This window comes from Hyaena hyaena, unplaced genomic scaffold (assembly GCF_003009895.1).
Source record: "Hyaena hyaena isolate Hyena2069 unplaced genomic scaffold, ASM300989v1 scaffold_312, whole genome shotgun sequence".
NCBI lineage: Eukaryota > Metazoa > Chordata > Mammalia > Carnivora > Hyaenidae > Hyaena > Hyaena hyaena.
Window position 1 is genome coordinate 1,126,949 of NW_024080943.1, and position 70,794 is coordinate 1,197,742.

General features: G+C 49.6%; 1 protein-coding gene across 6 annotated transcripts; it reads left to right on the plus strand.

Annotated features, from left to right (window-relative positions):
- Nucleotides 1-10,469: 10,469 nt before the first annotated feature.
- Nucleotides 10,470-45,543, plus strand: HNF4A (hepatocyte nuclear factor 4 alpha). Of its 6 annotated transcripts, none has more exons than XR_005531123.1 (11): nt 10,470-10,566; nt 24,696-24,870; nt 26,016-26,110; nt 31,204-31,310; nt 32,025-32,180; nt 35,535-35,622; nt 36,726-36,881; nt 38,326-38,592; nt 41,137-41,289; nt 42,415-43,438; nt 43,675-45,543. XR_005531123.1 is itself a non-coding variant. In XM_039248529.1 (10 exons), exons 1-10 carry the CDS (start codon nt 10,527-10,529, stop codon nt 42,555-42,557), a joined length of 1,380 nt encoding a protein of 459 aa, XP_039104460.1. In that variant the 5' UTR covers nt 10,470-10,526; the 3' UTR covers nt 42,558-45,543. The 6 variants fall into 6 exon arrangements, 4 of the variants coding, with proteins under 4 accessions (XP_039104460.1, XP_039104462.1, XP_039104461.1 ...); XR_005531124.1 differs by having other exon boundaries at nt 42,415-42,992; nt 43,098-45,543; XM_039248529.1 differs by having other exon boundaries at nt 42,415-45,543.
- The last annotated feature ends 25,251 nt before the right edge of the window (nt 45,544-70,794 follow it).

Here is a 70,794-nt window from a genome sequence, read left to right on the forward strand (position 1 = left end):
GGTGTGCTTTCTCTAATTTGCTGCAGTCCCTACCATTTCCTATGTCCCCACACTGAAGTTATAGTGATGAATATAAAAGAAACATTGTCTGCTGCACCGTTTTTCTTATAGCAAAGTGCGAAATACGTTTATATACCATCTGTTCCATATACTATTGAGAGTTTGAGACCCCTGATTCTAAGACCAAGGAAGCTCATTATTTCTGAGAACAGTCTCCTGTATTATAGATGTATCATGTTTAAATGTGACTATTCAAACAGTTAAAATTACACACGTGGCTCTCATTGTATTTCTGTTGAACGGAGTTGTTCTAGTCCTTTGGCTGCCATAGGAGTGACCGAGTTCACCGCTAACTGATCCCACCGCCATGTCCCACGCTGGCTAGACCAGTCCTAGCCAAACCACTTGGGCTCCTGTCCCTGGCTGGCTCTTCTCCCCTGCCTACATTTATCTCTGGTGTCCCCACCCTTGTTGCCTGCCTGTCTGGAGGCCCCAGGCTCCAGAACTCCAGGCCCGTCTTCTAGAATTCTCCTCTTGGGAAGTCTCACCTCCCAGCCCCCATCTGGCAGCCATTGTGTTTTCTTTATCAGATATTCACATAAAACAATAGTCAATTTGAAACTTCATTACACATCTATTCTTCTGTCTCCAGTCTGCTGAATTTACCCCAAATCCAGTAATTTTGGGGGTGGAGCTGGGGTGGGGAGAGGTTTATTTTTCCCCCTTCTCCAGGGCAAGTCATAGTTTTTCCAGAGATAAGGTAGACTAGGTTTGGGGGAGGGACACAAGTCCTTCTATGGTGAAGGTGTTGACTTTGTTTTTGGAAGAGATAATGTCCACAGCTGCCCTGGGGAGATGAGAGAATTCTGAAGGACTCAGGGAAGCAGGAAGAAAAAAAGAGTCTTGGCAGGGATGAAGACCCCCTTCCCCTCGACCTTGTCTGGTAGTGGCTGAGAACTTGTGCTGCAGAGTCAGGACCACTTGGGTTAGGGCCATAGAAGCCACATGCCTTAGACAGGTGACAGTGCCTCTATGACCCTCAGTCTCCTCGTCTGTGAAATGAGGATAAGAACAGACCTATCCTAGCAGTGCTTTTGCACATAGTGCTCCATAAATGCTTGCTATCATCATACCTTTAAAAAAGGGCCTGTAGTGGCAATATGGGATAATTTGAATCATTTTTTTATTTTGCTTTGGTGCATTTTCATAATTCTCCTACCATGAACCTGTTTAAAAAATAATAATAGAGAGAGGGGGGCTAAAATTAAGTGGGAATGTCACCATAACACAGGGCTCCAACAGGGGGTAGTAGATCTGGAAACAGGTAAGAAATCTTAAGAGTCAAAACTTCACACACCCATTTAATATCTTAAACCAAAGTTCCCAGAGGAAAGGTGATTTGGCCAAAAGTCTACAACAAGTTAGTGGCACAGCCAAGTGTGGATGGCGGACCATGGAGGTCACTAGAGTGGACTTTCCCAAGGCCAAGCAGATGAGAAAGATTCTATTGTTAAATGTCTGGAGGGGCGCCTAGGTGGCTCAGTCGGTTAAGCGTCCGACTTAGGCTCAGGTCATGATCTTGCAGTTTGTGGGTTCGAGCCCCATGTCGGGTTCTGTGCTGGCAGCTCAGAGCCTGGAGCCTGTTCGGATTCTGTGTCTCCCTCTCTCTCTGCCCCTCCCCTGCTCCTGCTCTGTCTCTCTCTGTCTCAAAAATGAATAAAAGCTATTAAAAAAATTAAAAAAATAAATGTCTGGAAAACGCTGGATTGAAGAGAGCTGTGCAAATTCCATTACAGAGCACTTCTCAGAGCCCTTAACACATGACAGTGTGTCTCCACGGACACCCCCAGTGGGCCCACCATGGCTCATCACAGAGTCCCTTGAAAAACATTAACATCCACTAAAGCTCTCCTCGCTCCCCAAGCACAGAAACGTTGTAGTTTAGCTACATTCTTAGATCTAAAAAAACCAATAATTTTTTAGATATTTTAAATAGTGTGAATTTTTAAAATTACATTTGAGGGGCGCCTGGGCAGCTCAGTCGGTTAAGCATCTGACTTCAGCTCAGGTCATGATCTCATGGTCCATGAGTTCAAGACCCATGCTGGGCTCTGTGCTGACAGCTCAGAGCCTGGAGCCTGCTTCAGGTTCTGTTTCCCTCTCTCTCTGCCCCTTCCTTGCTCACACTCTGTCTCTCTCTCTCTCAGAAATAAATAAATATCTTTAAAAAATGCTGATGTGTAGAAAGTTAATTTTTTCATAATACCTTTCCTTTTTTCTTTTCTCTTTTTTTTAATGTTTTATTTATTTCTAGGAGAGAGAGAGAGACAGCGTGAGAGCAGGGGAGGGTCAGAGAGAGAGGGAGATACAGACTCTGAAATAGGCTCCAGGCTCTGAGCTGGCAGTCAGCACAGAGCCCGACGCGGGGCTCGAACCCACGAACCGCGAGATCATGACCTAAGTGAAAGTCGGACACTTAACCGACTAAGCCACCCAGGCGCCCCACTTTAATATTTTATTTTTAAGTAATCTCTACACCCAACGAGAGGCTCAAACTCACAACCCTGAGACTGAGAGTTGCATGCTCCACCGACTGAGCCAGCCAGGCACCCCAGGAACTATTTCTTCTTGATCCAAATCCTTTTTCAGTTATGTTAGCCAAGAACATCTTTGATTAGATTGCTGCTTGTCTTTTCACTTCCTTTAGAGCCTCTTTTGTTGTACAGAAGTTTACGGTTACACAGTAGTTACATTCTGGTTAAATTATAAATCAGGTTGTTAAATTTACTAATCTCTTCTTTTATGACTTGTGCTTATTGTATCTTATCCATAAAATCTTGCAGTGCCCTGTGATTGTAAAGATAATATACATACTATTTTCTTCAAGTTTTAAAGTTTTATTTTTCATCTTTAGGTGTTTGTTCATAGAAATAGATTTTTTTAAAGTTTATTTGTTTTTGAGAGAGAGAGCGTGTGTACAAGTGAGGAAGGTGCAGATAGAGAGGGAGAGAGACAATCCCAAGCAGGCTCTGCACTGTTACAAGGGGCTTAAACTCATGAACCATGAGATCAAGACCTGAGCTGAAATCAAGAATCAAACACTTGCTTACGACTGAGCCACCCGGGAATCATAGGAATTGATTTTTGTGTGTGGTATGAAAGAGAGATGCCATTTTATTTTCCTTTCTATGGAGAGCCAATTGGCCCTGCACCATTTCTGAATAGGACATCCTTTCTTGACTGACATGCAATGCCATTTCCTTTTGTCTCTCATTTTCAAATATATGTAGACCGGTTTCTAGGGTCTGTATATTGTTCTGCTTCTCTATCTCTAGGAGCCACGTTAAAAAAAATTTTTTTTTTAAAAACCCAGGTGAGTGAATCCACAATTATACCAAAATTGAAAGTGTCTGACATTGGGTGAGCTCAAGCCCCACTTCAGGTGAACCTCATTTCCCTCTCTCTCTCCCTCTTTCTCAGCCCCTCTTTCTCTATCTCAAAATAACTCTCTCAAACCTACTTGGGATTCTCTCTCTCTCTCTGTCCCTCCCCAGCTCTCTCTCAAAATAAATGCATAAACTTCAAAAAAAAAGCTGAATAGTATTCCATGATATGTATATATCACATTTGATTTTTCTGTTTATCCATCAACTGATGGTTGGGTTACTTCTACTTTTTGGCTGTTGTGAATACGTGGCTGTGAAATGAGTGTCACATATCTCTTCCAGACCATGCTTTCATGCCTCTGGGGATATACCCAGAAGTGAATTTGTTGAATCATACGGCAATTCGAGTTTCAGTTCTTTTAAGGAATTGCCAGACGGCTCTCCATAGTAGCTGCGTTATTTGATATCCCCACCAGCAGTTTCAAAGGGTTCTGATTTTTCCATTCACCCACCAACACTTGTTAGGATCTGTTTGTTGTTTTTTATAATATCCATTCTAACAGGTATGAGGTGGCAGCTCATTGTAGTTTTGCACTGATTAGCATTGCACTAATGATCAGTGATGGGGAGCATCTTTTCATGTGCTTCTTGGTCATTCGTATATTTTCTTTGAAGAAATGTCTATTCACATCCTTTGCCCATTTTAAAATCTGTTTTGTTATTGTTGGGTTGCAGGAACTTATATACCCTGGACATGAACCCTTTAATGGCTCTATGGTTACAAATATACTCTCCCATTCCATGGACTACCTTCTCATTCTGTTGATAGTGCTCTTTGGTGCACAAAAGGTTTTAATCTCAACGTGGTCCAGCTAATCTATTTTTTCTTTTGTTTCCTGTGCTTTTGGTATCATAGCCAAAGAAGTCACTGCTAGATCCAATGTCATGAATATTTTCTCCTATGTTTTCTTCCAAGATTTTTATAATTTTAGCTCTTATGTTGAGGCCTTAACCAATTCTGTGTTAATTTTTATGTAGGGTGTAAGTTAGGGTGTAGTTTTATCTATTTGCATGCCGAGGTCCAGTTTTTCCAACACAAGTTTGGTTTTGATCAAATTTTAGTTAAGACTTCTGCACAGGGGAGATGCTACTTTGATTCGACCTTTGATTGACTGCTGGGATCCTTTCACAGCACTTCCTGATAGGTGGTCGATTAGCTTAGGCTTGATGCTTCCAATGACAAGAGGCTCACTACTTAATAAAGCAGCTCTTCTCCTGGTAGAACTATTGTATCTGGTAGAAAAATCTTAATTTTGGACACAAACCTTCCACCCTGTAGCATTCCTCTGTTGGTCCTGGTTTGTTTTCTGGGGCTCTGAGCGGAGACCAGCCTCTTTTCCAAAGTAAAGTACTTTGACTTAAGTAACACAACTACATGATAGGCAAGTGTATGCCAGATTATAAGGTTTATGACATTTACTCCACAAAGCAATCGATTAACAAGTCCTATTATTGATTCCTCTTTCACAGATGAAGCAAATAAGGCTCGAAGAGCTTATGATTTTCAGAAGGTCAGTTATGTAATAGGAGCACTGATATATCGAAGGCAGTGGCCTTGACCATTCTGCTACATTGCCCCTGTCCTCATCCCCAACAGCCAGCCTGAAACTCCTTTGGTTCTTTATTCTTCAAAGGACATGGCTTTCTCATCCTGTTCCATCCTAAGACACAGGAAGTCTTTACATATTTTGGATATTAATTACTTATCAGATATAGGCTTTGCAAATTTTTTCTCCCATTCCATAAGATGCCTTTTCCTGTTGTTGATGGTTTCCCTTTTTGTACAGAAGCTTTTCTTGATTTCATGTTGTCCCACCTGTTTATATTTGTTTTCTTTGCTTTTTGTGTCATGCGTATGGTCCCTTAAGGGTAGAATGCAGCAGACGTCTTAGCTCCTTTGACCTGAGCACTACATCCTTCCTGATGTCACACAAAATCAGGTTAGAGGTGTGTACAGCTGCTACCAAAAAAAACCTCTAGAATCTGGTCACATCACCTGCCACTAGGCAGCTCACCCCAGCCACGCTGTCCAGGTCATTTATTTTTAACCAGTGTGGAGGATTTCTCATTCCTCTTCATCGAGTTCAAACATTTCGCCAGGGGCGCCTGGTGGCTCAGTCAGTTAAGGATCTGACTCTTGATTTCGGCTCAGGTCATGATCTCACAGTTTGTGAGTTCGAGCCCTGTGTCTGGCTCTGTACAGCACAGAGCCTGCTTCAGCCTCGGTGTCTTCCTTTCTCTCTGCCCCTCCCCTGCCCATGCAGTCTCTCTCTCTTTAAGAAACACTTCTCCAAATGCATGTGGGTCTTGACCCTGCCATTATTTCATAGCTCGCACATGTGCAGAACTCCCTGCATGCCAGAAACAGTTCTGAGTCCTGTCCGTATATTAGCATGATTAATCCCCACTGCCTCCTAATGACTACATATCGTTATCATCCCTATTTTGCCAATTAGAAAATAGTCACAGAGCAGTTAAGTAACTCCCCGAAGGTCACACAGCCAGCGCGTAGCAGAACCAGAACTCAAGCCCAGAAAGTCAGGCTCCAGAATTTGTGCTCTCAGCCTCTCTATACAGATGCTTCCAAACATCTGACAGTCTCAGCCAGCCTTATGGGCCCCCAAAGATTGACATGGACTTAGAGACCTCCTTTTTTTTTTTTTTTTTTAAACAAAGAAAACAGATCAAGGGCTCAGAGGCTTTGAAAGGCAACAGTACTATCTAATTCAGGATAGAAGTACAATGGTTTATGTCATTCTGTTTATTTTCCCATTGCTTTCTACTTAAGATACTGGTGTTTCACTTGGCAGTAATAACATTTCCTTCTAAAACAAATAAATAAAAATAAGTATGTCGATGTAAGAAAAATGTTAGGTGTTAGTAAAGGTGGTTTCCAAATATAACAAAAATCATAAAGGTCATAGGAAAATCAGTGCTCTTTGGAAAGATCCTGTGTAGTCAAGTTAGGTGAGGCTGTGCTGTAATGACAAAAAGGCCCTAAGTCTCAGTGGCTTACACAGCTGAGCCTGTCACTCACTTACGGTACTTGTCCGTCAGAGGCTGGCGGGGTGCACTTCCCACCGTGCTGACCCCATATCCGTACTTGCTTCCAAAACAGCCCCAGTGTGGGCCCTTCAAGCTCCTGCCCAGGTGTGCCGCCCAGGTGTGCCGCCCAGATGTGCCGCGGGTTGTTTCTGCTCTCATTTCATTGGCCAGAACAAGTCACATGGTCACATCTAACTTCAGAGGAGCAAGAAAGTGTAGTCCTGTCATGTGCTGGAAATGAGAGACGTGGAACAGTTGAGAACAGCCGGCAGATAGACCGTGAGTAAAGCAGTCTGAAAGATGGCTCTAGAAAAGGAGACTGAGTCACTGGATTGGCCTGTCTTTGATCACGACGACCAGGCGACCAGCTCCACCAGGGGCCTTCAGCACCTGTTCTCAGAGAAAGGACTCTGGTCCCCCAAGGACAAGATAGTCTGACAGCACCATTCCTTAAGCCATTCTCGGCAGCAACTCAGGATGCTTTTGGCTGGGGGCGCTGTTGCTTCATAGAGTTACACCTGAGCTCTCTGGTCAGGTTTTGTTTGTTCCCTGAAGGTAGATGCAGCAGGTTGGGCTTCGGCTGAGATAGGATTTGGTTTAGTCACTACTTTGAAAAGATACCCGGAGAAGGGTAATCGGAAAGGAGAGGAATTCAAAGATAGGGTCCAAGGAACCATTTTCCAGGCAAAGAAAAAAAAAAAAAAAAAGAATGTGTAAAGACGCTGAGCCAGAAAAACAAACGAAAGGCTGGCGTCCATGGGGACAGTGGGGAGTGGAATGAAATGGAAGCTGGGGATGCGGGGATAGAGACGCAAGATCCATGGGAGTTTTGAATTTTGTGAGTTTAATTATAAATGCCTAGGGAGCCATAAAAGTTTGAGTATGAGGGAGACCTGATGCAGTCTGTGTGTAAAGAATCATCCCTGCCTCCCCCGCCCCCGGCCTTGCTCCCGGTCAAGAGCGGATGGTAGGAGCCGGGAGAAAAGAAGCGAAGTCTTTCGTACTACCTGCAGAGATGATACTGATGTGGACAGGGTTGGCTGTGGTGCAGATGCAAAGACGGTGAAAATCTGAGCTACTGTTAGAGGTGGCAAGCTCTGGGTTTCCTGATGATTTGGGAGGGAAGGAGGCAAAGATAGTGACTCCCAGGGTGTGGGCTTGAATAGCTGAGATGGGGCTGGGTGAGGGGCAGTGACAATGCAGGCGTCATTACTATTGTTCTCTTTCAAAGACTGAGGAAGGGGGAGTGAATTGTCCTTCACTAATCTCCTAACTGAACTCCAATTCTGGTGTGTCTACCCCCCACGACCTCCTTCCCCCACTCTCCCAGACCCATACAGTAATTTTTATAATGGGGGATGATGTCTTTAAATGTGAAAATCCATGGGGCACCTGGGTGGCTCAGTCGGTTAAGCGTCCGACTTCAGCTCAGGTCATGATCTCACAGTTCGTGGGTTTGAGCCCCACATCGGGCTCTGTGCTGACAGCTCAGAGCCTGGAGCCTGCTTCAGATTCTGTGTCTCACTCTCTCTCTGATCCTCCCCTGCTCACACTGTCTCTATCTCTCTCTCAGAAATAAATAAAACATAAAAAAAAAATGTGAAAATCCATATATGCCCCTGAATGCAAATGTACATTAAGAGCGGAGCCAGCACAAAGTCTGGGACCCTCCTCAAAGGCGCCGGCACGTTGGGACCAAGTGTTGGGAACATAAATTTCATAGAGGCTGTAAGGGCAGCGCCATAGCAGCCTTGGGGAACAAGTTTTAAACTCTTGCTGTCTGGTTGGTGCAGTGGCCAAGTGCTGGTGTGTCCCTGGGGGGGTGGTAGCTCGCTCCTCCACTAAACCCACACCGTAGTGACTCGTGATCCCGTCGCCTTCCCACTGGGCTCGGAGAGACAAGTGCGTTGTGGCCTCTGATTGGTGGGATTGTAATGCTACTTCCGCTGTGATTGGTTAAACCTGTGCGGTTATTTGAACGTTTCTCAGCGCCATCCCAGCATTGGCCACTAGGAGGAGCCCGAGATGCGCAAAGCGAGGCTCTTGGGCGAGTGTGAGCGGTTTCCTCCCCGACGCCCTCCGGTTCTGCCTCCGTGCGGGTTGCGGGTTCTGCCCTGTGCCCTCAGGCAACCACCGGACTGGGGTGGGGGTGGGGGGTGGGGGGTGGGGGACGGTGTTAGAACTCCCAGTTCCCGCCCGGGTGGCCACGCTTCTCTGCACAGCCCCTTTGGCCCCTTCCTCTGGCTCCCAGCCCCGCAGAGGACATTGGTTGGTCCAGGGGTGGGGCAGTGAGTTCGCGAAGGTTTGTGAAGGCCCAGATCCAAAATGCAAAATTGTGGAGTCTGTCAAAGGAGACAGTACAGCTCCCCTCCCTCCACTGCGCCCTCTGCCCGCCTCGGAGTCCTTCTCTCAAGTTGAATAGCCTCCACCGAGCCTTTTAAAATCCTTGAAGGACTTTACCAAAGGAACGTCTCTTTGGAGTTTAGGACTGTGCCACGCAGGTCAAGGCCACTAGGGAGACCACCCTGTCTAAAGACCCCCCCCCCCGCCCCCCATCATCCCCAGGTGCTATCACAGCCTGCAGGTTCATTGTCTTACCATTGCACTTCATCAGTATTTGAAATTCTCTTTTCATTTAAAAAAATTTTTTTTGAGAGAGTGCATGCGTGAGTGGGGGAGGGGCGGAGAGGCGGGGTGGGGCTGAGGGTGGTGTACAGACTCTCCCAAGTGGGTTCTCCACTGAGCCAAAGTTGGAAGCTAAACTGACCGAGCCACCCAGACGCCCCTGAAATTCTCTTTTGCAAAATTTATTTACTTGCTTACTGTCTGTCCATCACACCTCCCCATCAAAACGTAAGCTTTGTGAGGGAAGGAATAGGCAGGGCCAGATACGCCCAAGAGTGCCCAGTTACATTTGAATGTGAGACAAACAAGTTATTTTTTAAGGATAAGTATGCTTCCTGCATTATTTGGTACATATTTGTATGAAAACATCTTTCAATGTTTATCTTAAATGTAACCGGGTGCCCTGCAAGTCTGTGGGAGAAGAAGCTTGCCTATTGGCTTCACAGCAATGGTGCACAGGGGAGATGCTGAATAAAGGTGAAATGGATGGATACATTCCTTCATTCCTTCACTCATTTGTCCATCCAACCCCTTATATTAAGTTCCAGCTGGGTCCTGGGAATTTAACAGTAAATGGGACACAGTCCAATGAAGGAGGCAGAGAAGGAAGCAACAACCACCATTTGACTACACTGTGGTGTAAAGAGTTGGGGGCCGAGTGAGCCCAAAGGAGGAGCCAGCAGGGCTGCCCAGAGGCAGATGCGCAGATGGGACTTGGAGGCGCCCAGGGAGAAAAGAAAGGTGTGACAGCAGCTGTGGGCAGGAGGCCTGGCATGTGTGAAGGCCAGAGCCAAGGCAAAGGCTGTGTGATTTGAAAGAGGTGAGTGGCTCTTCAAAGGTGGGGGACAGATGTGCAGTGTGGGTGGGGCGGTCAGAGAGAGCGGAGGAGGAGACTCATTCACTGAGCGTCAGTACCCAGCAGGCAGGTGCAGCGGTGATGCTAGGGTGGTATTACTGTGCCCATTGTATAGATGAGGGAAGTGAGAGAAAGGAAATGCTCGGCCTGCCAAACGAGTGGCAAAGGCTGAGCTTCACACTCCTGTCTGACAGACTCCGAAACCTGCACTGGGTTAGGGATTGGAACCCCAATTGGAGGATGAAGAAACTGAGGCTCAGAAAGGTAACGAGGCAGGACCCAGGAGTCCAGGGTGCTGTACTTCCTGTTTCTGTGTGGGTTGGGTCTCCAGGACCCCCTTGCTGAGCCCTGTGGCTAATTCCTTGCATGGGTCCGGGGCGGGTCCACGGTTTCTATGGAGACCACTCCTACCATCCCAGAAATCTCATTGTGACCAGTATTAAGAGATTAACGCGCCCGGCAGCCCTCCAGGGTCTTGGGTGCCAGGGTGCCGGAGCTCCCTCCAGGATGAAGAGGCTGCTCACCGTGCGGGACCCCATAGCACCCGCAGGAGGATGTCCAACTGGGGCCGGGGCTCCCCCCAGCACCTCCCAGGTATGGTCCCGACTCCACAGCTACCTGGAGAGGACGGGGTGGCAGAAGAGAGACCCACGACCCAGGGGACGAGTCCCAGATTTTGGAGCAGGGTCGAGGCCTTGGACCCCTGGCCCCCAACCCAGGAAGGCCCAGGGTCTTTGATAGGCAGATGCCACTCTGATCAAGGCAGATCCAGATCCACTCAGCAAGGCGAGGGGAGCATTATAGAGTCTTTTAGCTAAAAACCAGCTACCTCTCCTCCTTCATTTTGCAGTTTGGGGAACTGAGGCACAGCGAAGTGACAGCCCGAAGTCAGTGAGGTAGTGAACTGGAGCTGGTGGACAGTCATGGCCCCCGGGGTCACCTGAGCAGAAGACAGTGATTCACATGGCCTTGTCCCCTCTGCCTTGAATTCCAAGTGCTCCTTCCTGACCTCCACGAAGGGGGTCCCCTAGTCTTCCTCCCCCAGCCTGTCCCATTGGCTATGCTTCCCTTCCCTCCCTTCCTCTCTCCTCCTGACCCTCCCGGCCTCCTGCACAGGCCGAGCTGGGCAGAGAGCTCCTGGTAGCCTCCACTGCACCGGAGGACATGGCCACTGGGCCCTAACCATCCCATCCAGAGGACATCCCCTGACTAGGTCACCACCTGGATGACGGTGGACATTTTTGGTTCCCTGCTCCAGCCTCTCTGTGTCTTCGGGGTCCAGACGCAGTGGGGGCCCCTCCAGCCCAGCCCCACCCCACCTCCCGCCAGGCCAGCACCAGAGAGATTTAGGTCAGGCTCCAGCGCTCACCGGGCCAGGTTTTCTGGAAGGCCACGTTGAGACAGGGGGACAAACACGGCTCTGGAACCAGGTAGAGACAGCTCAAAGCACTATTGACCCAGCAATGTGAGCCTCACTGTGCTCACCATGGAGGGGGGGCAGCACCCCTTCCTTCCTCCAAGCTTGCTCTCAGCGGCCGCCGCTGTGCTATGAAATCACCGGAAGTGCAGGAGTGTAAGGGCAGGGCGGTCATACACGGTCTTACACGCTGCCCGGTGTGCGTGAAGCCGACCAGGAAGACGCATAAGGAAGTACGAGGGGTGGTTGCCTGTGGTGAGGACCCGGAGTGGACCGGTGGACAGCAGGAAGATGGGGACCAAGACTTCTCAAAGTGCACCTTTTCTATTGTTTCGATTTAAAAAAATTGTTTTAAGTGTTCATTTATTTTCATGGCAGAGCATGAGCAGGGGAGGGGCAGAGAGAGAGAGAGGGAGACACAGAACCTGAAGCAGACTCCAGGCTGCAAGCTGTCAGCACAGAGCCCAATGCGGGGCTCAAACTCATAAACCATTCATGAGCCAAAGTCGAACCGAGCCAGCCAGGAGCCCCTTGATTTTTGAACCATGTGAATGTAATACGGATTCAAAAATTAATTTAAAAATGATAACATGGGGCGCCTGAGTGGCTAAGTTGGTTAAGCATCCAACTCTTTGATTTTGGCTCAGGTTGTGATCTCATGGTTTGTGAGTTCAAGCCCCTCTGCTGATGCGCAGAGTCTGCTTGGAATTCTCTCTCTCCCTCTTTGCCCCTCCCCTACGTGCCTTCTCTTTCTTTGTCTCTCAAAATAAAGAAATAAACATTAAGGAAAAATATTTTAACAAATCAGGTACAATATCATGTAGCGATAACAATCACGCATACCTCAACAATAGAACGGGAGGGTAGCCAACACTGAGACCCAAGTACTAGGACTTGACATAGTCACAAAGGAAGCCTGCCTTTGAATCTCTGACTTTTCGACCTGGAAAGCCCCTTTATTTCAAGCCAATCTCATTTGCCAATAGCAAAATAATGGTCATTGGTCCCAAGAATCAGGAGGTCTTTACATTCTGGCCACAGTGCTAGGCGCTGTCTGAATATCATCTCACTGAACAGGCATTCTGACTACCAGGAAGCTATCATCATTCCCATTTTACAGATGAGGAAACTGAGCCTCACTGAAGTTGCAACTAGTGAGCTGCAGACCATGGATGCATTTCTAGGCTTAAAAAAAATTTTTTTGATGTTTATTTATTTTTGAGAGACAGAGAGACAGAGAGGCAGAGAACAAGCGAGGCAGGGGTCGGTGCAGAAAGAGAAGGAAACACAGAATTTGAAGTAGGCTTCAGGCTCTGAGCTGTCAACACAGAGCCCGATGCAGGGCTCCAACTCATTTATTGTGAGATCACGACTTGAACCAAAGTCGGATGCTCAACTGACTGAGCCACCCAGGTGCCCCCCCTTTAGGCCTTTCTAACTTCCACGGCGGGTCTCGATCTTGGCTGCACATCAGAATCACGTAGGAACTTTAATTAATTTTTTTAACGTTTATTTATTTTTGAGAGGGACAGAAGATGAGTTGGGGGGGGTGGGAAGCAGAGAGAGAGGCAGACACAGAATTTGAAGCAGGCTCCCGTCTCTGAGCTGTCAGCACAGAGCCCAATGCAGGGCTCAAATCCCTGAACTGTGGGATCATGACCTGAGCCGAAGTCGGACACCTAACTGCCTGAGCCACCCAGGTGCCCCTAGAATCACCTAGGATCTTTAAAAAATACTGATGCCTGGCACCCACCCACCCCAATCCCAAGATTTGATTATGGGTCTGTGATATGGTCTGGGCATCCATATTTTTTTAAACGTTTTAAAGGTCCCAAGTGATTCATTGTCAGGGTTGAATCTCTGCTTTACTCAAGACAACTTTTCAAATGGGAAACCAAGGCCAGGGAGGAAAATGACCTTGCTCAAGGTCAGTGGCTGGAAGCTGAGCTGAGTCAGGGCTCTCATGGAGCCTTTGTGAAAATAAATAAGAGGTGTTCTCCTCTGGAAAGACAAATCTCCATAGGCACTTGGTTTGGTAAGTGAAACAAGGGCTAGATTTCTACACTGACTCACCTCCTTGCACAGAGGAAGCTTTGTGCAGTGAGCAACCTGTACAACCGTATGCAGCAACCCTTGCCTGAGTCTCAGGACTCCCAAAGTGTCCATCTCGGTGACTTTTGGGCAAATCCCTGGGACCCTTCAGTACAAGGGTGCAGGGAGACCCAGGGTGGTTCCTGGGATGTGGGTTTATCCCTTACACCATGACCAGGGCCTGGGCCAGGCAGGGGCTTGCTATCATCCTTCAGGCCCCACAGGGGCTGGGCAGGCTCCATCTAACTCCGAAGGTCACTTCTGCAGATAAAGTCAGGAACATAACCGGGGTGGGGGTGGGGGGGGGAGGGAGAGACATAAACAGAACAACAACAGCCTTAGCCCAGAAGTCACAAGCCCAAGCCACCTGGCAGGAGGCAGCTCTTAGGGAGGCTCCACCTACACAGACCCAAGTCCTCCTGGCTTCCTTCCTGATCATTCTCCAGACCATACGCTCTACCCTTCCTCCTGAGCCTTGTGGTCACCATCCCCCACAATGCCCTGCTCTCTGGCCAGAGTGGCTTCCATGTCCTTCCGTCATTGCTCGCCATGTTCTCTGCTTCTGGATGTCCCCTCTGCCCAGGATGCCACCTCCCCCAGGAATCCATCCCTGACCACTCCAACCCAGAGACATGCCTTATGTCTCAGCCCTTCTCCAGCCCACACAGTCCATGCACAAAGCCCACACGTGCCTCAGGATGGAGCCCGTGTTATCGTCACACTTGCCAACTTGCATTGGAAACCGTGTGTCAGCCCTGGACAGCCGGGGTAGCCTCGGGGTTAAGAGCACAGACTCTGGAGAGCGGGATGGCTCAGGCTGAAATCCCAGCTCTCGATTGTCACACGCTGTGTGAGCTTGGGCGTAGGACTCAAACTCTCTGTGCCTCAGGTCTGTAAAATGGTGATAAAATACTGCCTATGTCATCGGTCGGTTGTGAGGATTAATGCAGTAACACGTGTAAAGCCTGCAAAACAGCTTCATTAGCATCAGCCACGGTTATCTGTGCTCCGTTTCATCCTCATAACAAACCTATGAGTTAGGTATTGTCATTCCTGGTCGTGGGCGAGGGACCAGATTCAAGAGGGAGGTGGAGAGTCGGGGAAGGGCCCTGCATCTCTGTGGTCTGACACCAAGGACGTGGCCCTGACTTGGAGCCTCTGTTTACTGCTCCCGGCTGCTCCTCAGGGGCCCACAGGGCCCAGGCCAGGTGAATTCCCCAGAGGCGGCCCCGAGGCACCTCTCTGCTTCGAGCCAGCCACGGGAAGGGGTGTGAATGGCAAAGCAGGGCCTTTTCAGTGCGTCTTGTTCGCTAGTGTCCAGAACACATCACCGAGCTCAGAGAGAGCCCCTGTCTTCCTGAGGCTAGCCGGGGACCCAGGACACCTGGGGCGACTTCCTGTCCCTGGACGAGCCCCCTCACCATCTGCACAGGGAGGGGGGGATATCCTGAGGTTGGCCCAGCATCTTTCAAGTTCCTGTCATCGGCTCGGGCTCTACCTTTCAAAGTAAGTATTAGGGAGAGAGCATCTAAGAGGCAGGCCCTGGGTGAAGCGGGCCGTGTGCATACCTTCCCTTGGCTCCTAGGAGCCTCAGATCCCATTTGAAAAGCCCCGGTCCATACTCTCCAGGCTCTGACACTGCAGGATTCTAGAATCCCCTGCTCAAAGCTGCCGCTCTGCATCCCTGTTTGTAAAACTCTCCCCCCAAGCTGCCTTTATCTCTCTTTGGTAACAGAGCAAATTTGCTCAGGACCCAAAGCAGGGGGAACAAGCAGACTGTTGACTCTTGAGCAAAACCTAGTCTTTGGAGAGCAGGAGAGGAGGCGCTGGACATGCGTGGGGAGGCCAGCAGCCTCTTGCATAACCCTGGTGGCCTCCTGCCCACCCAGGCCTTTTCAGGGTTAGGGGTGAGGCAAACCACAAACTCATGCCCGGTTAATTTTTTAAGGCAAAATCAACAGGCTCAGCAATGATTAGCAGGCAGGTAATTTCGTCTTAATCGTGCTGAGGAGAGGGAGGAAGGAGGCTTCTGGGGGCCCAAGGATGGGGCTCAGTTATCAGTTAACCACATGAAGGTTGTTTCCTTCCAAATCCACTGGCCTTCAGCCCTGAGCTCCCTCATCCTCCTCTCGGAAGTACTCCCGGGGCAGCCAGGTGGCCATTGGTGATTGAGGGGGCAAGAACTCCTCCAGCCAGGTCCCCGGGAGGCACTTCCAAGCGCCCCTGAGAGCCGTGATGAAACACAGGGGGCCTCACAGAGCTTGTGGTCTTCTTTTTAAGGCAGAGCCCCCCCACCACCGCTGTATGGCTTTGAGCATGTCCCTTCCACCCTCTGGGGCTCAGCGAGGGCCCTGAGGTCTGTGGTTCAACCTATAGCCAGCTGCTACCACCCTGGGGGCCTCCATGTCTCCATCCACCAAATGGGTGGGTTGGCTGAGACACCCTTTCCAGTCTTGAAGTTTTGTGAGGTCATGATTGGATTAAGCCCATGTGGCCTTAGCCGGGGTGAGGGGGGTTCCAGGGTGAGGAGGGTGGTATAGGCCGTGCTTTAGGAATTCAAGGGGGAGAGAAGGTGCCCAGAACAGGGAGGGGGCCTACCTGGTAAATCTGCTGTTGGTACCAGCAAGCGTCAGATCCCAGCTCCGGGAAGAGAGCTGTCCTCTGAGATGGGAGGCAGGGGACCCTGTGGGGTAGGGTGGACTGGGGCTGCGGGGACGGCCTGGCAGACCCCACCTGGCCCAGGCCCCCCCACCCCAACCCCCCGGACTTGAGAACTGCCAAGGGAAAAGCAGCAAGACCGGGCGAGCCCCGGGCCTGCTGGCTGCCTGGACTGGAGTTTGGTCAGTGGTTGGGGACCTATATTGTGAGAAAGTTAGGACTTTGTCCACAAACTGGAATTTGAAATTTCAAAGGGGCGAAACTGGAGGGCCCTACCCCAGAGTGGAGATGGCTCTTGGCTTCTTTCCCCCACGACTTTTGTTCTTTGTCTTGATAAGTCCCAGTTCCCTGGGTGGTGGGGGCGGGGCGAGGAGAGACAGGAGATACAGGGTGGTTAGTACCCAGGGGGAGCTAAGATGCCAGCGGCCTGGGGGGGCCAGCGTCTGGAGGATGCCTCTGGGTTTGCACGTGCCCAGGGACAGGCTCCTTGGCCCCTCAGACCCCTGAGCTCCCGGCAGGAACATGACAGAGTCACAGGCTCCAGAACTCTGTCATCCTTTCTGGGACTCTGGAGGGAAGCAGAGGTATGGGGTGAGGCCCTTAATCTCTGCAGTCAGACTGGGGCTCAAATCACAGCGCCCCCCCGCCCCCGCCCCATGTGGCCTTAGGCAAGTCACTTCCTGTCTCTGAGCCTTAGTTTTGTCATCTGTAAAGCAGAACAGATAAAATGAGAGGAGCGGAAGATTCTTAGCACCCAGCCTAGTACAGAATCTCTCCAGAAACATTAACCATTATTATAGTTTAAAAGAAAAAAGGAGTGGTCTAGAGTGGCACCTCTTAACCACTGTCCACACCAGTGGCTTGAGTGCCCTGCCCACAGCTGGGTCTGCGGCAACCCCTCCCCCTCTAGCTGCCCCAAATGAGCCCCCCTTCCCTTCTAGAGGCCTCCGTCTCTGCATCTGCAACATGAAGGAGCTGGATCTCTCTGTGAGTTCTGAGGTCCTCTGTTATCTGGGGGGAGCCACCGCATGTGGAGGGGGTCAGACAGTCCACGGGGCAGGGCAGAGAGAAAGAACAGCCTTTGTGTCCCTGAGAGCTCTCCTGAACAGGAGTCCTGATTGTGACCGATTCCGTGGCTAGTGAGTCAAGGAGTCAACCACGAGTGATAATAATTGCCTCCCTTGTGCCAGATGCCTATACTTGGTCATTTAATGCCCATAGCATCCCTGCAAAGAAGGTACCAACCCATTTATCTGATGCCAAAATTAAGGCTGGGTGGGGCAGAACCTGATGTCACAGTTTGGGAAGTTGGCAGTGCCTGGATTTTGACCCAGCTCTGATTCTAAGGCCTGTGATTTATCTTCTAAATGGCTGGGGGGAGAGGGAAGGAGGGCTAAGAACCCTTATAATATTTTATTTAATCTTCACAACAAACTACACATTAGGCCTATTTTACAGAAGGAGTAACTGAGGCTCCAAAATAATAAACAACAAACTACACATTAGGCCCATTTTACTGAAGGAGGAAACCGAGGCTCCAAAATAATATCTTGCTTGAGATCACAGAGCCAGTAGATCTTATAGATGGTGTGTTGTTTATATGGGGGACGTGTATCTAGAAGATATTGTTTGGGCTCAGCTAAGAGTGAAACAAATCGGAGTGCCTGGGTGGCTCAGTCAGTTGAGCATCCGACTTCGGCTCAGGTCATGATCTCGCAGTTCGTGGATTCCAGTCCCACGTCGGGCTCTGTGCTGACAGCTCAGAGCCTGGAGCCTGCTTTGGATTCTGTGTCTCCCTCTCTCTCTGCCCCAATCCCGCTCACGCTGTCTCTCTCAAAAATAAATAAACATTTAAAAAATGTAAATGTACATAATTATAAAAGCTCGTGTGTGAGTAATTCTAGTTCCAGAGTGGATAAACTTACTTTATGGAATCGGTTGTGCTGTGTGGGGACATGTGCAGGGTATGAAGTGGGTTTCTGGACTGTGACTCAGAAGCACTGGGTCATGTGTGTTGTGTGTTTGGTAAAGTGTTCACGTCATGGTTTGCGTACTTAGTAGCTTGTCATATGAGGACTGTCCATCCGGTGGTTCTTAGGTCTAAGGGGTCATGCATGTGGCATGACGCGGCTCAGCCCAGTTGATCATAGACCTTGTTTCGTTCAATCTAAGATATCATCCATAGAGATTGAAAATTTGCTATTTTTGTTACCAGTTAACTCTGACATGCCAATAATCATGCCCCATTTTGGTAATGGGGAAGCGTACCTTTTAGAAGTGACGAGCATGTGCAGGCCCACGTATTGCTGACTTGTGAGGGGAGTAGCTGTGTGTGGCCTCTCGCAGGTGCCAGACAGGTGACAGGACCTGGGCTCAGCCCTGGGGGGCCCCTCCCAGAGCTGTCCCTCCTGTTCCTCTGTGTTTATCCCACAGTCAGGTCACCTGCCCAGCTGAGATCTGTACCGGCTCCTGGAGCCAGGAGGAATCTGCGAGCAGTTGAAGTCTCCTTGGGCCCTTAACAAATCCCAAAGTGCAGCTTGGGGGATGGGCGCTCTCTCTTCCTCCCTCTCTGGGTTGTCTTGTCCTGACCAACAGACAAATGGGCCAAGATCTTCCGCATTTTACAGATGGGGAACATGAGGCCCTGAGGGAGATGTGACGTGAACAAAGTCATCTGAACAGTGCCAGAGCAGGCTCCTAAACTGAGGTCTCCCGACACCACATCCAGCCTCTCTTCCCCCACCGCCCCAGTTATCTCAGGTCTGGGAGATGTTGGGGGTGGGGGGGGGCAGAACAAGCCGACACAAGGCAGAGAAAAGGCTTCTAATAACTGGAAGAATATGAGGAGGATGCCTCTGCGTGTCCGCAAACGCGCACCACCTCTCCCACGGATTTGCCCACACATAAACTCCCTCACCTATTCACTCATCGATTCACTCTCTCGCTAATTCACTCACTGGTTCATTGATTCAGTCTGTCACTAACTCCCCTCTGCGCCCCTCCCCAATCGTCTATCGTTGATTCACCCACTCTGGCTCCGGGTTGCAGAGGACAGGCTCCCAGACTCCCAAATCTAGGCCCCTCTTGCCCTTGCCTGTGCTTTCTACCTCCTGCATTGCTACCTCACCTCCCTGGCTGGGTGGGGAGCTCTTGACGGGGCCTGGGTAGAGGGCCATGGGGCTGGAGGGCAGGATGAGTAAAGGGTGCATGCTTGTGGAGGGTAAGCAGGACCAGCTGCAAAATTTGCAGGGCCCCTTGTTCAGAAATAGTTAAGAATTTTGGCAATAGCAGAACATTAAACCAAACACAGGGACCTAACTGCTTGGGTGATTGGCCCACTATGGCCCTTCTGGGGGAGGCGATGGGTGGAGAGAAGAGGGAGATAGGAAAGGGATGGGGCGGGGAAGACGGGATGGGCCCTTGCTAGATGCTGCCTGATGTTTGCCTGATACCATCTCATTTAATACTCAAGCCACCCTTTGAGGCTGATATGCCTTTTACAGAGGAGGAAACTGAGGCCCCAAGAGGAGAATCATTTACCCAAAGTCCCGATTAGTAGGGGGTAGGCGCCTGAGTGTAATCCAGGTCTGTGGGGCTGCAAGCCTTGTCTCCGGCTGTTGAGGGGAGCAGGGGAAGGAGACAGGAGGAGGTGACGCCTGACCTGAGCAAGGGTGCTCTTAGGGGCTGGTGGTGGCCATGGTGGGGTCATGGGGAACAGGGGAGGGGAACCAGAGGTGAACCCATGCTGCTCCCCAGGGAGATGGAAAACTGGAAGGGAGTTCCCAGAAGGGGGACCTACAAGATTGGTGTGTGGGCCCTGGGATTTAGGTTTTTAATTCATGTGCCACAGGCAGCTTTATCTCTTCAAGATCATTGAAGGTAGAAGTCAGTGATTTGGGAGGTTACTGAACTAGGGCATCTTGGAGGTGGGCTGTCAGTGTCTGAGCATATCAGTTAGAACATCAGACTTGGGGTGACGATGACTTGGGGGCATGGCTGAGTCAGGGGTCAAATGAGTGCTAGTGAGTTAGCGCACCCGTTTTGCAGAAATCTGTGAGTGACTATCGGGGAGTTAGGGCCCCAACTGTTGTAATAACACCCCGGTATCCACCAGAAGCCAACAACCAGCCAAATCCCTGCAGCCCCGCCCAGCTATCCTCATGTGGGGGAGCCGATTAACCATTAACCCCCACCCCTCCCGGGCCTCCACCCCTTCGCAGGGGCTAGGCCGCGACTCCCGGCAGATCCTCCCAGAGGACGGTTTGAAACGCAGGAAGGCAGAGAGGGCCCCTGGGAGGAGGCGGTGGGAGGGTGGAGGGCGGGGGCCGGGGCTCTGCCCGGAGTCTTCGGGGTGGGCATCCTGGGCAGGGCAAGCGGCTGAGGTGTGGAAGGGGAGGATGCGCCTCTCCAAAACCCTTGTCGACATGGACATGGCTGACTACAGTGCCGCGCTGGACCCAGCCTACACCACCCTGGAATTCGAGAACGTGCAGGTGTTGACGATGGGCAATGGTAGGTGGGGGCAGGTGTACCCAGGCATGCCACTTGGGGGCGGGTATGCCCAGATACGGGAACGCGTCTGTGGCACCCAGTGTTGGGCCGGGGGAGAATGATAGCAAATGGCAGGTTGAGCCTACAGGCCAGTATAGGTGTCGCCAGGTGAAAAAAATGTGCCCAGGTACAGCGACCAGAGGCATTCCGGGTGAGGGGGGGCCTCCATGGGCAAATCCCTGGTAAAAGTAGGTCCCAGGATTCCTGCCTGGCCCTTCTGGTCCCTGTTACCTCAAAATGATGTCTGCTCAGAGTGTCACTGGGAGCAAGAACATGACCATGAGCTCCCTCTTGGCATCTGGCTCCAGTAATTGGGCCCAATGAGGTCCCTTCACGAACCCTTTAGGCTTAGGTCCAGTGACATAGAGAGGTGTGTTCTGCCCCTGGAGATGTGGATGGAGACACAACTGGGTGTCTTTGGGACTTTCCTGGGGTGAATGCCCCACTTAGAAAAAACTGGAGTTCTTAAGGGAAGTTCTGTCAGTGAGATGCCAGTCGGCAGTGAGTGCCGTGTGTGTGCTCATGACTTCCTCTTGGTGTGTGTGCACAAGTTTCTGCATACGTTTGTGTGTGTGTGTGGGGGGGTGTACTATGCTGGCAATTGAGTGCCTTCGGGAATTCACTGGCATATTTGTGTTCATTTGTCCGTGAGTGCCTGTTCCATGTCGATCTCCATTTGTATTTGATCATCGAGTGTGTCTGTGTTTGTTGGTGTCTGTAGGGGCACAAGAGTGTGTCTCACTTATGTACACAAGCAGCCAGGAGTGTATATACGTGTGTCACGAATGTGGATTTGTCTGTGTGCCCTGTGCTTTCTGGGTGTTTGTCCTGTACGCACGTTCTATCTTGTGGCCCTGTTTGTACCTGCCTGTGTACGGGTGCACAGTATACACCCCTGTTCTGGGTGTTGGCGGGGGGGGTCAGTAGCCTCTGGTAAACATGATTATGCAGACGAGATTTGCAGGGTTTTGGTATTGCCATTGCCATTCCCATCAGCCACATGTCTGTTTCTCTCTGAGCGGACCTTCTTGCCCAAGTGTGTGTCTCCCCAGGTTTATGTATCTGCTCCCATATCAACGAAAGCACATCTGAATCAAGGGTGGGAGGGTCTCCTCTGCAAGGAGGTAGGGAAAGGCAGGAGGTTTGGAAGCCAGGAAGCTTCTAGAGGGGAAGGGCCCTAGGCCAGCCTCAGAGGAGAGGTGACCGGCAGTGGCCGAGCTCAGCCTGCCACCTGCCTTCTGTCCAGAGCTCTGTGGCTCAGCAGAGGTGTGTAATGCTGTGGTCAGTTTGGCTCAACCAGAAAGATGTGACTGCCCTGCCCACGGTCGGCCTCACCAGCTGCTCATCGGCCCCTTGCCATCACTGTGTGACCTGGGCACATCATATCCCCTTTCCTGGCCTCTCTACCTTCTGTACAGTGGGCTTGATCACCTCAGGTCTGCCAGCCAGCCGCCTTGTAAGAGTGTTCACATAAGGGAATTGGGGTGAAAACACCCAGGAAATGGTAAACAAGAAGCTTCTGCACTAGGCAGAGTGTCGTGTGACCCCGTGGGGACATTATGTGCTGTCACACTCCAGGCCACACTGCCCAGCCCCAGACTACTCCCTGGGGCCGGCCCCATTACCCCTTTGGAGCCTGCATCTCCCAGGAATCCTGTGCACTTGAGGCAGAGGCCACCACTGGGTGTCCCACAGACAGGGCGGCCTCCAGCTCAGGACCCAGAGGAATCTGGGCTCAGGTCCTACACTGACCCTTCCTGGCTGTGAACATTCTGCAAGCTGTCTTCCTCTCTGAGCTTCTGTTTCCTGATCTGTCACATGGTTATAAATAACAGCGGCCGCCTTTCAGAGCCAACCAAGGGGTTAAATAAGACAAGGCACCCAGGACTTAGCACTGGTAACTGATCCTGGCCCTCCATGGGTTGTTTCAGGAATGCCCGGCATCGGTAAGAAAGGGCTGTGTTCCTTAGGGCATTTGAAGGGGTCTGAGTGTCGGGATGACATTTTATATACATCCTGGGCACGTGCCTCCAGGGCTCCATGGACAGATCCCCAGCTGCCCCCCACCCCAGATTCAGAAGTGGCAGCAGCAGGGTCTTTGTTTATCAGAGGCCCCAGCAGGCACCCCAGTAACAGCAATTCTGGCCAGCATCGTCCATCACACCCTGGCTGGAAATCTGTCTCCTCTGCTCACCAGCAGTGTGATGACCCTGGGCAAGTCCCTGGTCCTGTCTGAGCCTTGGTGTGCTCGCTTGGAGAATGGGGCCTGTCGGCCGAATCCAGGAGTAAGTGAGGTGATACACCTGGAGGCACTTGGCCCCTTCTGCCCAGGATGTAGGAATCCCTACCCCCAGCCTCCACCAAAATGGCCAGGAGTTGTGGGGGTCATATCTCCCCAGGGGTTGGGGGAGGTGAGGCTGAGGGAGAAAGGGCACCAACATGGCTTAACAATTATCCCCATCTCCGGGAATAATTCACCAGGTGGAGGGGGCCGCACTCCCAGGCACCCTCAGGAGTCTAGGAGCTGTTCAGCCGGGTGACAGCAGAGAGGAGATGCGGCAGTGTCCGCTTATGCCTGGAGGCTGGACAACATCTGCTCTAGGGGTTTGATTTTGCAGAAAAGATTTCATTTCCCAAGTGCTGATACAGTGCTTTTTATGTACCAAGCACGTCACTTACACTGATTCACTGAATCCTCGCGAGAGTCTTAGCCAACGACACACGGCTAAGAAGTGGGCAGACTGAGACCTAAGCTTGGCAGGAGGGCCACAGAGCGTGTGCTCTTGACTGAAGCGCGATGTCTCTCTCCAGTTCTCACCAGGGTGTGCCCTGGGAACTCAGGGTCAGATTCAAGGTTTCTATGCAAACGCGTGTGCGTTTGACTGTGTGGTGTGCACATGCACGCGTTTTTCTGGGGAGATGGTCCGTGGCGTTTATCATCTCCTCCAAGGTCAATCCTTGATGGAAAATTTGCTTACAAAAATATGGTTCAGCTACTGATATTAAAAAAAAAATTGCAAACAGCCAAGCCAATTGAACCACCACCTTTTACAGTTAGGGAAACTGAGGCCCAGGATGACTTGAAGTGAGGAAAAGGAGCTTGTCCAAGGTCACAGTTGAGTTAGTGGCAGCATCGGCAGTAGCACCCAGGACTCCAAGCACCCCCTCCCCATCTTTGCCACCTGTCTCTCATCCCCAACCTCTCAGATTTATAGACATGAAATAGATTTTGCCTTTGGGACAGAAAGTATTCTAGAGGCACCCAGATCCTTGCCACGATGCTCCCAGGAGGACAGATGGGCCGCTGTCTTTGGTGCGTGTCTTCCTGTTCCCTGGGAGAGTTCACAAGGCCTCTGGGTACATTGAGAAACGAGAGACAGGAGCTGAGTAGATGCTGGGTGTGTCTGTCCCTTCCACAGCCCCCTCGGCTCAGTCAGCCAGGGTCTGTAAGGGTCAGATGCATCGGAGGGGTCACCAGGTTTTCATGACTTCCCAGAGAAAGCTGAGCGTAGCAGTCTCCACGATGGGGAGAAGCAGGTCCTCACAAATGACTCTGAAGTCAGTGTCACAACCATCCCTAAGTAATGATGCAAAACAGGTGTTCCACCTGCCAAGGGACTTGCCCAAGGTCACTGGGGGAGGGGGAACCTGGGTCTGAGTGAGGCTGAAGCCCCGGGGAGATGTTCACAACGTTCATATTGGTTTCTGAATCTATTTTTTTTTTATTTTTTAATGTTTTGTTTATTTCTGAGAGAGAGAGAGACAGTGTGAGCAAGGGAGGGGCAGAGAGAGAGGAAGACATGGAGTCCAAAGCAGGCTCCAGGCTCTGAGCTGTCAGCACAGAGCCCAATGCGGGGCTCAAACCCACGAACCTGAGCTGAAGTCGGATGCTTAACCGACTGAGCCACACAGGTACCCCCTGAATCTAAACCACCAGGGGTGCAGGGCATCTGGGACATGAATTTCTGCCCCTCCTGGGCCCTCACTCCTGTCTCCTCTGGTGCAGACACATCCCCGTCAGAAGGTGCCAACCTCAACGCACCCAACAGCCTGGGTGTCAGTGCCCTGTGTGCCATCTGTGGAGACCGAGCCACCGGGAAACACTACGGTGCCTCCAGCTGTGACGGTTGCAAGGGCTTTTTCCGGAGGAGCGTGAGAAAGAACCACATGTACTCCTGCAGGTGAGGAGCCCCTACTTGGAGCCTTGATTTCTCTAGCTGGGAAATGGGCCCGTTTGAGCTAATAGTGTTCCCCAGTTTGTCTTCTCCTGGACTAGGTCCCAGAAACAACCTCCTTCTGAGGACTTTAAGCTTCCTCTGGTTTCTTATGCTTTGAGGATCCAAATGGGAACATTCATTCCAGGAACCTCATTTGCTGACCATAACGCTACCAGCTGCTCTTTATTGAGCACTTACTATATGCCAGACATACTGGGTCTTTGCATGTATTTAACTGACCCTACAAGCCCATTGTTGTTGTTTTATTTTATTTAGCAAGTGAGGACTTCTGAGGCTTGGGATTAAGACTACTGTGAAGCCTTAGAGGATGGGGCTCATCCCACACCCCGGTGCTTTTCCTGGGGCAAATAGGGGATCAACTCCAGGCCTTTCCATACACCCCAAGGGCTTCCCAAGGCCTTCCTTGGGATCCTGCCTTTGAAAGTATCTCCCATTCTAAGAAACAATAACAAAGTAATGGTGTTCAGTTATGGATATTTGCCATGTGCAAATGCTGTGCTAAGCTCTATCCACATATTATCTGATTTCTACCTGTCAACACCCCTCTGATGTAGTTACTATTATTCTTCCCATTTTATAGATGAGGAAGCTGTGGCTCGGAGAGGGCTAGGAATTTGTCCAAGGTCATCCAGCTTGAATCAGTGGCAGAGCCCAGGGTGATACTCAGGGCCCCACCCATAACCACTGTGGGGCACTGCCTCTGTTTACGTCCCCCTCCAGAAAGTCGCTTATGTGGATGCCGTATTGACTCTGAGCCATAACCAGGAGCCTGCTATGGGCTCTGGGCTCTCATAGAATGTGATAGAAATAGCAGTGTCCTTGGTACTCCAGGGGCTAGAGTTTCCAACTCAGTTCTACCATCAGGTCGAGGGATCCTGCGCTACATGTCACCTCTCTGAGCCTCAGTTTCCCCATGTTCTGCCAGACAGGGTTGGATTCTTAGAGTCCATAGGGCCTTTCTCGTGATTAGCACAGCTCCTGTGATGAAGGCAAAGGAGGCTGGGAGTCGACCGGTGGCCAGGGTCCTAGTTCCGTCCTGGGATGGGAGGGCTGTCCCTTCTCCATCCAACCATCCAAGCCCTCTTCAGATTCAGCCGGCAGTGCGTGGTGGACAAAGACAAGAGGAACCAGTGTCGTTACTGCAGGCTCAAGAAGTGCTTCCGGGCTGGCATGAAGAAGGAAGGTGAGCCTTGGCCCTCCCCCTTCCACCCACTGCCCCACCCACACCCGCAGTCCCGGACAGTCATTTACAACTGTGGCCACACTTTATGACTCGGTGACAGGCTCTAGAGTGAATGGCTAATGGCCGAGGGTAGGGGAGGGCCTGGCAATCTGACCACAGGGCGGGGCTGGGCTTGGTCTTGAGAAAGATTGGAAGAGATAAGCTCTCATGCTGGGGCGCTCAGATTCCCAGCCCGCACCACCCCTCCCTGCCTCGCTGCCACCATGGGCAGCCTATTCGGGCGTTTTCTCTTCATATACTATTTCAAACAGGAAGAGAGCAGAGAATGAAATTACACACATCCACGTACCCACCACCCAGACTCAGCAGCTGCGGAGTGGTTGGGGAGGTGGAGGAGGTGGGGGCTTTCTTCCTGAGCTTCCTGTCCCAGGGACACGTGCACCTGTTCCTTTGTCTTCAGTTCTGAGTATCAGGTGACCCAAAGTTTTCATGTTTTAGGGAGTGGGAACGAGGTGTTAGACTTGACCCTGGCGGAGGCAGAGGGGAAGACCAGAGCACGTTTATTAAGGCTTTTCCAGGTCTCCTGCCACCAGCAGATGCTAGTCACCAGGCTGGGCTTTTCCGTGAGTGATGATGTGGCACCCTAGATGGCCAACACCATTGTCATTTCCTCTCTTACTGGAAGAGGGAACTGAGGCCCAGGGTGGCTCAGCAACTTGCCTAAGGCCACACAGCTGGTCAGTGCAAGATCTGAGGTTTGCACCCAGCTCTCCAGACTAGAGTTCGGTGCCGTATGGTGGTACCAGAACGCTGCTTCCGTTGTGAACTCCAGATCTCAGGAACATTTAAAATGCTTGCAGCCTGAGCTCAGGAAGCAAAAACCCTTTAATCGTTTCATCGCCTTCTCCCCTCCACTCCTCTCCACTGCCCTCCCCCAGCTTGGCCATGGACCTTCCCCACTAGCCTGCAGCTGTGGCACACCAGCCTAGCCCTTGGTCTGGTCCTGTGTAACACCCCCCGACACACTGCACCCCAGGGCAGGAACCTGGGACCCGCCTGCCCCAGCCGACTTCCCCCATGCAAAGGAGGGGCACCCCTCTCTGTCTTTGCCCCGGAGCCCCTGTTCTCCCTGACCCCTCCCTAGGAAGTGTCTGCATGCCACCCCTGCAGGGCTTTGCTCCTGACTCCCGTGGGGACTTGGCCTGCTGACCCCTGTGAAGGAGTAGGTGGTCCCCAATCCCTCTCCTGCTGCCAACTCCACAATGGTAGCTCCCAGATCTGGGGGGGGGGGGGGAAGCTCTCAGATGGGGGAGGGCCTTTTTCAAAGGTCAACACCCCCCACCTCTCCCTACCCAGTTTTCAGTGGGGTTGAGTCTCTCTCCTCCACGTTGGGTCCCACACTGTGGAATGAGGAATGTGAGGGGTGGGCTATGGGAGCAGTGGGAGGTAAGGACAAGCCCGAGAACTACAGTCTAGGGGTCTCACGGTCTGTGGCTCTCACAGCCGTTGGTTTTACTCCCCAACAGCCTAAGGTGTCAAGTTCAAGAGCATGAATGTCTCATGGTGAAGTTTCAGGTCTTGTGACAGGTAGGCAGCAGAAGGGTTGACAGCCTTCCTGGGCTGTATGTGGCCTGGTGCCTGCATGTGTTCAGTCTTCATATGTGTCTCTTGCTAAACCTCCGGAGGCATTGACACAGGTGTCACTTCAGGGACATTCCTTCAGGACTCCAGTTTTCCCATCCATAAAATGAGGGAGGTGATAATGGTACCTTCCAGCTCTGTGAGCCCAGCTACACATTCACTGATGTACCAGTCCCCATGGGGATGTGTGTTTGTTCCCTGGTCCTCACCTTGAGCTGCCAAGAGACAGCAGACCTGTATCCTAGCTCCTGGAAGGGGGGGAGTCCCAGGCCATTCTGCCTTGCCTGAGCCTTGAAAATAGCCCTGCCTGCTCAGGGAAGGCAGCTTTATGCCGGGAAGAAGGGAGGACTGGCTGATGGCGGGTGAGTGTGGGCCAGTAGATGTTGACACTTATTTGCATGTCTTGGTTAACTGGAAGATCGTGACGCATGCAGTAGCTTGGTTGCTTCAAGAATAGGCCAGGGCAGCAAAGTGGTCACTTGCCGCCAAGGTCAAGATCTAGGAAGAAAGAATATTACCAGGTCTTATAGTCCCAACACCCCACGTCAGCCTGCTGCGAAGTCCTCAGATTCTCAGTGGAAGCCTCCGTGATCCAGAGACTTGGGACAAGTTTTCATTTCCCTTCTGTGATGGCCTGAGGATTCAGGAATTGAAACCCAGAAGTGGTCCCTGATGACAGGAAGGCATTTGTTGCAAACAGAGGATTTATGGACTGGCTGGGCATATGCAAGGGCTTCAAATCTACCCCCTCCCTACTTTACAGATGGGGAAATTCAAGCCAGACAGGTGACATGATTGGGTGGAGTCAGGGCTAGAACTCAGGCTCCCCTGAGCTGGGCAGACACCAGGATCCCTGGACGGAAACTAGGAAGGCTCAGCCTGGAAGCATCTTCTCTGGTCTAGGTTCCTGAAACTTCCTCTTGACCACAGACCAGGGCTCCAAATCCCAGTGGCCTGTGAGTCTTGGCCAGAGACTATTCCATGGTGGCTAAAAGTGCGTTCCCTGAAGGGACGAAGACTCTGGGGAGAAAGCCGGGGGGTCAGTGGGCCCAACAGCAGGTCTTGAATTCTCTCCTATAACCGGAGACAGTGTCTACCTGGGTCTAGGCTGGCAGACCCAGGAAAAATGCCCAGCTCCTGGACAGAAGCCCACCCAGGAAGCTGGGCCAGGGGTGGGTACGGCAGGTACAGGTTGGTGGTGGGCCGGGGCGGTCTGATGGGCCCTTCCTCAGAACCCCCAGCCCAGCCCCCCATGGGCCCCGTCCAGGGGTTCTCTGGGAAGGCAGGCTCATCCTCCTCTGCCTCTGGCCGGGTCGGTTAATATTCAATAGAAGTTACATTAGGTCCCCGACCCTGCTAATACTGAGCAAACATTTGGAAAACATCATTCCGTGACTGAGCTCGCGCTGGGCACTGATAACGCGGGCTAACCTTGAGGAGCCCAATCCGCAGCTGCTGACAGCAGCCCTTTTATTGGGCCCGCCTCCACTCGGCGCCCTGGTGGGTGCGGGCCCTGCAGCCGCGGGAGGGGTGTCGGCGGGCAGGGCTGCCACGTGTGCAGGGGAGCGGTCCCGGAGCTGGCCCTCTCCTGCGACGTGGGTCGCAGGAGAGATTTCTTACCTCGGGATCTCTGTCCTACCCCACCAACTCCGGGGCTCGGTTTTGACTCTTTGACTTTCATTCTCTGATTTCAAGAATGTGTGAAATCCAGAGGAAGCTGGATGGCTGCGATGTGGGGGTCCCGCGGAGAGAGAGGGCATCGGGCCCACCTGGGAAACAGAGCCTGTTGCTTTCCTTGACCAACATTTACAGAGCACCCACTGTGCGCCAAGCTTCATTCTAGTCACAGGCTACAGCAGCGAACAGGAACGAAGTGCTAGCTTCCTGGAACTTTCCTTCCTTCCCATCAAGGGACCGAGAGTAAAGAATGAACTAAGGATTCTACAATAAGGGCCCCAAAGAAAAGTGAAGCAGGATAAACAAAGGGCAGAGCACAAGGGAGGGATGCCACGTCCGGCAGGGTGGTCAGAGAGGGTGTCTCTGAGGAAGTGACGTTGGCGCGGAGCCAGGCGAGAAGTCAAGAGGCTAAGCCGGGGGTGGGGGTGGGGTGGGGGGGTGAGCAGGGGGGCAGAATCCCTGGCAGAGAGCGGCCGAGTGGGATCTGAGAGGAAGGGCCACAGTGAGGGGTTGTGGCTTCCCCCCGCGTGGGCTGGGGAGTCACTGGTGTTTTGAGCAGTGGGGGTTTGTGCCTGAGTTCAGTGTTAGCAGATGCCCTCCTCTTCTGCGAGGTGCCCAGAAGGTCAAGGTGAGGCCAAAAGCAGAGAGGCCAGGGAGGAGAACCTGAGGTGCACTGGGGAAGACGTAGCAGGGTCCAGACCGGAGCGGGGGTGGGAGGGGGCGCGTGGATTCTGTGGGGATTCTGGACAGCACGTGGGCATGAGGAGAGGTGGCCCGTGAGAGAAAGAGAGAGAAGGATTCCCACGCTGGGAGAGGAAGAATAAACCTGCCTGTTCTGACCTGGGCAAGACCACAGAGGACAGGGTCTGGGAGGGAAAAAGCTTATAGGTGGGGAAACCGAGGCCCCAAGAGAGGACTTGATTCCCACTAGCACACAGAGTGAGTGGCAAATTCCAGACAGCACCCAGGTTTCCGGCCGCCTCACCTTCCCTCCTGCCCGCGTCAGCAAAGCCTCGTTCCACGGTGAGGCCTCTCCGACTCCAGGGGACGGGCCAGGACAACAGAAGGTCCATCGTATATCTTAGGGCAAGACTGACATGGATGGGGTGTGCAGGGAGCTGTGGGGGCCCCTGTAGGCAGAGGCCTGGATCTCTGAGGTCCTGGACGAGAGTCCCACGGTGGGGCAGAAGGGGCCCAGGGCTTTTTCTTGTCATCTCTGGGAAAGTTAACCTGGAGCACATGCCAGGCAGGTGGGGGCCCTCAGATCCCCTTTTCCAGGCCTTCCATCTCTGTGTTCAGAAACCCCTGGGCCATCTCTGGCCATTTTTTGCTTGTTTGACACACTTTCATCTGGAAAAAAAAAGGGACCCTTTTCCAAAACAGAGCTTGAAAATCTGTCATCTAGACAGAGCCCCTCTTCAATACTCAAGAGCCATCTTAAACCCTCTCCAAGGCATCACTGTATTGCATCCGTCCCGGGACGGGTGGGTCACTCCCACAGCGCCCCATTGTGTTGGTGGCAGTTCTGGTGCTTAGAAGCTTCTCCCATACGCTGGGTGGAATCCATCTCTCCTCATTCCCATATGCCGATCTGGGCTCTGTCCCCTGGATGCTCCCTCCCACTCCCCCCTCCTACCCCAGGTCAGCACTGCAGTATCTCCTTCTGGGTCGAACTCTCTCCCCTTGCACCTCACCTTCTTGTCAGCAGTCAGGGGACCACCATCCCCTCCACCCCATCCCGGGCATCCCTCCTCATTGCTCTCTCCTCTTCACAGCTGTGCAGAATGAGCGGGACCGGATCAGCACTCGCCGATCAAGCTATGATGACAGCAGCCTGCCCTCCATCAATGCACTGCTGCAGGCTGAGGTCCTCTCCCAGCAGGTACTGGAATGATCTCTGCCCACCTGGGGATGCCCCACACCAAGGAGGGGCCTCCCCTCCACCCCCATCCTCTCCAGCCAGGTCTAAACAACAGCTGGAAGGGTCCTGGGATATCACAGAAGGGAAACTGAGTCCAGTGTCACACAGCCAGTTTAGTAGCAAAGGCAGAACTTAAACCCAGGTCTGGCACCTCTGTGGCACTTTCTAGTTCATCCCTTCGCAGGCGTGCATTCTGCAGGCAGGGCAGAATTGACTGTCACTGAGGGCCTGAGATCACCTGAGCCCTAAGAGAACAGATTAGTGGACAGGTAGACAGATTAGCAAACGGGGTCAGCCCATCCCCTGCTGTGTGACCTTGGGCAAGTCATAACACCTCTCTGGGCTGTGGTTTCTTTACCTATCAGATGAGGGTGATGATTTTTGCCCTGCTTCTCCTGTAGGGCTGAGAGTTTCCTTGGGGTTCTAAGGAGCTGACAGAGGAGGAGGTGGGGGGCAGGTAGCAGATGAAGGCCTGGGGGGAGCCCTCCTCCCTCGTATCTGGGTTCTTCAGCATCCTTTCTTCTCTCCATTGGCCCCTGAGCTTCCTCCCAAGCCGAGAAGGCGTGTGTAGTCCATCTCCCCTTTTCCAGACTAGAAACTGGGGTGGGGAGCGCCCTCTTAGAGGACAGAGACTGTAGGGAGGCCATCCTCAGCACTTTCCTTCTCTTCCCCCAGATCACCTCCCCCGTCTCCGGGATCAACGGAGACATTCGGGCGAAAAAGATCGCCAGCATCGCAGACGTGTGTGAGTCCATGAAAGAGCAGCTGCTGGTGCTCGTCGAGTGGGCCAAGTACATCCCTGCTTTCTGCGAGCTCCCTCTGGATGATCAGGTAAGAGGAGACATGGTCTGCGGGCGGTGGGACACTGGGCAGGTGGATCCTGCTGACCCGCCTGGGATAAAGCCTTGGATTGGTTTGATTTTATTTAACAAAATATGCATGGTGCTCATGTGTGTGTGTCCCGAGCTGCTTGAATCACTATACAAATATTAACTCCTTTAATCCATCCAACAGCCCTATGAGATAGGTATTATTATCATTCCCGTCTTATAGGTGATGAAATTGGGGTACAGAGAGCTTAAGTAACTTGCTCAAGGTCACACAGCTAGTACCCAGCACAGCTGGGATTAGAAGAGCACTGTGCATGCAAGTGTACTTTGGCTGGCAAGCTCCAAAGTCCAGGCTTCTAGCCACTGCACTCCCACACAAGACAGCTCTCCTGGGGGCGTGTTGACAGGGCCCCAGAGCTGGGGATCAAGAGATTTGAGCTTGAGCCCTGGCTCTAAGACTGGTGCTTTGTGTGATCTTGGACAAATTGTTTCCTCTCTCCAAGCCTCAGTTTTCTTATCTGTAAAGTGGGAATTATGATACCTGCTTCAGAAAAAATGAAAGACATTACTATTTGAAATGCACAGATCATGTCACGGAAAACCTCCGTTGTGCCCAGGCCGCAGCTGGCCTCTGTAAATGTCACTTTCTTGTATCCCACCAAGATGGTTTAACTTAGCATTTTATTTCCCACAGTGCATTCTTTGGAATAGCAAAAATGCCCCGGGGTCGGGGGGGGGGGGGCATGGGTACATGTCTGAGGACAGAGGAGCTTCTGAGACACTGTAAATGATCGTTCCTGACTAGACACCCCCTAGGCCTCTGCAGACACTTTCTGGGAAAGGATTGCTGGCCTGGGTCACCTTCTCAGTTTGGGGGAAGCTCAGGGGCACCGATGGACAGCACCCTAGACATCAATCAGCTCCTGGTGCTTTTGCTTCTCTGTTCTTCACATTGGCACAAAACTCTGGCAATGCACGTGAGTCTCAGAGTTCCTGAGAAGTCCTTCAGGCAAGGAAGCCGCTGTACTTTGTGGAAGCCAGGGCTTCTCAAACTCCCTTGACCCCCAGACTCCCCTGGAACACCTATCCATAGGCTAGGGAGCGACCCGCTGTGGAAACACTGGTTTGGCTGGTCCTCACCTTCACACTGGGGCCTGGATCGGATGCTCTGTCCCACAGATCCCTCCCCACTTTGGGAAGGTAACAGGCCGGGGATCTCTGCCAAGCTGTCCCTGCCTTTACCCCTGTTCCTTATGTGCTGGCCCTGGTCCCTCTGCTGGAGAGTCGGTATTAATGTTTAATCCCTTCTGTTCCTTCCCAGGGGCTCAGCAGGGCAATAAGATACCCCCCAAGCTGAGCAATTGTTAACCTCGATTTCCCACCCAAACCTCCCTGGCTGGGGCTCAGAGCATTCTTAGAGAGCAGTGATGGGTGGCCAGCAACACAGGACAATCATTAACACCCCATACCCCCTGCCTGCCCACCCCCAGATTAGCTGCCATGTCAGGAGGGCTCCCAGCTCCCCATTCATGGTGTATAAGGAGTCCATCTTGCCCAAGATAGTTGGGGCACACTGGGGAGAATTGGGGGGCACTGTCCTCCAAAGGACACCTGAAATCTATCAACCCTGCTCCAGGAACCACTTTCCAAGTTTGTTTGCTTCTTGATTTGTTTTGGGCACCAACCCATTGAAACCCAGGAGGCTGGGTAGCATCGAATAAAGGGGCTAAGGTCTAGAGAGGGAAAGGGGTCTGCCCTAGGTCACAGAGCAAGGCAGCCACAGGGCTGGGACCTGATTGCAGGTCTTCTGGCCCCTCGGTTTGAGTCACTGGGGTCAGGGACGAAAGCCCTCCTCAGTGCCTTGAGAATGGGAGGTGCTTGATAATAAGCATCCTTGGCCTCCCTTGTCCTGGCCATGGAAAGTGGACTCACCTGCCAGGGCTCTTTGCCATTCTCCTCTTTTCTCACCACCCTCACAAGCTGTAACCATGGCTGAACAGATGAAGGGCTGGCAGCTGCCCAGGAGGGGCTGGATCTAGAGAGGAAGCTAACTAGCTTGCTCATTCATTCATTCATTCATTCACCCATTCCTTTCTTTCTTCTTTCCAATATATATTTATTGATGGTTTACTGTGTGCCAGCTACCTTCCATGCCCTAGACAATTTCTCCTCCTTAGAGAGACTTTCTCTGCCCTCCCCACCCAGTGTAGCCCCTTTGGTCCATAGCGCTTTATCCCATGACTCTCACCTCCCTCCCTCTGCCTTGTCCTTCCTTCCTAAGTGCCTGTCACTTAGTAGGCACTCAACATTTGATGAATGAAAGAATGAACAATCAAATGAATTAATGAACAAAAGCATTTTTGCTTCCTAGTTTAGACTGCTAAAAAATCTCCAAAATTTCCTAATCCAATCTTACAGACAAGATCCTTGAGACGACCGGCCTGTGGCTCTTTTCACCAGTTACCACTTTTACTGTCCTCTGGGCCTCACATAAGCCCCAAAGCAGATGGTTCGGAAAGAACAGACAGTGCCAGCCTGGCTGGATCCCTCCCTTGGGACTTCAGGCTTCCAAACCTGCTTTGTCTTCTCTGCAGGGAAGGAATATGTCCAGCCCATCCCCCGCCAAGGACCAGTGCTCACACCTTTGCTTTGGGAACCAACACCCATGCCCAAATTCTTGGAACTCACTCTCAGAACCCTAGAATCTTACAATGTCAAGTGAGCAGGTACCCTGGAGATCTTCCAGAGCAGTGATTTCCCAAACACACCTGCACATCAGAATCAACTGGGGAGCTTGTTAAACACAGATCCTTGCGCCCACCTTTTACAGACTCAGAATCTCTGGGAGTAGAGCCCAAGAATCTGCATTTTATAAAATACTCTTCATAATCTTCCGTAGCTGGTCTGCGGGTAGGAATTCAAGATCCACAGTTTTAGAACTTACTGGCTCATAGACCCTTTTGAGAGTCTGATGAAACTCTGCTAAAAACAAAAACAAAAACACCCAGAATGTTGTTGAGTTTCATCAGGCACAGAAACAAGTCCCAGAGGGAAGAGGCAGCTTGCCCAAGGCTACAGCAAGTTCAAAGATAAAGTCAGCATCTGGCCTCCTAGCTCTGAGTGCATGTTCTTTTCCCTTCCAGGTTCCGGCTGAATCTTTTCCAGGTTTTATCGGTTGTGGGAGGAAGGCAACAGTTTTTCTGATGCCCTTTTATTATAGTTCAGGCAGGAAAAGGCAAGGGAAGCATTAAGCCAACTTGCCCAGCGTCATTGAGTTGGCTAGGAGCAACTTCCCAGGGGGTGCAGGCAGCTTCCTGGGGTGCAGCTGCCAGATACCATCCCTTCTCTCTTCCAGGTGGCCCTGCTCAGAGCCCACGCTGGTGAGCACCTGCTGCTCGGAGCCACCAAGCGATCTATGGTGTTCAAGGATGTTCTGCTTCTTGGTAAGGAGGCTGCCTGCCCCAGCCAGGGCTCTGCGGAGGGCATGCCCAGTGTGCAATGCACCCAGGCACAGATTTCCAAGGTGGCATGCAGGGGCAAGAGAGAAGGATCAAGAATAGCCTTTTCCGGGGCACCTGGGTGGCTTAGTCGGTTGAGTATCTGACTCTTGATCTCGGCTCAGGTCATGATCTCATAGTTCATGAGTTCTAGCCCCATGTCAGGCTCTGCACTGACAGTCTGGAGTCTGCTTGGGATTCTCTCTCTCCTTCTCTCTCTGCCCCTCCCCTGCTTGCTTGCTCTCGTTCTCTCTCTCTCTCAAAATAAATAAGTAAACATTTAAAAAAAAATAGCCTTTTCCTAATGTTCCCAACTGGATCCTCGACTCAGATGCAAGCAAGTGTGGACATGAGGAATGGAAGGTCTCCAGCATTAAAGTTAGAGCACAGTAGCGGTTATCCCTGGAATTGCCCTTGCACTCTAATGTGCTTTCTGGAGCAGGGGCAAGAGGCAGCCAGGAATGGCACGAGCCTTGGCCTATGTCATGTCTGCTTCCATGGCATGTTTATTTATTATTTTAAATGCTTATATAGATCCCACTATGGGCCAGGTCCTAGGCTTAGCACTTTACAAACATTACTCCTTTAATACAACAACGCTGTGACTATCCCCATTTTGCAGATGAAAAAACTTAAGCACAGTATTTATTTATCCAAATATATATGGGTAGTTAGTGATAGAACTGGATTTCAACTCCAGGCAGTCTAGCTCTAGAATCTGGGCCCTTAACCTTGATGCATTGGTGCCTCCCACGTGGCCCTCGAATGTCACTAGTCTTACGGGTCATATTGGAGAATGGTGTGCAGGGGAGATGAAGGGCTCCTAGAAATCCAGGCTCCAGGTCCAGTCCAATGATGTCAAGCAACTCATTCCTTTAATCTGGGCGTCCCATTTCTTCATCTGTAAAATGGGCACGATAATCCCTGTGGGGCCCTCTCCCATGGGCACCAGTTGCATTGCAGCTGCAAAGGACAGGGCCATGCAAAGCTGGGGAGAAGGGCACACCCAAGGTGGTGTCCTGATCCCCTCTCCTTCCCAACCCACCCAGGCAATGACTACATCGTCCCTCGGCACTGCCCGGAGCTGGCAGAGATGAGCCGTGTGTCCATGCGCATCCTTGATGAGCTGGTGCTGCCTTTCCAGGAGTTACAGATCGATGACAATGAGTATGCCTGCCTCAAAGCCATCATCTTCTTTGACCCAGGTACAGTCCACCCTTCCCGCCCATCCCCGGTGCTCCAGGCCCTCTGTCGCACTTCTCCTGGCTGGTGTGCTCTGCATTCACAGCCTCCCTCTGCAGGACAACAACCTGGAGAGGCTGTTTGCTTCAGCTATTTCCCAGACGAGGAAAGCCCAGGTTCAGAGAGCTGGTGCGCCTTGACGAGGCACACAGGCTCCAAGGGCTTGGTTCTGTTCTTTTTCTCTTTTCCCTTCTGTTCCCTCCTCCCTTCTTCCTCTCCTTACCTCCTTCCTTCCTTCTTTTCTTTCCTTTAGTCTTTTCCTCTTTCCCTGAAACATTTTTATCAAAATAATATCTGCACATACTTAAAATGCAAATAGTCCCCCCCACCCCACATTCCCTGCTAAGGCCTCCTCCCCGGGGAACCATTTCTGATTCTTTTAACTGTTTCTTCTGGCTCTAAATAAAATGCTAAGCCTTCTCTTTCTTGATTTAGGTATTTTCTATCACAGTTTCCCTCCTACGCTGGTGGAGGATTCCACTGTTCTCTATCGTCATTCCATCTTCTCTCTCTCCTCTTCTTCCTATATTTTCATGGCTATTTTAGTGTCTCTATTGTTATCTTTATAATGTTGTTGGCTCTCCTCTCCCCATCCCATCTGCTGACTTTCCACCTGCATTTTTACAGAATGTCTTTGTAGTTATGTCTTTGCGCAAAGCTCGGTTTCATTTTACCGTATCAAGATACCTGGACTTCAAAGACTTGCTTGCTAACTTCCCTCCTTACATGTTAGAGGGGACCTACCATGTGCTAGGCATTGCCCACTGCGCTTAGTGCCAGGCCCCACCGACATGGAGATTACCTCCAGTAATAACAATAATAAAGAGAAAGATGACCAGAGTTTATGGAATGCTCACTAAGACACCATTCTAAAGACTTTATGTGGATTATACCACTTATTTCTTGCAACATGGCACCTATGAGGTAGGAATTATTATCCCCATTTTGCAGATAAGAAAACTGAGGCACAGGGAGATTGACTAATTTACCCAAGGTCACACAACCAGGAAATGGCAGAGCTTGGATTTGAACTTCAGACTATCTGGCACTCAAGCCTATATTCTTACCTGTTACACACTCTTCCCCATTTCTCGAAGGGTAAGATTTCTGGTTCTAATTTCCTTGAGAGCCTGACCCAGCCTGTATCCCCTGCAGTGCTCAGCATCTCAGGAAATGTGACAGAAATGCTTTTCTGCCTGAGTTCAAGAAGCTATAAATGTGTTGGTGTACCCTGGTTCTTGAGGACCCCAAATCTTTGTCCTAGCACTGCTGAGGACTCCCTAGGTGACCTTGAGCCACAAGGCCCACTGTCAGGGCCCCAAGAGTCAGGGAGAGCTGGATTCTGGCTCCCCAGATGCTCCAGCTGGGCCCCACTGCCCTCCCTCACCTGTGCTCTCCCTGTTGCAGATGCCAAGGGGCTGAGCGACCCAGGCAAGATAAAGAGGCTGCGCTCCCAGGTGCAGGTGAGCCTGGAGGACTACATCAATGACCGCCAGTACGACTCGCGTGGCCGCTTCGGTGAGCTGCTGCTGCTGCTGCCCACCCTGCAGAGCATCACCTGGCAGATGATCGAGCAGATCCAGTTCATCAAGCTCTTCGGCATGGCCAAGATCGACAACCTGCTGCAGGAGATGCTGCTGGGAGGTCCGTGCCAGGCCCAGGAGGGGCTGAGAGGTGGGCGGGCCCCCTGGAAAAAGATAAACCTCACACCCGGGCTCACCTCTCAGCTCCATCACCTCCTGCCTCTGTGGCTTTGGCCAGATCGCTTAACCTACCTAAGCCTCAGTTTCCTCCTCAAAAAAACGGGACCAATGGTCCATATATTCAGGCACCGAGAACCTAGGGTGTTCCAGTCATTGTTCTAAGAGCTGGAGATTCGGCAGAGAACAAGATCTCTGCCCTTCTGGAGGCTGCGTGTGAGTATGTGCGTACGTGTGTGCACATGCATGAGTGCATAAGGGCTCATGGGAGCTGACAGTCACCAAGCGATAACTATAGATTTTGAAATAAGCAGGTAATATGATAGAGTGTAACTGGAAAAGGGTCTATCTTGATAGGTTGTCCAACAGAGACAGACCTCTCTGAAGTGGTGACTTTTGAGCTAAGACCCGATGGATGAAAGGAAATAGAACATTTAAAAGCCAAAAGAAAAGCATTCCCGGCAGAAGTAACTCATGCAAAAGCCCTGAGGCAGGAGAGGTTTGTGTGTTCAAGAAAGAAGGATAAGGTCGTGAGATGGGGGATTGCGTGAGATGAAGATGGATATGGGCAGACACCAGATCATTAGCGTCGGTCTTGTAGGTCAAGGTCAGAAATTTGGATTTTGTGTTCATTGCAGAAGAGCGAAAATCAGACTACTGTTTTTAGCAAACTACTCTGGTTGCTAGGTTGAAAGTGAATTCCGGGGGTGGGGGGCACAGTAGAGGCAGACCCCTGACCATTACTTGTCTCCAGGCAGGGGTGGGACATTGGAGGCTGGGACTAAGGCGTGACTGGATGTGCTGGACCATCTGTGTGGAGGAAGAATCCACACAGGATTTGCTGATTGGCCGGACGTGGGGAGCGAGGGGAGGGAAGAAACAAAGATGAAACCCACATGTTTGCTTTGAGTGACAGGGCTGCTCATGGAGTAACTTCCTGAGATGAGGAAGCCGGAGGAAAAGCAGGAGATGAACCAAGAGACTGTTTAGACTTCAGCAAAGTTGGAGATGACTGTAGATATCCAAGGGGAGTTACCAGGAGACAGTTGGGGTTTTGAGTCTGTTGCTCAAGCATGAGTGCGAAGCTCTGAGGGAAGACAGCTTTGTGGTGCTCCAGCAGTTAGGAGCCATGGTGTTAGATACTGAAAAGTGGGCATCAGTGACAGCTGAAGAAGTTTTGTAGTGATGGTACAAGATGAAGTGGGCTGGGAGACCAGGAGGCAGGATCTGAACTCAGGGGTTTGGAGGTGACACGGTCACTGGTGATGGCTTGGCCAAGGGCCACCTGGGCCGATATTTGGGACTGGATCATTCCTTTTTGTGGGCTGTCATGTACCCTGTTCAGCCACATCCTTGACCTTGCTGCCCATGAGATGCCAGCAGCACCCCTCTAGGAGGGACAGCCAAAAATATCTTCAGATATTGTCAAGTGACCAGAGCAGTTTGCTAAAAACAGTAGTCTGATTTTCACTCTTCTGCAATGAAAATGAAATCCAAATATTGTCAAAAACATCTACAGATATTGTCCCCCAAGGCCCCCAGATCTCCCCCAGTTGAGAACTACTGTCAGATGATAACTCATTTCATTTTCACTTTGACCCTGTGAATTATAGATCAAGTGTCATTGAGATCAGGGTCAGGACAGGGGTGCCTGGCTGACTCAGTCGGCAGAGCCTGCAGCTCTTGATCTCGGAGTTGTGACGTTGATCCCCATTTGGGTGTAGAGATTACTTAAAAGTAAAATCTTAAAAAAAGCATCAAGACAGCGCTCGTGCTCTGTTGCCAGATAAACTCAGGTGAAATAATTAATCTCTCTGGGCCCTGTAATCGCATCTGTAGAATGGGACAATAATGATAATGATACCCATCTTATAAGACTGTTGTGAGGATTAAATTATTTCAAACATGAAAAGTGCTGTGTAACAGTACCTGGCACATATTAGATGCTCAATAATTGATAGCTATCCTGGAAACAGTGAACTTTAGAGGTCTCTTGCAAGCACTAAAATCCCATCATTGTCACACCAGTAACCATAGCCATTACCAAACCAAACTGTACCTTCTATGGTATTATAAGAGCAAAAGCATAGAGATGGGGAAGTACAGGGAACACTCAGGTGCCATAAGTAGGTTTGGCTGAAGCAGAAGGTATTGGGAAGACAAGGCTAAAGGTGAGTTGGCACCAAATTCTTGAAGGACTTGCATGCCAAGGAGCTTTGAGAGTCATTGATTAAATCAATTATATTAATAGTCAATCAGTACAGTATTCATTATATTTTGATCTCTCAGCTTCCTTACACGCTCCTTCTTCTTTCAACTTCTGTTCTCTTGGTTTGCTGGGTCCTCTCAGTACCCTCATGAAACCTGTGGGTAGGAATGGTAAGCCCCAGCTAACTAACCCAGAAATAGGTAACCACAGGCACTGTCAATACTGAATGAACAGGTTGAATGGCCAAACCTTAAGGATGATGGTCTTTCTCTCAGACTCTCCATGCTGACTGACCCTCTTTACCTACAGGGTCCTCCAGTGATGCACCTCATGCCCATCATCCCCTGCACCCTCACCTGATGCAGGAACACATGGGCACGAATGTCATTGTTGCCAACACAATGCCCTCTCACCTCAGCAATGGACAGATGTGTGAGTGGCCCCGACCCAGGGGGCAGGCAGGTGGGCAACTTGAGCTCTACCCAGCAAGGGATGGGGTTGGGGGCCTAAGAAGGGACCCAGGAGAAGGATGGGTCTAGAAGATGGGAACTGGGAAATAACAGTTCTCTGTGCTCCAGGGTAAGGAGTGAGGAGTGAGACTGTCCTTTTGTTAAGGCTGTTTTTTTCAGTGAGGCCCTTTATTCAGCGAGGTAATTAACAGCCTCTATTGAATGAAGCTGTCCTTGGGATGAGGGTAAACATGTCCACTGGGGTAAGAATTCCATTAGGTGGTGTTGTCCATTAGGTAAAATTGTTCTTTGAAGTAAGGCTTCCCAGTAGGTAAGACTAGCCATTAAACAATTGGATGAGACTACTCCTTGGGTGGGGATGTCCACTGGGGGCCATATGGCCCATATATGGGGGCCATATATATATATATATATTTCACTGGGGACCACATGTACACACACATATATATTTCACTCTGAGGTGAAATCTCACAAGTATGAGTTTGTCACTAGCCAAAGTTTTTCAAAAAGTAAGATTATCATTGAGATAAGGAAGTCGTCCACTAAAATGAGATTGCCTTTCATTGAGATTGTTCTTTGGGAAAGTTGGCCAAGTGGGTCATGGTCAAAGTTAACTTTCAAATATGTGATGTTGTGAGGCCAATTAGTTTCCATTATTCATCTACCTAAATAAAAAGAAATAGTCTTTTTTGAGCCAGTTGACCAGATCCTTGGGTCTCATCAACTGTTGTCCCTTCTCTCTAAGGAAGGGTATTGCTGTCACATGTCTCATTGTCCTTGAACAAAATCAGACTTGGGCTTTGGTTTGGGGGAAGCAGCCCAGATCTCCATGTTAAATGGTAGAGAAGATGGGTGTTGGTAAGACCTGGGCAAAAGGCTCTGACCATGCCTGGCTCATCTGCAGCCTTCCAGACCTCACCATATTTAGACTTTATGATCTGGAACTCAGAAGGTTCGAATTGTAAGAGACCTTAGAGATTATCTAGTTTAATTCTCTCATTTTATAGAAGAGAGAACTAAGTCTCAGAGAGGGGGAAGAACCTTCCCAGGAGCCTTTGTTTATTCCCCAAAGGGCTGGACTTCTCAGCAGCCTCTGTCTGTCTCTCTGTCCTTCCAGCCACTCCTGAGACTCCACAGCCCTCACCACCAGGTGGCTCAGCGTCTGAGCCCTACAAGCTCCTACCAGGAGCGATCGCCACGATCGTCAAGCCCCCCTCCGCCATTCCCCAGCCGACCATCACCAAGCAGGAAGTCATCTAGCAAGTCGCTGGGGGTCAGGGGCTCTGCCGTTCCCCGAGACCCCTCAGAGAGCCCCGGTGGTCACTTGTTCACAGTGAAGGAAGCCGTGATAACAAGGCCAGTCTCAGGGCAGCAATGGAAAGGGCGAAGGGCCCAAGAATTTGGGCTGTGGGCCACATCCCATTGCTACCCTCCACCCCATGCTCTGTATGATGGGGCTTTGACTTGGGGAGACCCCAGCTGGAAAATCCTCTGCTGCCTTGGACAACTTTTCTCTTGCCGAAGCCACTGCCTTCCCCTTCATCATACCTATCCCCAACTTCCTCACCTCCAAAGGACAGCTGTCTGGAGACGACATGGGACCTTGCTTGAACATAGCTCTTTTCTCCCTCAGACTGGTACTGCTTCTCTCCAAGTACTGTCCTGGTTCCCAGACACAGAGCCCTTCAAGGCGGGGTCAGTTTGGGGTCTCTGAGCCCTCCCTGTTCTGCTGCCCCAGCCTGCAATGCTCCTCCCCACCTGCCACCATCACCCACCTCTGCCATCTTAATTTCTCCACAGCCACCTCTCCAGAGGCTGAAGAAGACTTGCAAACAATCCCCTGGTCATCCCAGGAGCATTGTTAAGGCACTAGCTGGGCGAGGCACAGTGTAGGCAACTGCTGAGAGGGAAGACACCGTTTCACATGCAACCCAAGGCTCTTCCCTTCTTTGGGACTTGGGCGGGTACTTGGGGTGATGCTCCCTACAGCCTGTCAACACCGAGAGGACAATCCACCGAGTGGACCGAGGGTACAACTGCAACAGGAACTTGGAGGGGCTGGGGTGGTCAGAGAAAGCACCAGGAAAGGGGAAGACTGCATTAGGCCTTAAGGAAGGGCTGGATTTCAGCTATTAGAGCAGGTGAGACAAGACATTCCAAAGTAGGGAAAACAGTCTGGGGAAGGCCTCAGGTCAGAAGACGGGCATGGGGGGAAGGCATTGGAAAGACTAAGCTGTCTGGAGAAGCATGGGGGCCTTGAACTCCAGACTGAGGCACTGAGACATGGGTTCCTAGGCCGTGACTAGCTGAGAGGCTGTGCAGCAGGTTGGGAGGGAGCGGGCAGGCCAGATGGGGGCTGATGATGTATGTAATCCAGGTGAGAGGGAAGACACCTGGAGTCGGCGGCGAAGATGGATGGGTGCACGTGGCTCAGAGGGATGTCAGGGAGGGATTACCCTCCAGGGCCCGTCTCAAACTCTGCCTCATTCCTGGCGCTGTGTTAGTGCAGGACATGTATCATCTCTTTCATCCTCTCTATTACCCAGAGATTGTTACAGAACATGAAATTGAGATCTAGGTGGTTAAGTGATTTTTCTGGAACTCACAGCTAGTGAATGGCTGAGTCAGGATTTGATCCTGGGTCTGCCTGGATCAGAAAAGGAGCTCTTGGCCACAGTGGCTGAAAAGGCCCCTGTCTTCACTGTGATCCAGTTTGAGGGACTTCCTGCCCGTCACCAGCCTCAGAAGCCAAAGCCTTTTCCTTCCCAGGGCCCCACCAATGCCCAGGACTAAGATTTAAGCTACACTAGCATCCAGGTAGGGTCCAGCATCCTGTTTGCTGATGAAAAGGTGAATTCATAATACTTGGACCCCTTTTTTCTCCTCACTCCCCAAGTCCAGGGGGAGTGTTAGGGGTCTGGTTCTTGGGAGATGGACCAATGTGGCCTGGCCACCTGGGAGCAGGATGTTTGGGTGGGGCTGGAGGAGAGATGAGAAGGCCTGGGTTTGCGTACTGCTCTGGAAGCATTAAGCCCCAAGATGGAACAGCCAGCATGTCATCTATGTGGAATTTTGGTGGCTTTGGGAAAATTCTGGAAAATGCCACTAACCAGCGGGAACAAAAGAGATGGGTCCTGTGGCTGGCACTGTGGTTAGGTAGGAGAGTGAACAGTTAGATTGGCTACCTACCCCCACCCCAGGCTGACCCTTCTGAGTGGATGGGGGGCAGGGCAGGGCCCCAGTGCCCCCAAATTCTACCATTAGTGATGGCTCCTTTTTGTGAAAGAGGCATGAGAGGTTTGAGGGCAATATGTCCAAGGGAAATGTCTACATCTCCAGTGGTCCCAGGAGCAGCCTACCCATGTCACCAAGCCAAGTCCCCAGTCCCGGGAGAGACCGCTCCCTGCTCAGAGCTCTCAAGTCTTCCCCAGCTCCCCTCTCTCTGGGTCCCCGGAAATCCTAGCCAGGGAGCCCAGACTCATCTGGGACAAGGTGAGGAAGCTGGAACCTTTCTGTCGTTGTGGAAATTCCCACATTTGCTCCTCCACCCCCCAAAGTTGCTCAGGCCTCTGTCACAGGAATGAATCGAGGTAAGGATTTTCCACAGGATGGAGTTGGAGCAGCAGTGTCTTTTAGTGGTAGCAATCTTCTGGGTCAGGGACTTGGTCCTCAGCCCTAAACTAACCCTTCCAGGAGGAGAAATCCCTTCCATTTTAATAATTTTATTGTGATGCAGAAAGCACAAAACAAAGAGCAGTTTGCTTTTCTGATTCTGAGGACATGGCATTAGAAAATCTCTCTCTTTCTCTCTTTGCCACTTGAGTTCTGGTCCTAAAATATAAAATCTGAAGGGTTGGGAGGGAAGCATAGATCCTGTAGTTCCTCCCCTGAGACAGGCTCTTCTCCAGGCAGCTCTCAGAAGCTTCCAGAATCCACCTGACCCCTCACAGAGTAGACAGAGGAGCGGGTGGGAAATGGAAGCTCCTAGATTTTTTGTGATGACCAAGCCAATTGCTTTTACCAAATTGTTCTGTGATTTGCCGATTGGGATGAATTGTGAAATTCACATCAAGCATTTCTGGAAGCGGGCTGCTTCCTGTGGGTGTGAATGCCACCAGCCCCTGTGCTGACACGTGAGCCCCTGTCACTGCCGCCCAATGGGGCAAAGAAGCAAAAAACATTTCTTACTCTTGTGTGTTTTAACAAAAGTTTATAAAGCAAAATAAATGGCGCCTATGTTTTCTAAGTCCTTGGGTGGGTGTCCTTTCTACTTTGTCAGGTATTAGAAATAAGGATGAGACTAGTCAGAGAGTCCTTTATGGTATGCAAAATGCTTTTATGTATATTAGTGGGGGTTTTTTGCATTATTGATTTTTAATCTCACATCAAGAGGTAAGCAAGTTAGCCTTATCAACAATAGCCAAACCATGGAGAAAGACCAAATGTCCAACAACCAATGAATGGATATATGTATATATATGTCATTGCAAATGGTAAGATTTCATTCCTTATATATATAATATATATTAATATATAAGTTCCATTGTATATAATGGAATATTACTCAGCCATCAAAAAGAATGAAATCTTGCCATTTGCAATGGTGTGGATGGAGCTAGAACATTTTATGCTAAGCAAAATTAGTCAATCAGAGAAAGACAAATACCATATGATTTCACTCATATGTGGAATTTAAGAAACATAACAGATGAACATATGGGAAGGGGAGGAAAGAGAAAGAAACAAACCACAAGAGACTCTTAATGATAGAGAGCATGGGTTGATGGAGGGAGATGAGTGGGGGATGGGCTAGATGGGTGATGGGTACTAAGGAGGGCACTTGTTGTGATGAGCCTTGGGTGTTGTATGTAAGTGATGAATCACTGAATTCTATTCCTGAAACCAATGTTGCACTGTATGTTAACTATCTAAAATTAAATAAAAGAAAAAAGAGGTAAGCAAGTTAGACATTATTATCCCCAACCCACTTTATAGATGAGAAAACTGAGGCTCAGGGGAAGTGATTTCCTTTGAGAGGGAGAAGTGGGAATCTAACTCTGATGCCTTGATTCCAAGTGCTCACTATGTGGAGAGAATGAAAGTCAATCCTCCCTCTTGAAGAGGGGAGGGCTGAGAGGGGAGAGAGGGAAAGATCTGGAAGAATGGCAGAGGGCCCAAGATGGAGCCCTAATCTGGGTCATATCCAGGGACCTAAGCCTACTGCCAACAATAGGGAATAGGTTAGGGATGGGGAAATCTCATCAAGTCTAGTTGTTTAAAAAAAGAATAAAGACAAGGACACACTCGAGAATTTCTAGCCAGGTCTGTAGCCACCTTGGTCCTTCCCCTGATAAACCAGGTAGGTGCTCTCATACCTTGGCCACCACACACCACAACCTCATATTCAGTCGGGGGTGTGCTGGAGAGCCAGTTGTTAGCTTCTCTGCCCAATTCCATGTTTGGGCCAATGTGCTACAGACAGTGGCGGTGGGAGCAGTTACACCACACAAACTCCAAGAGCTACGAATCAAGGCTTTACCCTGAAGAGCCAGTTGCTACACATCACCAGCACACCAGGGCACTCGGGGATGGGGGTTAGGGTGTGCCGGGTGGCTGGACTGTGGATGCCCAGGCGTGGGAATGCTCAAGGATGAGGGTGGAACAGGGTGACCCTTCCAGCTTCCCAAAGAAGGGTGACAACAGTTCTGAGCTGGGCGTCACAGACCAAAGTAACATTGGTCAGGTCACTCCTCTTCCCCAAGTCTCATCTGTAAAATGGGAATGATACCTCCCTTTAGGAGTGTTGTCAGGATTAAACTGAATGAGATCATAGTAATTGGTATAAGCTGCTGGGTATGAGGTGCCCACTACCAGGGGCTCAGTGTGAACTCTCTACCCAGACCCTTTCTAACAAGAGGCTAGTCATTAAGTTCTCTAGCCTCAAGAGTATGCATAAGTAGCCCTCAGATCCATGGGATCACCCCTGCCTTCCCCTGTCCCTTCCATTCACTCCTGAGCTCCAGGACATATTTTCCATAATGTTGCAACAGAAACTTTGTCCGTGCCTCTGCCAGCATGGATGTGGGGGTTGGGGCCAGAGAAGGCTACTGGGGTCCTAGAGTGTGCTTAATAAATCCATATCAAAACCATAAACCCTGGGCTGCCATAAATTCCTCTGGCCTTGGCTCCTCCACCTAATCAGCCCTTTGTCCCAGTTAATCTCAAATCTCAGCGTGGGCGGCCAGAGCTTCAAGTTTGATTTCCATTTCAGTTGCAAAACATCAGCTTGGGTGACAAACAGAAAACCTCATCATCTCCAGTATAGTGTTCCTGAAACCAAGATTAGAGAGGAGAAGGAACTTGTCCTAAGGCCCAAGGCACACAGCTAGTGAGCAGCTGAGACCGAACTTGAATGTGTGGTGCTTCCACCAACCCATGTGGCCTCACAGAGAACTGGGAACTGGCCCCTCCTACAATGGTTGCTTCCAAAGCCAAGATCTTAAAAGCTTCTTATCCCATTATTCCGAATGGCGCCCCCTTGCTCAGAGTAGGGGTGAGAAGTGGAAGGTGATAGGCTGCATGAAGATCCAAAGGGAGTTCCTTCCACGCAGTGTGAATGACCCATCATCCCCAATTGGTGAGGATGCCCTACTTCCTCTTTCACAGAACCCAGATCACCTTTGATCTACATTTCTTGCATAGGGTGTCATATGTAAATTCCCAGACGTGATCTATGGGACCAGAATCCCAGTATCCTAAGCAGCTATTTGCTGATAGTGGAACTAAAACCCAAATCCTGAGTCCAAGGACATTTGGCTTCTTCCTCTTTGCCAGGCTTTGCTGGACATGACCTAATCCTCACAATAACCCCCTGAATTGGGCGCTTTGTTGTTCTGTTTCACAAATGAGGAAGGGACTTGCCCAAGGTCCATTACTAATATGAGAGTGGAGATTCAAACTGCTGTTTGTCTGAAACCAGGGGCCAATGTGATGAAATCGAAGAGGACGTTGATGACTCAGTCACTGCATGGTGGGCACAGAAATAGTCAATGGGCAAAGCCTTGTGCCAAAGCATCCTTAACCCAAAGGAGTGAGGGTGACAGGCAGGGGGATGGTAGTTTGAGGGAGGGATTGCTGTGATCTGGGAAAGGGATGGTGTACTCTTGTAGGAGAAGGATTCAGGGGCTAGGAAGACAGAATGCACAGACAAAAGTACGCTCAAGGTCGAGGAGAGAGAGCAGAGCAGTGAGTGGGGCCAGCAGCAGGAAGCGCACCTGTGGGTGGGAGGAAGGACAGAGACCTGTTTCCTAACCCAAAGTCACTGCACGTACCAACTTGAGCCTCCCCGAACCCGAGTACCCAGTACGTTCCCTTACTGAATATTTGTATTTAAATCAATCAGTCAACATTCTCTTTACCCAGATCACTGACATAAATGAGAAACCAGAATCACTTGCCATATCTAGGAGGTGATTTCAAACATAAATGAGAAACCAGAATCACTTGCCATATCTAGGAGGTGATTTCAAAGGAAAAGTGAAAAAAAAAAAAAGCTATATTCCTCAAATGCAGCGGGGTAGAATTACCCAGGGGATGCTCACTTGTTTTTCTTCAAAGAGGAAACGAACAGGTATTTAGGGAGATGTTAAAGTCGTACGCTGTCCAACAGAGACTTTCTCCATAAAGGCCTCAGAAGGAAGGAAGTAAGACTGGTAAAGACACAGGCTTTGGGGACAATGTCACTAACGTTGCCACTATGTATCCCTAAAGTCACCCAGCACGCCACTGCGTGATGCTATGGTGGCTCATCTATACCAGGTGGTGGTGGCCTCAAACCCTGGGCAAGTGGAACTTCTGGGGAAATAGGAAGCCACTGAAGACTGTGGTTCAGGGGACTGCTGTGGGCGGATCTGTATCATTTTAAAATTGTTTATTTATTTTTGTGAGAGAGAGAGTGGGGAGGAGGGGCAGAGAGAGAGAGAGGGACAGAAGATCTGAAGTGAATCTATATTGACAGCAGAGAGCTGAATGCAAGGCTCAAACTCACCTGTGAGTTTGTGAGATCATGACCTGAGCTGAAGTCAGACACTTAACCGGCTGAGCCACCCAGGCACCCCCAGATCTGTATTTTTTTTTAAATTTTTTTTAATGTTTTATTTATTTCTAGGAGAGAGAGACAGCGTGAGCAGGAGAGGGTCAGAGAGAGAGGGAGTCACAGACTCTGAAACAGGTTCCAGGCTCTGAGCTGGCTGTCAGCACAGAGTCCGACGCGGGGCTCAAACCCACGAACCGCGAGATCATGACCTAAGTGAAAGTCGGACGCTTAACCGACTAAGCCACCCAGGCGCCTCAACCCAGATCTGTATTTTTTTTTTTTTTTTAATTTCTAGGAGAGAGAGAGACAGCGTGAGCAGGGGAGGGTCAGAGAGAGAGGGACCCTAAGCGAAAGTCGGACGCTTAACCGACTAAGCCACCCAGGCGCCCCCAGATCTGTATTTTTAAAGGATCATTCGGGTAGCTTCAAAGAGGACAGATTGAAGGAGTGTAAGCAAGGAGACCAGTGAAGACACTCATGGGTGGGACCAGGTGACAGATGGTGGAAGCAGAGACAGAGAGGAGGGAACCCATCCAAAAACTGCATGTCCGCTCATTCACTCACTCGACACCCATTTCGTGGGTGCCTACTATGTGCTGTGCGCAGGTGAGAGGACACAGTCCCTGACTCCGTGGAGTTAGCTTTCTAGAGGGAGCAGGCAGCCAGTGTTGGAGTGAATAAGTAAATGAAGGTGATTTCAAATAGCCGAGTGTCAGACTGTGAAACAGTCCAACAGCTAAGTCCTTTAAAAGTAAAACAAGGTAGGTGCGCCTGGGTGGCTCCGTCATCTGGGTGTCCGACTCTTGACTTCGGCTTAGGTCATGATCCTAGGGTTGTGGGATCGAGCCCCATGTCAGGCTCCACGTTGAGGGTGGAGCCTACTCAAGATTCTCTCTCTCCTTCTGCCCCTCTCCCCTGCTAGTGCTCTCTCTCTCTCTAAAATAAAAAAAAAAAAAGGTAAAACAACCTAATGTGAAAGTGTAAATATAAAATAAAAATAACGAAACAGGGTCATTTGAAAAGACAGGGAAGAGATAACATCAGGCTGGGGGTCAGGGAAGGCCTCCCTGAGACATGAATCAGGACTGAAGTCTGAAGGACCATGTGTGGAGAACACAGAGCTTGGGAGGGGTGGGGGGTGGAGGGTGCGGATGGGGACTGCAGGGATAAAAGCCCAGCTGGGAAGAAGCAGAGCGTACTGGAGGAAGAGCAGAAAGGCCAGATAGGGAAAGGCGGGAGAGGAGATGACCTCTGAGAGGTGGGAGGGGCCGGACCAGGGGGGCCTTCTAGGCCACGAGAAAGGTCTTGAATTTTATCAAAGTGGGAAGCTCTTAAAAGTTTTCTAATAGGAAGGGGTGCGATCTGACTGTGTTCTTTTTTCTTTTTAAGTTTATTTATTTATTTGGAGAGAGAGAGAGAGAGAGAGAGAGAATGAGCCTGGAGGGTCACAGAGAGAGGGAGAGAGAGAATCCCAAGCAGGCTCCACGCTGTCAGCACAGAGCCCAATGTGGGACTGTGGGACTCGATCTCACCGACAGGGAGATCATGACCTGAGCCGAAATCAAGTGTCGGATGCTTAATGGACTGAGCCACCCAGGCGTCTTTGACTGTATTCTTAAACGGTCACTCTACTGTGTAGAGAACAGACAACATAGAACAAAAGCAGAAGCAGAAAAGCCCAGAGGTGCTGTGTACCGTGGTCGGGGGAGAGAAGACGGCAGCCTGGACTAGAGAAGGTGGGAGGGAGCAGTCTAAGGTTACCCCAAGACTCCTGCCCCCTGGTCTCTACACACTATGTCTCAATTATTCAATCAGACACTAATCTGGGTGCTGCTGTGAAGGGATTTTGCAGATGTGATGCAGGTCCCAAACCAGCTGGCTTTGTGATAGGGAGACTATCCTTGGTGGGCCTGCCCTAAATCGCTGAGCTCTTAAAAGGAGCTGTGCTCTTTCTCGCAAATGAAATGAGAGGCGTACGAGGGATTTGAGGTAGGGAAAATCTCTATGCTGGCTTTGAAGATGGAGGGAGCCCCATGGCAAAGAATGCAGACAGACTCTAGAAGTAGAGACTGACCCCCAGCCATCAGCCAAGGGTGGAAACGGTGACCTCAATCCTACAACCATGAGAAACTGAATTCAGGCAACAACCTGAATGAGCCTGGAAAGGGAGCCTTCCCCAGAGCCTTCAGGTAGGAACGCAGCTCAGCCCAGGTAGGAACGCAATCTTGATCTGGGCTGTGTAAGACCTTGGGCAGAGAGCCTTGTCATGCTATGCCCAGCCTTATGACTGAACACTGAGATAATAAGTGAGTATTATTTCAAGCCACTAAGTCTGGAGTAATGTGTCATGTGGCACTGAGGGTGAATACAGGTGGTGGGGGGGAGACGTGGCCAGACTGGGATTCAGGGAAGTAGCACTGCCAAGAGCTTGCTAATGAGTGGGATCTGAAGGACATAAGAGAAGTAGCTATAGTACTGGCGGTCCTGATCATTGACATGAGGAAGACTGGGGGGATGAGATTTGGGGGAGCAGACTTGGGGGAGCTATAGAGTTGGGGGCTATAGATTTGGGGGGCTGTAGATTTGGGGGAATTGTAGATTTAGGGAGCTGTAGTTTTGGGGGTCTATAGATTTAAGTGTCTATAGATATCAGGAGCTGTAGATTTGGGGCTATAGGTTTGGGGAAGTTATAGATTTGGGGGAGCTGTATATTTGAGACTGCAGATTTAGGGACTTCTAGAATTGAGGAGATGTAGATTTGAAGAACTATAGATTTAGGAAGCTATAGATTTGGGGAGCTATAGATTTGGGGGGCATAGGACTGGGTTAGAAAGCAGAGTTCTGTTGGAGATGCTTTGTTTGAGATGCCAATGACACATCCAAGAAATCATTGGATATACAAGCCTAGAGTTCATGGCAAAGTTGGGCTCAGAGAAGTCAAAGTCATAAGCATAGTTGTAATTTAAAAGCCAGTTGGGAATATTGCTCAGTGAGAAAAGGGAGCAAACTGCCAATCCCAGCAAACCGGATCTCACATGGATCATTCTGAGTGTAAGAAGTCAGGCCCCAAAGGATACACACAGTAGAGTCCTGTCTTTATGATATTCTGGGAAAGACAAACTTCTAGAGTCAGGTAGTGTGGCTGCCAGGGGTAAGGGCTGGGGTGGAGGGTTGATGAATAGAAAGGGGCAGAGAGGAAGGGGAGTGGGTGATAAAAAGTTCTGTTTCTCGACTCTGGTGACAGTTACATGGCTGCACACACTTTCCAAAGCTTGCAGAATGATGCATGAGAGAGTTAGGTTTCAAAATATGGAAATTATACCTTATATGAAAAATGGAAGGAAAAAAACCAAGCAGTTGCTCATTTGAAGAAGGAGGGTAGCCATCAGGGATGCAGGGGAGGACTTCACTCTGGACCACTCCACCATCCATGGTGAGGGAAAGGGATTCAAGCAATGCCGCTTGCAGCTCTACTGCGCGCTAAGAGCGCTGACAAGTTCATTGACTGGTGGAACCACCTCAGTGAGGCCGGGAGGCAGGTTAAATCAACCGCCCTTGTTGCACAGACGAGAGGAAGTGACTCGCCCTGGGCCCATACGGAGCGTGTAATAGTGGCAAAATGAGATCCATACAGGTGTACTCTGCAATCCATTCCCTGTTTGTTGAATGAATGAATGAACAAATAAATATCACTGTGCTCCAGGTGCTGGAGGCATTACCACAAGGTTCAGGCTGAGGATATGAGAACACGGTATATTTTAGAGAAGTTGGGGCCATAAAACTTGTTCTATTTCCCGACTTATGCAACGCCCAGCCCCTCCCCCTGTGGCTCTGAAATTGCTCCCCGGCCTTGGGAAGGGCTCCCAGGCTTATCTCAGGGGGAGAGTGAAACTGTAAAAGCCTTTATGGCTTGAGATCACGTCTGGCAGGGGCAGTGATTGTTGCCATAAACCTGCGCAGCCCTGCGAGGGCGATGCCCTGGGACAGTTGAGCAATGCCAAGGGACAGCCACTGCTGAGCCGGGCACACGGCGCCTGTGGTCAAGACTTGTCACACACTTATCACGTTTTATCCTTGCACAAGCCCCAGGAGGTTGCAGTTATTGTGATATATTTCTAGGAAGCACCTTTTTTCCCTGAAGTTGGGATGCGTCTGCAAGTCAATGACATCCTGCAATCACTGTTGGCGAGACCACGTGGCACTTGTGACCTGGTTGGTTCTGGTCATTACTTCCGGTGGCCTGACTGGACAACTACAGGCCCTGCGTAGTTCATCACAGACTATTTAAGGACCACTGAGGAAGGGAGCTGAGTCCTGGTTGTTTCCTGATTGCCTTCTATTGACGTCTTCTGATAAGAGCAGGAAAACTCCAGCGTCAAACTTGCAGAATAGGAGCCAGCAGTTGGAAGAAGGTCCTAGAGACTGCAGTGGGGCGTTTTCTCAAAAAATGTGTGATACAAGCTTTTCATGGTACCAAGGACAACACTGTGTGAAAACCTATGGACGAGGAAGATTCTGAGTGGCAAAGCTGTCTAGATGAGCTGGATGCTGACTATGAGGAAGTTTCAGGGGTTCTCTAACTAATTTATTTCACTTATATTTTCCTTTGTATTTATGCACAGGGATGACATGAGATTTGTAAAAAAACAGTGTCCAAGTAAGTCCCTGAGCTGTTTATTCATTATAAAATAAAAATCCTAAGTCATAAGGAAGCGTTACGTTACAACTTAATTGTCGGTGTGTTTTCCTTTTTAGTGCTACACCAAATGCCAGTGCCTCTTACAACAGAAGCATCTTGGCTTAGATTCTACCCATTTCATAGGTGGGAAAACCAAGGACACAGAACACCGGGCAAATGAGTGGTGGAGCCAGGATTCTTTCTGGCAGCAGATCATGTGCTCTTCCTGATACCCAAGGCTGTCTTGGTCATGGACATTGATTTTCCCTTTTCCCTCAAAGGTCTTGCTCCCAGCCAAACAACTCCAAGGGGCTCCAGGAGGCAGTGAGCTGCCCTGTTGTTCAAAATTCAAGTAGGAGACAATTTGCAGGGAGTCTTCTGCCCAATGGACCAACTGCACCTGTGATCCATCACCCAAGTCAGCAACCCCAGCCTGGCCAAGCCCATGACCCCAATCTTGGGCTTTCCCTAGGACTGTGGAGTGTGTGTTTAATACAACCCCACTTTCAATCACCTGGTCTTGCTCCAAGCAGACTGGACTCTCACCTCATTTTACAGATGAGGACACAGAGGCCCAGAGAGGTTGCTTGACTCTCTCAAGGTCACACACAAGTCAATGTCAGGAAAGAGTCTGGAATCTAGGGCTCCAAATCCGGTGTTCTTTCCAACATCACAGATTTCCTAGATCCAGAAAAGGCAAGCAGAGATGGAAGAGCAAGGGACTCAAAGTGGGTCGAAAGAAAACAATTATGATAGGAAGGATTTCTGAGTTCTGAATACATAACAAAATAATGTAAATTGTCTTTACCCAGGTCTTGTTAATAACAAGTTCTGGGAAAGCTGTGCTTAGAGGGGCAGCCCAAGCACTGTCTTGCTCAGAGGATGGGGCATCTACACCAGGCACCTCTTCCGTCCCTGCCAGATCCCACCTCCCCCCTCTAAGACCCTCCAATGTCTTCCCACCATCCCTCGAACAAAATTCAGGCCCTTCAGGGGGCCCTCAGGCCCTATATAACATGGCTCCTGACCACCCCCTACACTCTGCTCCTCAGTCACCTGATTCCAGCCCCCTTCGCCTCCTCCCTACTCCTTAACACACCAAACCTGTTCTCATTGCACAGGCTTTACCCTGATGTTCCTTTTTTTTTCTGGAACACTCACGCTTTCCCCAGCTCTTCCCCTGGCTGCTTCCTTCTAATGATTCAGGTCTTTGCTCACCTTTTGAAGAGGCCTTCCTGATCCACTTTGTTAAATGTACAAAGCTTTGTAGGTTATACAGTCTCTGTTGCAACTGCTTAAATCTGGTATAGTGTGAAAGCAGCCATAAACAATACATAAGTGAATGGGTGTGACTGCATTCCAATAAAACTTTATTTACAAAAGCAGGCAGCAGCTAGATTTGGCCAATGACTGTCGTTTGCTGACCCCTACTTTAATTTATTGTCATGTGTGATTTCCTTCATTATGCTTACAACTATCTGAAAGTATCTATTTATCTGTATATTGATATATTGTTTTCCTCTACCCTTCCCCCTAGACTGTTAACTCTAAGAGCATGGACTACTATGGTAACCAGTCTCCAAGATGGCCTCCAATGAGCCCCACTTCCTGGTATTCACATAGTGTGAGGTCTTCTCCCAAACTGAATAGGGCTACCCTGTGTAATCACCAGGATACTGTGGAAATGAAGAAGTGTGACTTTCAAGGCCAGGTTAAAAAAGGCACTGTGACTTCCATCTTGCCATCTTGGATCACTTGCTCTGAGAAAGCCAGCAGCCATGTTATGAGGACACTCAAGCAGGTCCACATGGAGAGGAGCAGAGGCCTCCTATCAACTGCTAGCAACGTGAATGAGCCATCTTGACAGTGGATCCTCCAGCCACAGTGAAGCCTTCAGGTGGTCATGGCCTTGGTGGATGCTCCGACTGCAATCTCATGAAAGACCCTAAGCCAAACTATCCAGCTAGTCACTCTTGCAGCCCTACCACAAAAAAAACTGTGAGATATTAAATTGTTGTTGTTTTAAATTAGGATAATTTGATATGCAGCCATAGATAAAATGCAATTGCCAGCACTGTATTTGTATGTCGTGTGCACAATAGATATTGGCTGATAAATAAGTTGGGTGCTTAATACAAACCATAGAAGGATATATTATAAAAATCATCGTGTGAAAGACATTAATGCAATACTATAAAAATATCTGGAAAAATAGAAATTAAATACATAGAAGAGCACAGGGCAAATAAGTGGTGGAGCTAGGATTCTTTAGGACTTTCTTAATCCACTAACAGTCCTTGGATGAGTGACCTGTACAAGGATTCTTCCATCCTTGCGATCTGCTTCAGGGATTCTCAGTTCACATTTCTAATGCTCTTGGAATTGATGATTATGTGATTCTGAGATTTCAGGTTTTTATTTCACCAAATCCACGAGTCTCAAATTTTGTGGTTCTGTGATTCTAACATATTATGATTTATTTTAACAATGCATAGTTTTGTTCAGCAACTCTTCTCTGCAGGCACACTCCAGGGAACTACGGGTTCAGTAGAGAAAACATGACCCTTGTTTCTGCCTTCCTGTAGCTCATGTGGCTGATGGGGACACAGGTAAGCACATGGGCATATATGATACATAGTGAGCCTCCATGTGGGTAGGCACAGGAACCAGTGGGGAGGGGAGGCGTCTGGAAGTGGAGAAGGAGGCACAATCTGGCCTCTTTGAGAGAGGCGTGAGCAGAAATGGCTTTCCAGAGGAGACAGGAGGAGAGAGGGAAAATCCTAACCCGAGAAGGGGGCGCTGGTGCACACTGTGGTCCAAGTGGAGGGAACAGTAAGTGCAAAGGTCCAGAGGTCAGGAAGAGGGAGAGAGAGTGGCGTATCTGGTAAGATGAGGTCGGTATAGAGTTGGTGGAGTGGTGCTGGAGAGTGGCAGAGTGGTGAGAGGCTATGGCCTGGTGACAGAGGACCTAGTAAACCATGTCAGGAAGTTTGAACTTTATCCTGAGGGCAAAGGGGAGCTAGTAAAGGGTTTTAAGGGAAAGAGTGACATAGTGTGCTTAGAGTTTGGAAAGGTGGCTCAGCTGCTGCGTGCAAGTTTGGAAAGAGGAGATACCAGAGAGAAGCCTGGACCAAGACCCCAGGTGAGAGAAGAGAGGCCTTAGCAGATGGGAGAGGGCCAGAGAGAGATGTTTTATTTGTTGTGTGTTGAAAGAATGGGGGTGGGGGAGTGTTTTATAGTGGTAACCTGTGAGTCTGGGGCTCCTGGACTTCATGGCTCTCTGATTCTTAGATCCTGTGCTCAACACTTCATAATTCTTTGTCACGAATTCCCTTTTGATATCACTATACATTTAGAATCCCTGACCTCACACTGCCCTGCATCCCTCCTTTCTGAGCCTGTTTCCCCTGTTTGCAAAGTAGGGGACCATCAACACCTTCTTCGAAGAGCAGCCAGGGGAGTGAGAGCTGGTGTATGGTCAGGACCTGCATGAAGCAGATGTTTGGTCCGTGGTAGGCATGTTTGCCCTAAGTGCTTAACACATAAGCATTGTCAGGAAAGAATTGGGTCTTGAGAGCACAAGAGAGATCAGAATTGAAGAACAGAGATAAGGAAGAGCCGTGTTTTCATCTGCTCCTAGCTGTTCCTGCTTCCCTCCTTCTGGCTGGGCATCTGGTTCCTGGATTTGGTTATTTGCTTCCAGGCACTAACAGGTCTACCAGTTGGCTGCGGGACTCCCCATACCTGGTGGCCCTCCAAGCTCCTCCTTCCGGTTCTAAACTCCCCCAAGGGCTGCAGATACCAGCTGGGGGCAGCCAAGCAGGATCTGGTCTTCCCTGGGCAGATCTGAGCCAGGCCAAGTACCAACCAACGTGCTCCCAACCCAGCCCACCCTCGAGGCTATACTATAGTATTCTCTTCTTCTCAACTGTTCTGTTGACTCAAACAAGAGCAGGTCTTTGGAGACGGAAATCCCATTTGTCTCCCTAAAACAACAATATGCAGTCTATGAACCACACCCAAGGCTTATGGGTGCTCCCGTCTTACAATGTGTTTCTTGACAGTGTTCAGCTTCAGTTCAGTTTAATCTACAAAGTATCCATTGAACAACGAAACTATAGGCAAACCCCACAGAACTGGAGGGACCTTTGGAGACTCACTCCTTGCTTGGAGGAGGAAATGGGAAACTACACAAGGTTTAGTGAAGGGTTGAGCTTAGACTCTCTGTCCACTTCTTAATCCCCAGTAGGGGTTCCACAAACATCAGTGAAAGTAAGTCAAGTTAGAAGTTTAAGTGACACGTGTCATATACATTTACCAGCTAGCATTTGCACCACTATTTCTAGAAGGCGATAAGAGGCCGGAGAGAAAGGTGGCTTCTGGGGAGGTCAGCTGGATAGGTGGGGGCAGCGTGGCGGGGGGGGGGTGGTATGGGAGGGGGTAAGGGGGGAGACCTAACTTCCATTTTATGCCCTTTTGTACCATTTGAATGTTTTATTTTCACCCGGTGCTCATAGATCAGAGTCAATCAATCAAACAAACAATCATAATTAAATAAACAATTAAGCGAGCCAGGCTCTTTTGTAACTCCATGCTTTTGTACATGCTGTTCCCTCTGGCTGAAATCCCCTTTCCTGGTTTGCCCCACCTGGAGAACTCCTACACCAATAACAAGACTGAACTCACTTGCCCAGGGTCTGGGGCCTGTTGCCACGTGCCTGTGACGGTTATTTTCCATTTGCACATCACCTCCACGTGTCCTCATCTGCCCTGCTCTGTGTCCCAGGAGGCACCCGTGCCTCCTGGCTTCTCACTGGGTCCCTGGAGCCCAACAAAGGGAGGAGTCAGTGGCAGATTAAAGGGCAGGATGGGAAAGAAGGGGGAGCGTCCATCCTCCCCATCGCACCCCTGTTTTACCTTAATCTTAACAGGGACCGCATTTCTCCAAGGCCTCCACTCTTATCCTGACCTTGTTTGTACAGCTCCAGCCTTCTTCGGGAGCCCTAACACTGTTCCCTCTCTTGTTCCTTCAAGCCCTGGGGTGATAACAGCCCCCTGCTGTTTCTAGTGCCTCCATGGGTGCCTCCATGTGCCTTAAAGTTTCCCTTAGCCTGCCCACGCCTCTGTAAATACTTCATTAAATTTGCCTCAGTAAAGCCGGTGGTTCTCTACCTGTAATAACATTGCGCCTCAGGGGACAGTTGGCAGTGTCTGGAGACACTTTTGGTTGTCATTACTAGTACGGAGGTACCATTCTTGGGATCTAGTGGGTGGAGATCTGGGAGGCTGCTGATACCCTACAGTGCCCAGGACACCCCCCCTCCACAGCAGAGAATTGTTTGGCCCCAAATATTAATGGTGCTAAGTTGAGAAACCCTGATACACACCTTTGAGATGCCAACCACTCCCTGCTTGGAGCCTGGGAGTTCACGGCTGGGGGTTCTGGACCCACTGTCCTCTCTGCACTGGGATCTACTCATTTACATGCCTGACGTTGGCCTGCTCTTAATGGCAAAGAGATGAAGGGACCCAGCCTTTGTCTTCAAGCTATCCCCTGTACAGTGGGGAGAGAACCCACTCAGCTGGGTCCCTCCCTAGACTTGAGTTCTTGAGGGCAGGTTCTCTGTGTCATTTGCTACATAGCCCCAGTGGCTCACTGATTGAATCAAATAATCCTTCAACAATGTCTTAAAATAGGCCACAGAAGACAAGGGAATAGACTCAGTGACTAAACAGGACCCAGGGAACCTGGCTGGTTTTCCCTGGGACAGAAGTTCCAAGGAAACCATGGTTAGACAAATATGTACAGGATGAATGAATAATGAATGAATGATAGGCTCAGAGATATGGGTGGGCGGGCGGGATAGAAAGAAAGAAAGCAAGAAAGTATCTCATGTCTCGAATAGGTATCACAGTGGAACCCACCTCCTAAAATGATTGCCAGAATAAAATTAATGGAAAACACTCAGTGTGTTACTTAGTGCCTGGTGGGCAGAAAAGTAACAGTATCTATCAGCTTTCTGGAGGAAGTGATGGAGGAGAAGAATCAAGGTGGGGGCTGGGGAGGAGCGCCACTGAGTGGAGGCTCCTTTGCACCTCTGGACATCTGTAATATGGGCAACATATAGGCAAGATTGGGTCTTTGCAGAAACTATATCATAAGGGATGCTTTAGGGGTTCCACAGCATGCGACCCTCATACTATTTTCAAAATCAAATCTGTAGGGTCTCCGGGGTAGCTCAGTCTGTTGAGCGTCTGACACTTAGTTTTGGCTCAGTTCATGATCTCACAGTTCGTGAGTCCGAGCTCCGCATCGGGGTCCACGCTGACAGTGTAGAGCCTGCTTGGGATTCTCTCTCCCTCTCTCCCTCTCTGCCCCTCCCCTGCTTACTCTGTCTCTCTCTCAAAATAAATAAATAAACTTAAAAAATTTTTAAATGATAAATAGCTAACATATATTGAATACTTATTATGTGCTTGGTGCTTTCCTAATGACCTTATAAGAATTATCTCTAATCTTCATAAGAACCCAGTGAGAGAAATGTTATTAGGATTCCTCTTTGTCCAGTGGCACAGAGAGGTTCTGTAATTGCCTGAGGTTACACAGCTCCTGAGTAATAGAGTCATGATTTGATTCCAGGTGGTCTGGGTCCAGAGCACCCATATTTAACCATGACCTCTATTACACATACGACTATATTTTAAAAGAGATTTTGAGATGAGATAATGGTAATAGTAATGATGACGACAATGATGGAAATATACTTTTAAAACATTACTTTTGAAATGGTAATAATGATAATAAATTTTGAGGGACACTCAGATGTGCATTCCAAAGTTTAACCCAGTGGAGTCACTTATATTCTAACCTGGGCTGCCAAGTCCTCTCATTGTGTAGACCTTAGAATGAAGGACCTCCTCTGCTGAAGCACAGCTGGAGTGGAAGACCCAGATATTTACAGGACCAGCTGGGCAACGTTGGTGAGTGAGGTGGGTCTGAGTGTGGTGCCACAGGGGTGGTGGGGACTGTGGCAACATGGGAGTGGAATGCCCATAGTGACCGACAGCAGCCATCCCTCCGCTCTGGGCACACGAAACTGAGGGCCCAGTAACGGCAGATCTTCCAAGAGAGGCCAGACATCCACCTTTCACAGCCATGAATTTAGTGAAAACAAAACAAAAAGACCAGGTCCATGAAACAAAGCTTATCTATGGGTCAAACCCAGTTCCCTGCCCACTATGCCCCAGGAGCTGTTAAAAAAAAAAAGTCACTATTTGAAATGCTGGCATATTCATACAATAGGACAGAATACAGCAATGAAAATGAATGAACTCTAGCTATAAAAAATATGGATGAATTTCACAAACATAAGACAGACACAAATACCCCTTATACGTTACAATTTCTTTAATTAAAAAAAATTTTTAATATTTAATTATTTTTGAGAGGGAATGGGCGGGGGGTTGCAGAGATAGAGACACACACACAGAATCCGAAGCAGGCTCCAGGCTCCAAGCTGTCAGCATAGAGCCTGATGCATGGCTCGAACTCACAAACCGCGAGATCACAACCTGAGCCGAAGTCGGACACTTAACTGACTGAGTCACTCAGGCGCCCCTCTACATTCCAATTTCTATAAAGTTCAACAACAGACCAAATTCATGGAGGGTGTTAGGAGTCAGGACTGTGGTTACTCTTGTCAAGGGGTAGGTAGTGAGGAAATGAAAGAGGGCACAAGTGGGGCTTCTAGGGGACTGGCCGGGTTCTAGTTCTTCAACTGGGGGCCAGTGACACTGTGGTGGTGATGGTGTTCTCTTTGTGATGATTACTGAGCTATCCGCTTGGGCTTTGTGCATTTTAAAAATGTGTGTTTTTAAAATTACATAAAAATCGCAAAGCACACATGTACACAGATTGTTACCATTTGGAAATAGTTGTCTGGAGGAAGCAGGATTGCATTTTGATATAAAGGAAACCAAATGCTCGAATAATTGGATTTGGGAAGCTGGCTTCCCTGCAGGAGGCGTCTGATAGCTCTTTGATGAATAAATGCAAATAAAGCAATGGTCAGGGATGCCCTGACTTGAAATTAAGGTGGTTAATAAAACAGCTCCGCTTTTCTCGGTGACTGCTTTGCATAAGAATATCTGTGTTGAAAATCATGTCTGTTTTCTTCATCTTGTTTACCCAAGTCCTCGGTGTTTGAAGTTATAAAAATAACTTTCGACACATTTGATATATCAGGGTTTCATGGGTAAAGGGTTTCAGTGGTTTACACCGAAAATACGGGAAGCTTCAGGTTCTAAAATGCTGCCTCTCGAAGCGGCTCCGCATGGCAGGACGACTTTGGGGGTGATTCACCCGCGGCGACGGGTGGCCCGGGAGTGCCCGTGCTTGGGGACCGAGGGAGCATGCAGGAGCCACCACAGCCATCTCTCCACGGGCGTGTCTCCATTTACAAAGGGCCTTTTCATCTTTAGTCATCTCTTCAGCAAACATGTCCAAGCAGCCACTCTGTGCCAGGTTACAGGGTGTGACGTTCATCCAATAATCACCAAGACGGAACTACCAACAGTGGCAGCAGTCGTGAGAGCATGGGCCAGGGACCCTTGCTGGCCTCCAATCTGCCCCCCAAACCACCCACTCATGGCCCCACTCGGCCACCCTGGCCTGGTCTTCACCATCCCCAGCTCCACGGTGGCTACCTCGCTGGTCTCCTTGCCCCACTCAGACCCCTAAATCCATTCTCCACAGTGTTTTTTATAAAGAACAAATCAGAAAACCTCACCTCTACCCTACCCCCAACTCGAGAGTTATAGCCACACCGCTCAGAGTGACACGTGTCCTCCCCACCAGCCCTGCCTAGACCCTCATCGCCTCGGCTCTCCTCTCTGCCTCCCTCCAGTCATGTGGATCCTGCCTCAGGGCCTTTGTACTTGCCCTTTCCTCTGCGTGGATTCCTCTTCTCCCACATCTTCAAATGGCTACTGTTTCTTGTGATTCAGATGTTGCCACAAATGTCACTCACCCCAAATGTCACTCACCCCCAAGAAACTGGCAATACAAGAGCCTCTTTGTGTGGGTGATGTGTACTGCCTGAATTTTGTGCCATGTGCCTCTCAAATAAATTGTTAGTTCTAACCCGAGTGTCTCCTTGGAGAGGCCTTCTGGAAAACAATCTTCCCCCACTAGAATTTTCCCTTATGAAGTACAAATACTGTCTGTAATTGCCTTGGGTTTTTTTCTGTTTTGTTCTGTTCTGTTTTTAATCTCTTCTTAGTTTCTTGTCTACTTCCCCTTCATGAGGACATGGACTTTACTTTGTCTTACCTACTATCCACTATAGTCCTGGCACATAGTAGGTGCTCAATAAATATTTATTGAGTAAGTGACCACAAGAAGGGAGGCTTGGAGAGAAGGAAGGATGCCTGAGAAGATAATGGAGATTTGATCCGGCAGAGCTGGGGGTGGGAGGCTTGGGCTTAGCTCCAAGCAGGGGGAATAGTTTGGCAGTTGGAGGGCTTCTAGAAGGCTGGGCTGATGGGACCCAGGACAAGAAAGCCAGGGTATAAGGCGGGCAAGATACCCATTTTACAGATCAGGAATCTGAGGCTCAGAAAGGGCAAGAGACTTACCCAAGTCAACCAGTAGGCAAGGGTCTGACGTTAGAATCCAGGTTCCAACTCAAGGTCAAGTAGAACCCCACAGTGATTGACCGTGTGTATGTACTAACGTATGAGATGGGTACTATTATTACTTCCTCATTTGACTAATGAAGAAACTGAAGCACAGAGAGATTGAGTGACTTGCCTGAGGCATACAGCTTAGCAGTAGCCAAGCCTAAAGCCTTTCCCTGGCTCCCAGTGGTTCCCAGTTTCCACCTCCGATTCTCCTACAGCCTCTGGCCTCACACAAAGCTCCAGTTTGGACAAGGAGGGGCTGTGAGTTTAAACACTGACCCTCTCTGGAGCTTGGAGCAAAGCCAGAAACCGTCCAGGACTTGGGTTCTCCCAACTCCAGACCAAAAGACAGTACAAATAATCCTACCTGCAGGGCTTCTGTGAGAAAAAAAGTGATAAAAAATAATTACAGGACTCCTAAGTGATAAAAATAATTGTAGGGCTCCTGGCAAACAGCCTGAGCTATAGAGATACTGACTAACGATAGCAAGAATTTATGGCCCTGTGGGCCCAGTCTTTTAGAGGCTGGGGTGATAGGAACCAGGGTCATGAGTGGGGTCACGGGCAGGAAACTCCCAGCAGACCCTTCCTCTCCTAGCAGCCTGGGCAGGGATTTGGGGGCTCTCAGACGGCCATGCCCTCCCAGCCCAATGGGCCACATCTGTCTGGGTCATCCAACTGGTTGTATCTTGTGTCTCCTGCTGCTTCTAAAAACACGTAAAGTGTTAGCAAGTTGTGGTGATTCAGTTCCTTCGCTGATTCTCAAGGCCCCAGGGGAAGGTAGGGAGCAGATTTGGGTGGTGGAGTTGGGGCAAGATCCAGGGGACACAGTGATTCATTCCCACTGTAGCTAGTGACATTTACTGAGGGCCTACTACATGCCAGGGCCCTTGCTGGGAGGAAGGTGGTGAATAGACACCCCGACCCTGGGATAGGTGGACATAAGAGCTGGACCCTGGGTTCCCAAGTCCAAGGACTGTGATCTCATCACCACTGAAAAAGACCGGAAAGTGGCTTGTCCCTATGAGAGTTCACATCTAATTCTTAAAAATATCAAAAACTCTCCTTAAAACCTCGTGTATTGTTGTTTTTATAAAAACAAAACTACATGTCACAAAAGCTGAAATAATGCAGGGAAGTTCAAAGTTCAAAACACCCAAATGTTACCATCCAGAGAGGTAGGAGAGCTAAGTGCTCAAGAACACTGCCTCTGAAGCCAGCACGTCGCCAGCCAGCTGTCAGTTCTCCTCTGCCTCGGTTTCTCTAACCTGCAAAAGTGTTCAGTGGCAGCACCTGGCACCCAGGGCTGTGAGGAGCACTAACTGAGGAAACAACTAGAACAGCACCGATGCAGAGCAAGTGCTAAGTGATCCTTCTCAGACGGGATCCGCATACGCGCACTACACCTGCTTGAGGTTTTAGAATCTGATTCTAAAATATACCCAACAAGATATTCTAGGCACCTTTCTATGTCTATAAGCTCGTTTATGAAAGTAAGGTCTTGATTTAAGGGCTGAGCTGCTCACACATTCCAGAGCCCCCTCCTCACTGTGGGTCCACACTTGCGCCCTCTAGTGGCTGTTTATTTTCTGTCTGTATCCGCACTGAGAGCTTTCTGCAGATCCTAAGGCAATCCTAAGGTATTTGAAACCAGGGCTCACGGACAGCAAGTCACTTCTCTGGGGTCACAAAGCTGAGACTTGAACCTCTAACATTTAGACTCCAGAGGAAGAGCTCAATACTGAGAAACAAGCATTGAGGAACTCAAGAGGGTTTGGAATCAGGGGGACATGACTTTGAATTCCTGTTCTGCCAGTACTGGCTGTGTCCCCTGGGGCCGGTGCCTTAATCTCCAAAGCATCAGTTTTCCCATCTGTAAAATGGGACGGCTCATAGCCATCACACAGTGTTCCCACAGAGAGTGCTTCAATCTGGCAAATAGCTGCTGTGTCTGGAACAGTAATACATGTGAGGCTTCATGGTAAGTGCTTTTCAGACAGTATTTCATTTAACTAATAAGCACAGGCAAAGCACCTTGCAGGCAAACAGCAATAATAGCTCTCCTATCAAAGTATCTTTCATAAAGGCAGGGGGGTTCGCTGTTTTGCTCCCTGTGTGAATTCAAGGTCTCAAACACTGCCAGGTGCACAGTAGATACTCAACAGAAGTTGTTGCATGAATAAAGGACTCAAATGTAGCCAGTATCAGTGACAAAAGGGCTCTGTTACTTACTAGATATGTGACTTTGAGCAAGTACCTACACCTCCAAACTTCAGTTTTCTCCTGGGTCTAATGGGTACAATGACTCTGGCAACATTTATTGAGCACCAACTGTGTGCTGGGCCCTCTTCTAAATGGTTTATATCTCCAAGTGGTAATATCCCCTTTAAACCTTACAACATTCTTTGAGGTACTATGATTAACCCGTATTAAAGTTATTAATTATTAAAGTTCATTTATTTATTTTGAGAGGGAGAGAGAGAGAGAGAGAGAGCAATCAGGGGAGGGGCAGAGAGAGAATGAATCCCAAGCAGACTTTACGCTGTCAGCACAGAGCCTGATGCAGGGCTCAAACTCATGAACCGTGAGATGATTACCTGACCCAAAACCCAGAGTTGAACACTGAAACGACTGAGCCATCCAGGCGCCCATAGTGCCTTTCTAAGAGTGACCCTCCCTTCCCAGCAGCAGTAGAGACAGTAAATACATGGAAGTATATTTGTAGAGTGGAATACTACACCGTAATGAAAAAGAGTAAATCACCAATAACCACACATGAAGGAATCGCACAAGTCTGCCAGAAGGAGCCAGGTGTGAGAGATACTAGAGTTGCCAGGTAAAATACAAGATATTCAGGTGATTTTAATTCCAGATAAACAATGGATTTTTTTTTAGCATAAATATTTCCCAGGGTAAATTCCAATTTAACTGGCATTCTGGATTTTTATGTGCTAAACCTGGCAACTCTAAATATTATATATGTATGATTCCATTTATATGAAGTTCAACAACAAGCAAAAGGAATAAATGGTGATAGAAGTTAGGATACCAGTTGCCGGTGGTGGAGTAGATAGAGAGGCTGTAAGAAAAGTTATGTGTCAGGGCACCTGGATGGCTCAGTTGGTTGAGTGTCCTGCTCTTGATTTCAGCTCGAGGTCGGGATCCCATAATTCATGGGATCAAGCCCCGCATCAGGCTCTGCACTGTTAGTGCAGATTTCTCTTGAGATTTCTCTTTCTGCCCCTCTCCTGCACATGCTCTCTTTCAAAATAAATAAATAAAGCTTTAAAAAATGCTATATCTTGGATGGGGATTACCTGTGTATACACACTTGTAACAGTTCACCAAGCTATACATTTAATATTTGTACATTTTATAAGATTTGCGAATAATAACTCCTTTAAAAAAAAGGTTTAAAAATTTTAAACAGCAGTACACCCTATTTAGAAAATCTTTAGTAATAGCATCTGAAGGGGTGCTCATATTAAGAACTCAATAAATGGAAGTCACTGTTAAAAGTGACAACATTTGTGTTATTATGATCACTCCCTTTTGTGATTTTTCTCTATTGCAGATTGATTGGAGTGCCCTCAAGTGTCTAATTTTGTCACAGCACCTCAGTTACTGCAAAGAATACCTGTTACCCACATTTGGAGTCTCAATTCTGAAGAGCAGTGCTTTGCTTTGCTTTTGCTCCCGGGCACAGAAGAAAGTACCCAAATTCACATCAGACCGATGGGTCCCAAGTCCAACTCTAGCCCTGCCCAGAGTAGTCCCCTGAAGTTTGTGAGAAGGAAGGCAGAAGGGGATACACACGTCCCTATATTTCACTGTCCGAGCACTATTGCGAACATCTTGTTCGCAGGAATTCACAAGATCATGTTTGAAAGTAGCGTTGGACAGGCTACACAATGCTTTCACATCAACAGTCATTGCAGCTTTCAGTGAGCGCTTCCTATGTGCCAGACACCATGCAAGGAAGGAGATATACGTCCCCTTTTAATCCTTAAAATGATCTGTGAGGCACAGATTGTTTGTAGCCTGCTTTTTCCCCCTTAAGAGTATGCGTTGGGCATCTTTCCATGTCAATAAATAAAGCTGGGGCGGTAAGTACTTGATTCAAAGGCTGAGAAACTTAAACAGTCAGCAGCCACTGCCCAGGTGAAGATCAATAATAGTTAACATTTATTGAGTGCTTTATTACACACCAGGCCCTATACTAATTGTTTTAACATGAACTATCTCTCATTTGATCCTAGAGGCAATCTTGAGGTAGCTTCTAGTATTATTCAGATGAGGCATCTGAAGCTCAAAGAAGTAAAGGAACCATCCAAGGTCAGACAGCTGGTATAAACGGCAGAACTGGGGGCGCCTGGGTGGCTTAGTCAGTTAGGTCATGGTCTCGTGGCTCGTGGGTTCGAGCCCTGCGTCGGGCTCTGTGCTGACAGCCAGCTCAGAGCCTGGAGCCTGTTTCAGTCTGTGACTCCCTCTCTCTCTGACCCTCCCCTGCTCACGCTGTCTCTCTCTCTCTCTCCTAGAAATAAAAAAATAAATGAATAAAAATAAAATAAACGGCAGAGCTGGGATTCAAACCCAGGTGGTCTGATTCTGGTGCTGGGCCCCCCACCAGCATATCTGAAGGACAATATGGGGGAGAACACAAGGGAAGCTTCCCTGAGTGGAGAAAGGAGCCACTGACAAATCCCAAAGGTGGGTAGAAGGCAGTGTAGACCAAGGCCATGGGAGAGGCAATTTCTGAAAAGCCCTAGTTCACCAAGGAAGGGATGGAAGTCTTCCTGGAGGTGATATCATCTCGACTGACTCTATGTCTCCAGCCAAGAAAGGAGGGCTTCTAACAACCCCCAGCTCTTGAGTGGTTTCACAGCAGACATGCGTGGCTTCAAAACTAATTGTGCCACTCTCTAGTTAAAAAAACAAACAAACCAAAAAAACAGGAATATTGAGGTATCATTGATGTACAATGAACAACTCCTATTTAAACTGCATGATTTGGGGGGCCTGGGTGGCTTAGTCGGGTTAAGAGTCCAACTCTTGATTTTGGCTCAGGTCATGATCTCATGGTTTGTGGGTTCAAACCCCATATCAGGCTCCATGCTGACAGTGCAGAGCCTGCTTGGGATCCAATCTCTCCCTTTCTCTCTCCTTCTCTCTCTGCCATCCCTCCCCTCTCAAAATAAATAAACATTTAAAAATTGCACGATTTGACGAGTTTTGACATATGTACATACCCATGAACCTACGACCACAATCAAGGTGCTGAACATCCCCATCACCCCAAAAGTTTCCCGGTGCCCCTGTGTAAACCATCTGCTCCTTGCCATATCCCAGCCCCATGCCACCATGCTAACCATGGAGTACTTTCTCTTCTCACTATAAATCACTTTAAATTTTCTGGAATTTTATAGAAATGGAATCATACAACATGTACTCTTTTCATCTGGCTTCCTTCATTGGGCATCATTATTTTGAGATTCACCCCGGTCGTTACACGTACCAATAGTTTGTTCCTCTTCAAACTATTCCTCTTCATTGCTCGTTTTATTTATTATATGTGTATCAGTCCGTTTACCACATTTCCCTGGAAAAGAACATGTTTTCCCCGGCTTGGGGCCATTACAGATAAAGCTGCTAAGGACATTCGTGTGCACGTCTCTGAGTGACAGGCGCTCTCCTCACCCGAGGGCGAGTGCCGACGAGTGTCACTGCTGAGTCACGCAAGTGTATGTTTAACTTTTTCAGAAGCCGCTGCAAACCACTCTCCGAAGTAGCTGCACTGTCTTGCGTCCCCACCAGCAGGCTCAAGAGTCTCAGTTGCCAGGGTGAGTCTTTTCGATCTTAGCCGTTCTAGCTAGATGCCCTGGCCTTTCTTAACCTGCGGACTGGTGGCCCCTCAGCCATTCTGGAGCCCAGCGTTTTCTGTGTAAAATGGAGGTAATCATAGCAGCTGTGAAAGGCGGTGAAGGTAGCACACAGGCAAACACGCAGCACGGGGACTAGCAGGTCGCCCATGTTTCCTGACAGCTGGCTCTTATTACAGCTGAGTCCAGCCGTCCCACGGTCTGGCCTTCCCTCAGGACACACCTTCAAACTGGATGGTAAAACGCTGCCTCCCTGGTGTGGGGTCCATGCTCCCAGCCTGGAGGAAAAGCCAGAGCCGCAGTGAAGGCGTCAGCACTATGCTGGGTGTTGTGAGTGGCTGAGCCTTAGAAAGCCTGGGGGTGAGCAGGTTAGCTTTTTCTTTCTACTTTACATATGAGAACGGGCCTCTCTGGATGGCAGTCACAGCAAGGAAGTGACAATGTTTGCAGCTCCTGCCATGAGAAATGAAAACTGGGATCTCCTTCTGCTACTGCTGGCTCATGTTGGATATAAGCCTGCTGGTACTGACCAGGCCTCACAATATTCCGTATCAGACCCATATTCTGAACACAGATACCTCATAAGGAAAAGCATATTCCTGCCTTTACAAAAGAGATTTTAGATGAAAGCTCTGTGGGTGATTGTCAAAAGGCTCTTCCTATGGGCCTTGCAGTTCCGAGACTTAGGGGGTTAAGAACACAAGAATTACAATTGAGCCTGGCCCTGAGACCAAGGGCCCATTTTGGGGTTAAGAGCAAAACATAGTTACCACATATATCTTTGCTAATTGGTGAAGCATAACAGTCCCTTCCTCAAGGCCTACTTTCCACAAACACCCTCTCTTACATTGGCAGCTGGGATGAGGATAGATAACAGCAGCTAAAACATAACCCAGGGGCAAAAGACTGAACCATTCAGGGTCCCCATGTCAGTCTCCACAAACAAACCAATTTAGAAACATTCATCCTCTTGAGAGCCAGACAAAATACTCCTAGCTTATCTATATACAATTTGACCTATATGTTATCCTATTTTTCACTAAGAACATTCTGTTATTTCCTTGGTTGGAATAATTCTACTATTGTTATCACAAAAGGCCTCCCATTGTAAGAAATTCCTTTCTCTGACTTCATCTTGTTGCTGAACCTATAAATAAAGACACA

What these genes read in the sequence shown, in the direction of transcription:
- HNF4A (XM_039248529.1), top strand. Translation starts at nt 10,527, where the DNA reads ATGTCCAACTGGGGCCGGGGCTCCCCCCAGCACCTCCCAG. An exon ending in CTGAGGTCCTCTCCCAGCAG is followed by an intron (nt 31,311 to 32,024) that starts GTACTGGAATGA and finishes CTCTTCCCCCAG; the next exon opens with ATCACCTCCCCCGTCTCCGG. An exon ending in GGCCCAGGAGGGGCTGAGAG is followed by an intron (nt 38,593 to 41,136) that starts GTGGGCGGGCCC and finishes CTTTACCTACAG; the next exon opens with GGTCCTCCAGTGATGCACCT.